General features: G+C 44.5%; 1 protein-coding gene across 1 annotated transcript; it reads right to left on the reverse strand.

The window, feature by feature from the left end:
• Positions 1-2278: 2278 nt before the first annotated feature.
• On the reverse strand, positions 2279-44986 carry LOC147083911 (scavenger receptor cysteine-rich domain-containing protein DMBT1-like). Its single transcript, XM_085980056.1, has 16 exons — positions 44941-44986; positions 37690-37722; positions 36584-36898; positions 30014-30328; positions 27217-27531; positions 25738-26052; positions 23833-24147; positions 12056-12373; positions 11896-11973; positions 11490-11807; positions 11316-11355; positions 11004-11122; positions 9928-10035; positions 5761-5871; positions 2891-3022; positions 2279-2439 (listed from the first exon to the last, which is right to left on the reverse strand). Exons 1-16 carry the CDS (start codon positions 44984-44986, stop codon positions 2279-2281), a joined length of 3039 nt encoding a protein of 1012 aa, XP_085836182.1.
• Positions 44987-72089: the final 27103 nt, after the last annotated feature.

The raw sequence follows: 72089 nt of genomic DNA on the forward strand, positions 1-72089 counted from the left end.
AACTTGCGCCCGCTGAATGCCTGTGAAGTTCTTATGCCTGATAAATGCAGGTGTAACGCCTGCTGTTACCAGAATAAGAGTTTTAAAAAATAGCAAACTAAAATGTGATCACTCATTTATACATAAAAAAAACTGTGCAATAATGTAAGTTGATTTTTAGCCCCGTTAATACATTTAATTTTTTTTAAAAACTTAAAATTTCGTTTAAAATAATTAATTAAATGGCATTTTAATTAATTTTACAAATGTAATTTATTTATTTATTTTATGTGTTTGTTTATTTTTAAAGTGATTCCCATTCATATTTATGGGAGCTCCGGACGCACGAAACTCCCAGAAGTATGAATGGGGATTCCCTTCTTTTATTGGTTGAGCTGGCCCATGTGACCCCAGGGGTGCTTGTGAGCCGCATGCGCACCTGAGATCCCTGGGCCTCTGCCCGCGCGGACCCGGAGAAGCCCAGGATCGCGAGACTCCAAACCTCCCGGGCCACCAGGGAAATGCGGAGATTTTTCACAGGTCGGAGGCATCCACCCGCGGGAAGCCTCCGATCGCAAATTGTGGGCCTTTGTGTTTAGACTCCACAAGGTGGCGCTATTTTCAACACACAACAACAGCGACTCCCTTATCAGCAGATTTAATGATAATGTCAGGTTTGTACCTGAGAGAATGGAATGCTGCAATTCACAGGGACATGGATCAGAGTGAGGGAAGCGAGGATTCACTGAATCACTCCTGCCCTCCATCCTATCACAGACCTTCAGCCTTTTGATCTTTTCATGCCCCCTTTTCCCTGGCTCTTTATTTACTAAAAGCGGTTAATCTGACATTTTAAATTTCTGAAGATATCACTGACATGAAACGTTAACTTTTTCTCTTTCCACAGATGCTGCCTGACCTGCTGAGTGGTTCCAGCATTTCCTGTTTTATTTATAATAATGTTCGCCCTCTGCTGGTGGACACTTGCCATTGCAGTGGTCACACTGATGGAATAAGCATCGCCACCTGCTGGCGGACACTGCACGGTACAGTCGTTTTGCTGATTGAGTGACCATTGCTCCCTGCGGCTGAATAACTGAAATATTTAGCTTTTAGAATTAAAGTCCAAAAACAGTGGCCGTGGAACTCTGATTAGATTCTCCTGGTCTCCTGCCATACGCCGAATTCCCAGGGACAGGTGTCGTGCAGCAAAACAACATTGTGCTGTATCTAGGGATTGGTGTGTGTTTACTGATGGGACATAATAAAAACATGAACATGGACAAAGGCACAGATTTCAAATAATATTTAATAAATGCATTTTTATTTTTCAACGCAATGTACATCACCATTTCCAGTAGGAGACTGCAGCAGTCTCTGTACATTGAGTATATGGCGGTGCAGGGACCAGTTACAATAAAGGGAGATAAAACAGACAGACTATTCCTTTGACCCCCTGCGGGTTCTGAACAATCTTAAATGGAGGATGTAAAAGTGAAGCGGTTACAAAATGAAGTTCATATAAAACCTTCAGCAATAAACAGATGTTCTTAATCTCTTTTACACAGTTGCTTAATCCACGCAGAGCAGTGTATTACAGTATTACTGTAGACAGAGCAATGATCCGAATACATTCTTCCTGTTTTATAATGTTTAATTAAGCAGAACGCAGCCAGAATATAGACAAAAGCTAAATCTATGTATTTCAAAACAAATTAACATGGCGATTGATCAAATAAAATGATGTTTATATCGTGAAGAAAAGCACATTCAGCATGTTCACACTGTTCGTTAAGTTAATGGATATTCTCTCAGATTTAACACAGGTTATTTCCCGCTACACTGTGACACGCCCCGGGATATCGCATCCAGGATTTTCCACTTAATTCTCTCTGAAAGGAAAAAAAAACACCTTGAGAGAGCGAGAAAGAGGATTAAACAATTCAACAACACACCAAACAATCAAATGGAGTCTTTTTCACTGCTCAGAATGTTCTCTCTGATACTTCACTTCAATTAGCCTTTTATTTAAATAATAAATAAACAACATCTTCTCTCTGACAGTTTCAGTATCATTTGCCGTTAAACACACTCCCCACAATCACAGAATTGAATTAATTACAGCCAGTATAATGGGGTATTTATTTCCACAGTAAATACACAGCATGTTCTCTCTGCTAGTTTCAGTATCACTAACGGTTGAACACACTGCCCATTGTCACACAGTAGAATCCACCCGGGACTGGACATTCCCCAGCACTGGGGCACAAACAATGCAGCAGATAATAAAACATTGCTCTTACCGGCTTGACGTAGATGTAACATTTTGAGCCACACAATCACTGCCCATCGGTGGCGGAATGTCCGGGGTTGTGAACGTGTCCCAGTGAACATGGTCATTGTTACCAGGAGTGGAAGCAACCGGTAAACCGGGATCAGTGCGGGTCTGAGAGCTGTACACTGTGGGAGAGACAGATTATGGGTTAATGATGGCGGTAAAACCCGCATCAGTGTGGGTCACATATATCTGTCAATTTGGTGAAGAGGCTGGACTTTGTTGGTCTGTGAGTGGAAGAGAATTGTTCTCTACCCACACCCCCGTGCTGGGTTTTACCGCTGGGTGACAGCAGACGAGGTGCATCTAATATCCGAGAATCGGGCGGTTCAGTTTGAGCACTGGAATGATTCCTGGTGCGAGTATTAACAAGGAAGATAATCCAAACTGAACAGCATCAGGGTCTCTTTTCTAGAATATCTCTTTTCTAGAACACTTCATTTCCTGTAATCACAACATGGACTTCAATCAACCATCGCTCCGTGTCACCGCCGATTGAAAGGGAATTTAAAACAGCGCCAGCCCATTCCTACACAGAGGGCTGGTGACTGCGGGAATGTCAGAGATGTAACTCACCGAGAGTGGAGAGATCACCGCCGGCACTTTTGAGTGTGAGGAGAACATCAGTAGCACCGTCCAGCAGAAAGTGACCACCCTGAGTGTCAGTGACTCCAGTCTCAACATCGTCATAATCGCCCGGAACCGGACCTGGGAGGAAACAGAGATTTCCACTGAAACCAAATGCCAGCACTGAGTACTCAGAATGATATTATTATAAATCAATCTACCCGGGCCTTGCAGGGCGGGAGAGTGGACCAATGTGGTCTTCGGGTGAAGTGGGGTTATCTGGGGCAATGATTGGACCGTGTCGTGTCGAGGTAGTTTAGTCTCCGTGTTAAAGTCACAAATATCGCATTGAATCACCCACCCAACCTGCACACACAATTCACATTTCACGGCCCATAGAGCCGTGTGAGGAAACACAATGAACTGAATGTTTCCTTCCATTATACCATTGGGGGAAATCGATATGATTTTGTTTCAAATCCAAAGTATTTCCACAACATTTTGTAACTAAAATCACTGTCCAGTACTACGGATCCTTGGCGCTGTCATTTTTCGGCGAGTAAGCTCTGATGTCTTTAGTTGTTGGTTTTAGGTAATAAACTGTGTGAAGTCCAACAAATGCTTGTAGTAATTGGGATTTTTACCCACCCTGAATAGTGGCGGTGTTCCCTTCAGGATTTTCTGATCCCGGATCAATTTCACCCAAAATGTCACTGGTGTAATATTCGATCTGATTGAGGGAGTCAAAGGAACCAGAAACTGTCAAACACAAAAAATGGAGATTGATAGCACATTGGAGCAGACAACATAATCCCTTCATCGACCCATTGACAAAATCCTGGAATTTGGTAACTGACACCATTGTGGGGGATCATTCACTACAAGGACTGTAGTGGTTCAGAGGAAGGCCCACCACTACCTTATCAGGGCAACTAGAGATGGAACATAAATGTCGGCCCTCCCAGCAGTCAGACACAATAATGTACAGTTCATTAGTACAGGTAATACCTCAGGTATCAGAGCAGAGAAAATAGTGTATAACACAGTCGGTTAGTACAGAGAGAGTGAGCGGGGTTTCCTGCTCATGATCCCCCTTGGACACGACAGCGGCACACCCAGCCCAGTCAACACTGCAAAGTCCTGCTCACGAACATCTGGGGACTTGTTCCAAAATTGTGCGAGCTGTCCACAGACTAGCAAGCAACAGCCTGACATATGATGCTCACAGAATCATACATTAAAGCCATTAGGTAACCTCTCCAACACCAACCCTTGGTATGTCTTGTCCCACCGGCAGGATAGACCCACCAGAGGTGGCGGTACAGTGCTATACATTCGGGAGGGAGTGGTAATGGGAGTGCTGAACATTGACTCCAGCACCATGAAGTGTTATGGCTTCAGGTCGAGCTGGGCAAGGAAACCAGCTGCTGATTACCACCTACCACCCTCCCTCAGCTGCTGAATCAGTACTCCTCCATGTTGGACACCACTTGGAAGAAGCACTGAGGGCAGCAAGATTACAGAATTTACAGAATCAATGGTTCAGATCAAAGCTCTGCAGTCCTGTCACATCCAGTAGTGAATGGTGGCGGATAATGAAATATCTAATGGGAGGAAGAGGCTTCATCAATATCCCCATCCCCAATGATGGTGGAGCTTAGCACGTGAGTGAAAAAAAAAGGCTGCAATGTTTGCAACCATCTTCAGCCGGAAGTGCCGAGTGGATGATCCATATCGGCCTCCTCCTCAGGTCCCCAATATCACAGAAGCCAGTCTGCAGCCAACTCAATTCACTCCACGTGGTATCAAGAAATGGCTGAATGCACTGGATACAGCAAAGGCTATGGGCTCTAACAACATGCCGGCTGAAGACCTGTGCTCCAGAACCAGCGACGCCTCTAGCCAAGCTGTCCCAGTACAGCTACAGCACTGGCATGTACCCAACAATGTGGAAAACTGCCCAGGTATGACTTGTTCACAAAATGCAGGACAAATCCTATCCGGCCCATTATCGCTCCATCAGCAAAGAAATGGAAGGTGTCACCATTGACCAGACACATAAATACTATGACTACAAGAGCAGATCAGAGGCTGGGTATTCTACGGCGACTGTCTCATTTCCTGACTGCCCAAAGCCTTTCCAGCATCTACAAGGCACAAGTCAGGAGTGTGCTGGAATACTCTCCCCTTGCCTGGATGAGTGCAGCTCCTGCAACACTCAAGAAGCTCAACACCATTGAGGACAATTCAGCCCGCTTGATTGGCACCCCATCCAGCACCTTATAGATTCACTCCCTCCACCACCAGTGCCCCGTGGCTCCAGTGTGTACCATCTACAAGATACACTGCAGCAACTCACCAAGGCGTCTTCAGCAGTACCTCCCAAACCCGCGACCTCTACCACCTAGAAGGACAAGGCCAGCAGGCACCTGGGACCACCATCTACTGCAAGTTCCCTCCAAGTTGCACACCATTCTGACATGGAAATATATCGACATTCCTTCATCGTCGTTGGGTCAAAATCCTGTAACTCCCTCTGTAACTGCACTGTGGGAATACCCTCACCACAGGGACTCAAGCGGTTCAAGAAGGCATCTCACCTCCACCTTCTCAAGGGCAATTAGGGATGGGCAATAAATGTTGGCCTTGCCAGCCAATCCAGGAACGGAAAAAAAATCCATTGTGGGAAATTAACATGACCTTGTTTCAAATCCAAATTATTTCTACAATATTTTTTAACCAAATCCACTGTCCGGTATTGTGGGTCCTTGTCAGTGTCATTAATCGGCAAGTAAGCTTTTTATCTTTAGTTGTTGGTTTTAGGTAGTAGAAAGCGTGAAGTGCAAAAAAGAGATTGTAGGAAGTAAAAATGTACCCACCCTGAATACTGGAGGACTTCCCTTCAGGATTTTCTGATCCCGGGTCAGTGTCACCCAAAACGTCACTGGTGTAATATTCAATCTGATTGAGGGAGTCAGTGGAACCATGAACTGTCAAACACAAATAATGGATGGTTATTGGAGAGGTTGTTCAGGATATCGGAGCAGAAAACATAAACCGGATTTTCCGGGGCCTATGATCGCATACACACAACGTACATGATCATAAGTGTCCCACAAGTTCCGTGTTTCCACATGTGATGCACTTGAACAAAAACGCAGAGCTTGCAATCTGTCAAGATTCTGTTTGACAGATGGTGCTCACCCGCAGGAAATGGACATTCGCAGGCGCAGGATTCAGCTCTTTGCCCAACTACCGCCCAGCGAATGAACACAACACTTACACCTGGTAAAAGCAAGAGTAAGGCCTTCTTGTACGATAGCAAAATACTGCAGATGTTGGAAATCCGAAATAACAACAGAAAATGCTGGAAAAACTCAGCAAGTCAGGCAACATCCGTGGAGAGAAATTTGAGTTGACGTTTCGGGTTTGACCCTTCTTCAAAACTGGAGAGAAAAGGAACTAGATCGAAGGCAGGGCTGCGATCGGACAAAAGAATAAAAGAACCAAAAGAAGTAAAAGAGAAGTAAAAGGCCTTCTTGTACCAGTGTAAGCATTTAAATACACAGTAAAATACATTTATTTAAATGATTTAAACATACATAAACGTTTAAAATTAGTTTCCGATATTTTATGCCCCTTGAAAAAAGTTTAAATTTATTTTTCAAAATATTTAATTTTCTTTTAAATGTTTAATTACATTTTATTTTAATTAATTTTGACCATGTGATGATTTACTTTTATTTCAGTTTTGTTAAAATGTATTTTTTAGGGGATTCCTATTATGCTTACGTGGATTCCGTATGTAAATATTTGTCCTTCAATCAACATAACAAGAACAGATTATCCGGTCATTATCACATTGCTGTTTGTGGGAGCTTGCTGTGCGTAACTTGCCTGCCGCATTTTCCACATTGCAACAGTGACTGCACTCTAAAAGTACTTCATTAATTGTAAAGCGCTTTGAGGCGTCCAGTTGTCATAAAAGGCGCTATATAAATGCAAGTCTTTCTTTAAATTGAATCCCCATAAGAATAATGAGAACCCCCTTTGTGATTTATTGGGCTGGCCCACCTGATCCCAGGGGCGCTTGCAAGTGCTCCTGGGATACGTGGGCCTTTACACAGGCATATGCCTGGAGGCCCAGGAGCGCAAATGTCCGAAGGTCCAGGGGCAGCAGGTAGGTGCTGAGTTTACTTGTGGTTCAGAGGCATTCACCCGCGGGAAGCCTCCAACTGCAATTTCCAGCCCTATCCCGGATTTTCCGTGGCCTAAGACGGCGTACACACACCATCGTAAGTTTCCCGCAAGTTCCGGGGTTCCGCGCGTGATGCCCCACAATCCAGAACTTGCAATCTGTCCAGATTCTGTTTTACACATCGTTGGAATCCGCAGGATATTGACATTCACTGGTGCAGAGTTGGACTATTTGCCCAACTGCTGCCCAGCGAATGCCCACGAAACCCTTATGCCTGCTAAAAACAGTGGTATGGCATTTTTTTTACCAGCGTAAGGGTTTAAATAATTCTTGAAATAAATTTTTTAAAGTGATGTAAATATTTAAAATTAGTTTAGGTTATTTTTGCCCCTTTAAAAATGTTTATATTTAGTCTACAAGAAAAATGGTTTTAAATTGTATTTTAACTGATTTGGAACCTCTGATTATTTATTTTGATTTAAGTGGTGTGAAACTGCGCTTTCAATTTGCGGTCGCAGGCTTCCCGCGGGCGGTTGCCTCCGAGCCGCAAGAATAGTGCGAACCGACCTGATGGTCACGGATATTCGGACACTTGCGCTCCTGGGCCTCTCCGCGCACACCTGTGTAAAGGCCCACGTATCCCGGGGCGCACGCACTTCGCAAATACCTTGGGATCACGTGGGCCGGCCCAACCAATCATAAAGGGGAATCCCCATAATCATGATAGGAATCCCCTAAAAAAGACAATTACACACCAGTTAAATAAAAACAAATCATTACACATTCAAAATGAATTAAAATACAATTTAATGAAACTTATAAAGCTAAAGTTTAATTTTGCGAAATATAAATTTAAATGTTTTACAGGGGCTTAAAATAACCTAAACTAATTTTAAAGGTTTGTTATTTTTATCTAATTTTAAAAGTATTTTAATAGTTACTTAAAGTCTTACGCTGTTAAAAAAAAGTCCTTATCGCTGCTTTTACCAGGTGTAAATTTCACGGGCATTCGCTGGGCAGTAGTTGGGTAAATAGCCCAGCTCTCCCCAGCGAATGTTCATTTCCGGGGATGCGGTGGATCTGTCGAGCTGAAACTTGACAAATCGTATGTTCTGAGTTTTCGCGCATGTTCATCGTGGAAACCCAGTGGTTGCGGGGCACTAGCGGCTGCGTACACACCGCGTACTCGGTCATCGGCCCAAGAAAATCTGGACCATTCTGGTTACCGAGACTCCATACTAAAATGGAATCCCCATACGCAAAATAGGAATTCCCCATTGAGATTGATTGGACTGGCACACTGCTTGCGAACCGCTTGCGCCCCTGGGATATGGGGCATTTACGCATGTGGATGCCTGCAGGCCCAGGAGCGGAACAGAGCAAAGGTCTGGAGGCAGAAGGTAGCTGCATACTTTTCTTGTAGGAAGTCACACAACACCAGGTTATAGTCCAACAGCTTTATTTGAAATCACAAGCTTCCGGAGCGCTGCTCCTTCATCCACCTGACGAAGGAGCAGCGCTCCGAAAGTTTGTGATTTCAAATAAAGCTGTTGGACTATAACCTGGTGTTGTGTGACTTCCTACATTTGTCCACCCCAGTCCAACACCGGCATCTCCACATCATGGCTACTTTTCTTGTAGTTCAGAGTCGTTCGCCCGTGGCAGGACTCCAACTGCAATTTCGAGGCCAATTTTGGGCCATATTTTCTGATCAGAGACTTCCCGCGTGCGGAGGCCGTCGATCTGGAAAAAATCCACGGGCTTACCCGAGGGCTCCCGAGGTGAATATAGTTCTGCTCCTGGGCCTCTCCAAGTCTAAAGGCGCCGGGCCCACGTATCCCAGAGGCACATGCGGTTCGCAAGCGTCCCTGGGACCATGTGGGCACCGGGGAGCCAATCAAAGAAGGAAATCTCCCTTCATACACTTGACACACAGTCCGGAAACAGTAAAACTTTAAATACATTTTAAAATAAGCCATCACCTTTTGAAAATTAGTTGAAATTACAAAAAGTTAAATATTTTTTAAAAAATGAAATTTTTTGAACAAAATAATTAAAGTTTTTTACGGGGCTAGAAATAAACTGACCTTTTTTGAAAGTATTTTTACATGATAACTGAGTGAAAACATTGTTTTGTTTTACTTTTTAATACTCTTATCCTGGTTAAAGCAGGCCTGCTTTTACCTGGTGTAAGAATTGTTTGGGTTTACTGCGGGCGGAGGGTCTCCAGAAAGCGGAACTCTCTGCCCGCGGAGGCCCTTCTCCAGGGCAGGCGGAGGATCTGTCTAGGCCATTCTTGACTGATCGGAAAAGCTGGTTTTCAGCACATCCGCTGTGCATGCGTGAAACCGGCATTTCCGATGTCCCTGCGGGTGCGTACACAGCGCGTAAACACCCGTAAGGATCAGAATATCTGGCCAAAGGAAAGGCGATAAGTGAAGGAATGAAGATGGTTTCAATCGATCTGTGACTTCATGTCATGTTTGAGTGAATATAAAGTAAAAGAATACAATCAGCCGCTGGGTTTATTATTCCTGGGCTCAGATATCTGAGGGAGTCCGTGTGGAGCCGGGTGGGAAATAGAAACAGCGTCTCTGCTCGCTGTTTACAACCAAACCATAAACCCGCTCTTTGAGCAATGCCGACCAGTGGAAATCTTCCCAAACCATTGCTGTTCTCACTATACACATGGACACAGAGACACTCTCACTGTAATAGGACTCCTTCACATGGGGACAGTGAGCGGACTGCTGATCGTGTCCAGTCAGTACATTCACCACTAAAAGGGGTGTTTAAGGGGAGGCAACATTTGTCCAGTGAAGATTCGATATCAACGGAAAATACAGACCTGAACCCTGGGTCTGAGCGGAATCCTCGCCAGGGGGAATATTCTCAATCTCTTCATAAATTGCTTGGTACAAACCAGCAAGTGACTCCCTGCCGCGAGCGACAGCACCTGTTGGAGGGAGGGCGGGGAGATTAACATGTTGATTCACTTCACGCGCGTTTCACGGGAATTCATCTGCGAATAAATCCAAATAACAGATATAGTGATATTCAAGGGACAGAATCAGTTAGCGTGAAAGTGGAGGAGTTTAGTTGTGTTTGTGATTCCGTGTGTGTGTCTGTGTCTCTGTACAGACACATGTTCACCTCCAGCAGACTGCGGCCAGTTGTATTGACCTGGGGAAGAGGGAATGAGGGGGTATCAGGAGAAATGAGCTCCAGTTGAGCGCTCGGTTACGGGGCCACACGGGGAGTTCAGCTGAAGAGAAGCTGGGTGAAGTTGACTGATCTCTGCGGACAGCATCAGTTTGGAAGCGCGAGTGACGAGCTGATGGTTCTCTGGCATGTCCCGTCATTGTGAGAGGAGCCTCGCTGTGTACACAGAGCAGGAGTGTGTTGGGTGGGTGAGATAGGAGAGGAATAGTTGTGTTGGGATGTAGAGTAATCACCAGAGAATGCAGAAAGTCCTATAAAACTGTCACCTCTCAACATGGTGGGCAGAACCCGGTCAGAGAGTTCGAGATTGGGCATCCGGACCCAGAAACTAAAGGGGTGGAACGGATACCCAATGGATAAATGAAGAACAACAGACCAATAAATAACTGAGCGCACAGCCTAAACAGTTCAATAAACTTTCTGTCCCATTGTTGCAGCAAGTAAATTCTTCAGGAATCACATGTACCGGCTGATGAACTGGGACAGTGAATGTGAACACTTTAAATAACTCTCCATTTTAAATGTCCTATTTTACTAAATCGGGCAGCACATTGAATGGAACATTTCGCCAAAAGCTAATTCAGATTTATTGCTAACAAGACAACATGACACTCTATGGAAAATGTAGTGAACTGGAGACTCGCCCGGATATGAAGCGATCTGAGATCAAGTGTTAATTCAGCGGCAAGATATGAGCCTCACCTCTTCTTGTTGCCTTTCTCTGTATTACCGCCGTCAGTGCGATCAGCTCACAGATTAGAAGGACTCCGAGGGTTATGCAGATGGCAACAAGGAAGGAGGTGGTTTTTCCTCCCTTTCCTTAATCACAAGATTACAGAAAGATTAAAACACAGACACAGTCCGCCTTGTATTTTAAAAATGTTCCAGTCAATTTGGAACCGATCACGTGATCTTCAGAAATTAACAAAATCAAGAAAATCTCAATAACACCAATACCACTAATACGATCGCTAACATCAATACTAATAATAGTACTAATAATGATAAGTAGCTGCAGGTGTGGAAGGAGAAGCAGCAGGAGGCAAATCGAGTTCTGTGGAATATATTGTACAAACATTTCATGAACTTCAAACATTAGGATTTTATATTAAAAATATAAACGTTGTTCTTAATTTGCGAAATCCATGAGTAATGATCACAGAACGAGGAAACCCCTGCGACCCTTACCGGAACAAATCACACTGGCATGTTCCTTGGGATCACAGTCATGCTGACCTGGCGGTGAGGAACGACAGTCGGACAGAAAGGATTCACTTCCGGTGCACTTCACCTCATCCAGCCAGATAAGACCAGCACCCTGGGCCATGGCGGCCCCTCCTGCGGCCAATAGAGCGGAGCCGCAACCCAGCTGTCTGCAGACAACATTGGCATCGGCCATATCCCAGGAGTCATCACACACCGTGCCCCAGCTGTTATTGGACAATATCTCCACTCTGCCGGAGCAATTGGTGTTGCCTCCAACCAGGCGCAACGGTTGTCCCGAGTCTATCAAAGAGAATCATTGATTGTTATTTATTTAGTACAAGCCTGGAATACAAGTCAGATAGTTGGTATAATGAAGAGGAGGAAGCACCTGGTGAATGTTTATGTTTAGAACCAGATTCTCGAATGCAGACCCTTGAACTGTGGGATCTCTTCGGCAGTTTGACTTCTGTTGAGAAGAGAAATATGCTGACTGTATTGGACAGCAATGTTGAAATGACACCCGCACATTGAGAGGTTCCTTGTGTTACCTGAACAAGCAACACCTGCATCCTCCCTGTGATCACAGTTGTGTTCCCCCCACGGGTCTGTCTGACACTGCCAAAGGAAGGATTCGTCCGAATCACACTCCATCGCATCGAGCCAAATGGGTCCAGATCCCGCTCCGAATATCCGAGTATCATAATCAATAGATGTGAGGGGGCCGCACTGTAACTGTTTACAGATCACTTCTGCATCATGCCAATCCAGTTTATCTGAGCACACTGTTCCCCAGGTCCCATTGTAGAACACTTCCACTCTTCCCTCACAGCGATGCTTTCCATTCACCAGTCGTATCTCTTTGTGCTCTGTCAATGAAACAAGAAATATCCAGGTGTTTCGATTGATCACTCTCTGTGTTCATACTGCACAACACATGTTGTACCGGCTGTGGTCACTCGTGTCGATAATTATTTCAGAAATTTAATAGAAATACAGCTAGAAATCGAAAATAAAACAAACAATAAAAACAGAGCATTCTGGAAATACTCAGCAGATCAGGCAGCATCTGCGGAGAGAGAAACCGAATTCGATTTCCAGGACGATGACCATTCGTCAGAACTTGAATAAAGTTAGAGATGTAACAGGTTTTAAGCAAGTACAGGAGCGGGAAATTGGGGAGGGGAGGAAGGAACAAAAGGGAAAGTCAGTCATAGGGTGGAAGGCAGGAGAGATTGAGAGACAAAAGGGATGATGGTGCGAGGCAAAAGGAGATGATAATGGGACAAGGACAGAAACAAAATACAAACGCAAAATACTGTGGATGCTGAAAATCTGAAATAAAAACAAAAAGTGCTGGAAATACTCAGCAGGTCAGGCAGCATCTGTGGAGAGAGAAACAGAGTTAATGTTTCAGGACGATGACCCTTTCGTCAGATCTGGAAAATGCTGGAGTTGGAACAGGTTTTTAAGCAAGTACAGGAGCGGGAAATTGGGGAGGAGAGAAAGAACAAAAGGGAAGGTCTGTGATAGAGTGGAAGGCAGGAGAGTTTGAGAGCCAAAAGGGATGATGGTGCAAGGCAAAAGGAGATGGTAATGGGGCAAAATAAACAAAAGATGTGTCCAGAGGAGGTATTAATAGGAATAACAGAATCATCAGCAATCGCTACTGCACGAAAACATTTGGGCAGAGGTTATGATCTGATATTGCTGAACTTAATGTTGAGTCCTGAACTCTGTAAATTTCCTTACCGAAAGATGAAGTGCTTCTTCTTCGAGTTTACATTGAGCTTCATTGACTGGTGCAGGAGTTTGAAGACAGCGAGGTCAGAGTGGGAGGGGGGCAAAGAATAAAAATGACAGGTCACTGGAAGCTTGGTGTCAGCTTGCAGACTGAATGGAGGTGTTCCACAAAGCGAACACCAATCTGCGTTTGGCCTCCCCAATGTAGAGGGGACCGCATCGTGAGCAGCGAATGCTCAATACTAAATTTAAAGAAGTACAAATAAATCGCTGTTCCACCTGGAAGGAGTGTTTGGAGCCCTGGATGGTGGGAAGGGAAGTGGTAAAATGGCAGCTATTGATTCTCCTGCGCTTGCATGGGAAGGTGCTGTGGGAAGGCGATGGGGTGTTGGGGGTGATTGAGGAGTGGACCAGGGTGTCGCAGACGCAACGGTCCATTCAGAATGCTGAAAGGGGAGGGGACATGTGTTTGGTGGTGGGAACATGCTGGAAGTGGCAGAAATGTTGGAGGTTGATCTGTTGAATGCGAAGGCTGGTGGGGTCGAAGGTAAAGACAAGGGGAACCATATCGTGGTTCTGCGAGGGAGGAATGGGGTGAGAGCAGAGGTACGGGCAATGGAAAGGACAGTTCGAGTGCCCTTTCAACCATGGTGGAGGGGACTCCTCGGTTGAGGAAAAAGGAAGACATATCGGAAACACTAGGATGGAAGGTGGCATCATCAGAACAGATGCGATGGAGATGGAGAAACTGGGAGAATGGAATAGAATCCTTCCAGGAAGCAGCCTGGGAGGAAATGTAGTTAAGTTAGCTGTGGGAGTCAGTAGGCTTATAGCAGATATTGGTTGTTAGCCTATCCCCAGAAATGGAGAGAGAGATGTCGAGGAAGGGAAGAGTCTCAGATTGACCATGTGAAGGCCAGGTAGCGCTGGAAATTGCTCACAAAGTTGATGACATTTGCCAGTTCGGCACAAAAGGAGGAAATGGCATCGATACAGTCATCAACGTTCCAGAATCAGATGTGAGGGATGGGGCCTGAGTAGGAATGGAACAAAGAATGTTCCACATATCCCACGAAAAGACAAGCACAGCTAGGATACATACGGCTTCCCATAGCAACGCCATTTATTTGGAAGAAGTGAGTGGAGTCAAATGAGACGTTGTTCAATGTGAGAGCATTTTCAGCCAGGCAGGGGAGAATGGTGGTGGATGGTGACTGGTTGACCCACCATTCAATGAAGAAGCTGAGAATATTCAGGCCGTCCTGGTGGGGGATGGATGTGTAGAGTCCATGGTGAAAAGCAGATCGGTAGTGCCAGGAAACTGGAAGCTGTTCAAGTAGTGGAAGGTGTCAGAAGATTCGTGGATGCATGTGTGAAGAGGCTGGATAAGTTGAGAAAAAAAGTCGAGATAGGAAGGAATCATTTCCATGGGGCGAGAACAGGCTGAAACATTGGGTCTACCAGGGCAGTCCTGTTTGTAGATCTTGGGGTGGAGGTAGAATCGGGCTGTGTGGGGTTGGGGATCTATGAGGTTGGAGGCCATTGAGGGAAGATGCGGTCGGCGACCGTCTTTCAAACAATGGCTTGATGTTCGGTGGTGGGGTCTTGGTCCACGGGGAGGTACGAGGTGGCTTCAGAGACTGGGCGTTCAGACTCTACAAGTTAGAGGTCGGTTCGCCAATCAACAGCAGCGCCACCCTTGCCAGCTGGTTTAATGACAATATTAGGATTAGATACAAGAGAATGGATCGCTGCAATGTCAGAGGGAGGTAGATTAGAGTGAGTGAGTGGAGCAGAGAAACTGAGACGGCCGATGTCACGTTGGCAGTTCCCAATGAAAGGAACTAGAGACGGTAGGAGGCCAGAGCAACGGGTATAGGGGGAACGAGAATTCTGAAGATGGTAGGAAGCATTCACTGTGCGGGGGCAGATTCTGGCCAGATAAGTGGGCACGGAGGTGATGGTGATGGAAGATTAGTGCAGCATTGTGCCGATCTCGAAATTCACTGAGTTAGGGGCATATGGGATGCTGATCATATGGGGTCAGACCGGATAGTGAAAACACAGCAAGGGCTGAAATTGAAAGTTCGATGTCAGCTCAAGGAACAGCTCCTCATCAATTGATTAGACACATTACAGCCTTCCAGATTCAAAATTGAGTTAAACAATTTCAGAACATAACTTTGCTGTAATTTTTTCAGATGGCAGCCATTGCTGATGATTCTGCGGTTCCCATTTACACCTCCACTAGACCCAACTTTAGTTTCTTTACTTGTCCCATTACCATCTGCTTTTGCTTGGCACCATCACCAGTTTTGTCATTTATTCTCCCCTGACTTTGCGTATGTTCTTTGCTCCACTCCCAGCTTTCCCACTACTGTACTTGCTTAAAAACCTGTTACATATTTTTCCAGTTCTGATGAAAAACCATCGATCTCAAACGTTAACTCTGTCAGTGTCACCAAAGATGCTGCCTGACCTGCATAATATTTCCAGCATTTTCTGTTTTTATTTCAGATATCCAGCAACTACAGTGTTTTGCTTTCATATGTAATAAAGAATAACCAACATGGATTTCAAAGAGAAAGTCATGCTTTACCAACGTTATTGAATTAATGAAGAAGTTACAGAAAATATAGACAAGGGTAATGTGGTGGGTGCAATATACGGGGATTTGAAAAAGGTCTTCGATACGTTAGCGCGTCATAGAAACAGGACTGAGGTCAGGCGATGTGGAGTCAGAGGACAAGTAGCAGAATAGATAGCTAGCTGGCTACAAAACAGAAAACAGATAGTTGGGGTTAAAGGTATTTATCAGACTGGCAGAAGCTCAGAACTGGTGTTCCCCAAGGATCGGTGCAGGGACTGCTACTGTTCATCATTTACATAAACGATTTGGACTTGGGATTTGGAAGTACAATTTTAAATAAATGGAGTACACAAATCTGGGGGCTATAGTTAATACTGAGGAAGATTGCAACAAAATATTAGAAGATATTAATAAACTTGCAGAATGGGCGTGTAAATGGTAAATTAATATTTATATCGGTAAGTGTTAGGTGGTGCATTTTCATAAGCAGCATAAGGAGGCCACAAAATCTTTGGAAAATAAACGCTTAATTGGGATAGAGGAACAAAAGATAGACTTTAACTAATAATTAAAACTAGCAATGGAAGTTAACAAGGGCATAAAAACGTAAACAAAGCAAGGAGGTTCAATTCAAGTGGAATTTAATTGAAAAGCAAGGATATTACTTTAAACGATAGCAAAATACTATAGATGCTGGAAATCCGAAATAACAACAGAAAATGCTGGAAAAGCTCAGCAGGCCAGGCAACATCCATGGAGAGAGAAATAGAGTCAACGTTTCAGGTCAAAACCCTTTGTCAAGTCTGAAAAAACACAGGGAGTGAAACACATTAAAAGGCCAGGCTGGGAGAGAACAAAAGAGAAGTGATGAAACATTAAGCAGTATTCAAAACGAGACGAGATGGTGATAGGAATAGTGGAGAAAATAAACAGCTCTAGATTAGGTGTGAAATAAATGTGCTGGCAGAATGGGAGACAGCTGCCATGTGGGAGAGAAAAAAAGGGGGAGGGCCAAAACAAAGTTATGGATAAAAAATATAAGTAAAAATGTAATGGGGGCCGAGGTCTGAGTGGGAATGGGGCGGTGAATTAAAAGGACAGGCGACCGGAAGCTCGGGGTCATCCTTATGGACTGAACGGAGGTATTCTGCAAAGCAGTCACCCAATCCGCGTTTGGTCTCCCCAATGTAGAGGAGACCACATCGTGAGCAGCGAATACATTATACTAGTTTGCAAGAAGTACAAATAAATCGCTGTTTCACCTGGAAGGGGTGTTTGGGGCCCTGGCCAGTGGGAAGGGGGGAGGTATAAGGGCAGGTGTTGCATCTCCTGTGCTTGCACGGGTAGGTTCTGGGCAAAGGGGAAGGGGTGCTGGGGGTGATAGAGGAGTGGACTAGGGTGTCTTGGAGGGAGTGGTCACTACTCAATGCTGAAAGGGGAGGGGAGGGGAAGATGCGTTTGGTGGTGGGATCATGTTGGAGGTGGCGGAAGATGATCCGTTGAGTGTGGAGGCTGGTGGGGTGAAAGGTGAGGACAAGGGGAAACCTATCGTGGGTCCGGGAGGGAGGGGCAGGGATGAGGGCAGATGTGCGGTGATAGAATGGACATGATCGAGGGCTGTGTCAACCATGGTAGAGGGGAATCCTCGGTTGAGGAAATAGGAAGGCATGTCGGAATCACTGGTGTGGAAGGTGGCATCGACGAAGCAGATGCAGGGGAGATGGAGAAACTGGGAGAATGTATAGAGTCCTTACAGGAGTCGGAGTGGGAGGAAGTGTAGTCCACGTAGCTGTGGGAGTCAGTGGGCTTGTAGTGAATGTTGGTCAATAACCTATCCCCAGAGATGGAAACGGAGAAGTCGAGGAAGAAACATAGAAACATAGAAGATAGGAGCAGAAGTAGGCCATTCGGCCCCTCGAGCCTGCTCCGCCATTCAATGAGATCATGGCTGATCATCCAAACTCAGTACCCTGTCCCTGCCTTCTCCCAATATCCCTTGATCCCTTTAGCCTTAAGAAATATATCTAACACCTTCTTCAATATATTTAATGAATTGGCCTCTACTGCCTTCTGTGATAGTGAATTCCACAGGTTCACCACTCTGTGGGTGAAGAAATTCCTCCTCAGCTCTGTCCTAAATGGCTTCCCCCTTATCCTTAGACTGTGACAATTGGTTCTGCATTCCCCCGCCATCAGGAACATCCTTCCTGCATCTAGTCTGTCGAGTCCTGTTAGAATTTTATAAGTTTCAATGAGATCCCCTGTCATTCTTCTAAACTCCAGCAAGTATAAGCCCAATCGACCCAATCTCTCCTCATACGTCATTCCTGCCATCCCAGGTATCAGTCTGGTGAATCTTCGCTGCACTCCCTCCATGGCAAGAACATCCTTCCTCAGATAAGGCGACCAAAACTGCACACAATAGTCAAGGTGTGGACTCACCAATGCCCTGTACAACTGCAGCAATACATCCTTGTTCCTGTACTCAAACCCTCTCGCTACGAAGGCCAACATACCATTTGACTTCTCAACCACCTCCTGCACCTGCATGCTTACCTTCAGCGACTGGTGCACAAGGACGCCCAGCTCTCGTTGCACTTCCACTTCTCCCAAACTATTGCCGTTCAGACATTAATCTGCCTTGCTGTTTTTGCCACCGAAGTGGATAACCTCGCATTTATCCACATTATACTGCATCTGCCATGCATCTGCCCAATCACCAAACCTGTCCAAAACATGCTGGAGTTTCTCGGCACCCTCCTCACAGCACACACACCCACCCAGCTTTGTGTCGTCTGCAAACTTGGAGATATTACATCTAGTTTCCTCGTCTAGATCATTAATATATATTGTGAATGGCTGGGGTCCTAGGACCGATCCCTGCAGTACCCCAGTTGTCACAACCTGCCACTCAGAAAAAAAACCGTTTATTCCAACTCTTTGCTTCCTGTCTGCCAACCAGTCATCTATCCACGTCAGTACCTTGCCCCCAATCCCATGCGCCTTAACATTATATGCTAACCTCTTATGCGGGGCCTTATCAAAAGCCTTCTGAAAGTCCAAATACACCACATCCACTGGTTCTCCCTTATCTATTCTACCAGTTACATCCTCATAAAATTCCAGTAGATTAGTCAGGCACGATTTACCTTTTGTAAATCCATGTTGACTTTGCCCGATCTTGTCACTGTTTTCCAAGTGCTCTACTATTACATTTTTTATAATGGACTCTAGCATTTTCCCTACTACTGATGTCAGGCTTACCGGTCTATAATTCCCCATTTTCTCTCTACCACCTTTTTTGAACAGTGGGGGAACATTAGCTACCCTCCAATCCATGGGAACTGTTCCAGAGTCTATAGAATTTTGGATGATGACCAGCATTGTATCTACTATTTCTAGGGCCACTTCCTTAAGTACCCTAGGATGTAGATGATCAGGCCCTGGGCATTTATTGGCCTTCAATCGCATCAATTTCCCTAACACCATTTCCCTACAAATACCGATTTCATTCAGTTCCTCCTTCTCATTAGAACCTATGTTCGCCGACATCTCTTGGAGGTTATTTTTGTCCTCCTTTCTAAAAACAGAACCAATGTATGTATTTAATTGATCTGCCATTTCTGTGTTCCCCATTAAAAAATCCCCTGATTCTGATGGCAAGGGACCTATGTTTGACTTCACCAATCTTTTTCTCTTCACATATCTATAAAAGCTTTTACAGTCAGTTTTTATGTTCACTGAAGCTTACTCTCATACTCTATTTCCCCCTCTTGATTAATCCCCTTTTCCTCCTTTGCTGAACCCTAAACTGCTCCCAATCCTCAGGTTTACTGCTTTTTCTGGCCAATTTGTATGTCCTCTCCTTGGATCTTATGCTATCCCTAATTTCCCTTGTTACCCACTGTTCAGTCACCTTTTTTGTTTTATTTTTATGCCAAACAGGGATGAACAAATTCTGTAGTTCATCCGTGCGATCTTTGAATGTTTGCCATTGCCTATCCACCCAATCAATCCTACCCAGCTCGCAACTCATATCATTGTAGTTTCATTTATTTAAATTCAGGACCCTAGTCTCTGAGTCAACTACTTCACTCTCCATCTTAATGAAGAATTCTATCACATTTTGATCGCTCCTCCCCAAGGGGCCTAGCGCAACAAGATTGCTAATTAATCCTTTCTCATGACATAGTACGCAGTCTAAGATGCCCTTGTCTCTAGTTGGTTCCTCGGCATATTGGTCCAGGAAAGCATCCCGTATACGCTCCAGGAATTTCTCCTCCACAGTATTGTTACTTATTTCGTTAGCCCAATCTATATGTAGATTAAAGTCTCCCATGATAACTGCTGTGCCCTTATTGCACGCTTCTCTAATTTCCCATTTAATGCCATCCCCAACGTTCGCATTACTGTTTGGGGGACTGTCTGCCACTCCCACTAACGTTTTCTGCTCCTTGGTATTTCTCAGTTCTACCCATACAGATTCCACATCATCAGAGCTAATATCCTTCCTTACAATTGTGTTAATGCCCTCTTACCAGCAATGCTACCCCACCTCCTTTTCATTTTTGCCTGTCTTTCCTGAATATTGAATACGCCTGGATGTTGCATTCCCTGTCTTGGACACCCTGGAGCCATGTTTCCATAATCCCTATCATATCATATCCATTTACCTCTATTTGCACAGCTAATTCATCCACATTATTACGAATGCTCCTCGCATTAAGAGACAAAGCCTTCAGGCTTGTTTTTTAAACACTCTTAGACCTTTTAGAATTATTATTTACTGTGGCTATGTTTTGTTTAAACCCTTGATTTCTCTGACTGCCACCTTTGCTTGTCTCCTTCCTGTCTTTTGCTTCTATCATTGTTCCCCTTTCATCTGCCTCCCTGCTCACGTTCCCAACCCCCTGCCATTTTAGTTTAAACCTTCCCCTAGAGCACTAGCAAACAATCCCCCTAGGACATCAGTCCCGGTCCTGCCCAGGTGCAAACCATCCAGTTTGTACTAGTCCCACCTCCCCCAGAGCCGGTTGCAATGTCCCAGGAATTTGAATCCCTCCCCCTTGCGCCATTCCTCTAGCCATGTATTTATCTATTTCTACACTGACTAGCACGTGGCACTGGTAGCAATCCTGAGATTACTACCTTTGAGGCCCTATTTTTTAAATTTACCTCCTAACTCCCTATATTCAGCTTTTAGGACCTCATCCCGTTTTTTAGCTATATCGTTGGTACCTATATGCACCATTACAACTGGCTGTTCACTTTCCCCTTCCAAAATGGGAAGGGAAGAGTCAGAGATGTACCATGTGAAGGTGAGAGAAGGGTGGAAATTGGAGGCAAAGTGAATGGAATTGTGTAGCTCAGGGCGAGAGCAGGAAACGGCACCGATACATTCATCAATGTACCGGAAAAAGAGGTGAGGAAGGGAACCTGAGTGGGACTGGAACAAAGCGTGTTCCACATATCCCACAAAAATGCAGGCATAGCTAGGACCCATGAGGGTACCCATAGCAACACCTTTGATTTGGAGGAAATGAGTGGAGTCAAAAGAGAAGTTGTTCAATGTGAGAACAAGTTCAGCCTGTCAGAGTAGGGTGGTGGTGGATGGGGAATGGTCGGGACTCTGTTCAAGGAAGAAGCGGAGTGCCATCAGGCCATCTTGGTGGGGGATGGAAATGTAGAGGGATTGTACGTCCATGGTGAAAAGGAGGTGGTTGGGGCCAGGAAACTGCAAAATGTTAAAGTGGCGGAGAGCGTCAGAAGTGTCGCGGATGTAGGTGGGAAGAGACTGGACAAGTGGAGAAAAGATAGAGTCGAGATAGGAAGAGATAAGTTCCGTGGGGCAAGAACAGGCTGAAACAATGGGTCTAGCAGGGCAGTCCTGTTTGTGGATCTTGGGAAGGAGGTAGAAGCGGGCTGTGCAGGGATGGGGAACTATGAGGTTGGTGGCCGCTGGGGGAAGATCTCGAGAGTAGATGAGGTCAGTGACGGTCTTGGAAAAGATGGATTGGTGTTCGGTAGTGGGGTCATGGTCCAGGTGGAGGTGGGATGAGGTGTCGGATAGTTGGCATTCAGCTTCCGCTAGGTAGAGGTCAGTTGGCCAAACAACAACAGCACCACCCTTATCAGCAGGTTTAATGGCATGTCAGAGTTGGTTTAGAGAATGGAGTGCTGCAATTTCAGTGGGATGTAGGTTGGAGTTAGTGAGGGGAGCAGTGAAATGGAGACAGCCAATGTCATGGCAGCAGAACCTTTTTCCTCAACCGAGGATTCCCCTCTACCATGGTTGACATGGCCCTCGACCGTGTCCATTCTATCTCCCGCACTTCTGCCCTCACCCCTGCCCCTCCCTCCCGGAACCACGATAGGCTTCCCTTGTCCTCTCCTTTTACCCCACCAGCCTCCACATTCAATGAATCAACCTCCGCCATTTCTGCCACCTCCAACGTGATCCCACCACCAAATGCATCTTCCCCTCCCCTCCCCTTTCAGCATTCCATAGGGACAGCTCCCTCCGAGACACTCTAGTCCACTCCTCTATAACCGCCCGCACCCATTCCCCTTCGCTCGACACCATCCTGTGCATGCGCAGGAGATGCAACACCTGCCCTTATAGCTCCCCCCTTCCCACTGTCCAGGGCCCCAAACAGCCCTTCCAGCTGAAACAATGATTTACTTGTACTTCTTGCAATCTAGTATACTGTATTTGCTGCTCACGATGTGGTCTCTTCTACATTGGGGAGACCAAACGCACATTCAGTGACCACTTTGTGGAACACCTCCGTTCTGTCCATAAAGGTGACCCCGAGCTTCCTGTCGCCTGTCATTTTAATTCACCGCTCCATTCCCACTCAGACCTCACTGTACTCGGGCACTTGCATTGTTCCATGGAAGCTCAGCATAAGCTCGAGGAACAGCACCTCATCTTCCGATTAGGCACTTTACAGCCTTCCAGACTCAATATCGAGTTCAACAATTTCAGATCATAACCTCGGCCCCCATTACATTTTAACTTATATTTTATCCACATCTTTGTTTTGGCCCTCCCCCCTTTTTCTCTCTCCCACATGGCAGCTGCCTCCCATTCTGCCAGCGCATTTCACACCTAATCTAGAGCCGTCTTTTGTCTCCAGTAGTCCTATCACCATCTCGTCTCGTTTTCAATACCTCTTAATGTCTCTTCACTTCTCTTTTGCTCTCTCCCAGCCTGGCCTTTTAATGTGTTTCATTTCCTGGGCTTTTTCAGTCTTGACAAAGGGTTTCGACCTGACACGTTGACTCTATTTCTCTCTCCATGGATGTTGCCTGGCCTGCTGAGTTTTTCCAGCATTTTCTGTTGTTATTTTTGAAATTACTTTAAAACTTGTATGGAAACTTGGTTTAGAACCCACTTAGAGTAATGTATAGTATACTGGTCTAAAAAAGGATACACAAGCACTGCAGAAAGAGCAAAAAACGAGTTGCAAAAATGATACCAGAACACAAAGTTTAGAACTATCAAATAAGACTGAATAGGCTGCGGCTCTTTTCTCTAGAAAAGAGAAGGCTGAAGGGTGTCCTCAAAGAGGTCTTTAAAATTATGAAGGGAATAGGTAGGTGGACATAGAGAAGATGTTTCCAATTGTGGGGAGTCCAGAACAAGGTTACCTGTATATAAAATAGCCGCTTGTCCAACAGGGAATTCAGGAGAAACCTCTTTACCCAGAGAGTGGTTAGAATGTGGAACTTGCTACCACATAGAGTAGTTGAGGCGAATAGCGTAGATGCTTTTAGTTGAAGCTAGATATGTACATGAGGGAGAATGAACAAAAGGATATGGAGATAGAGTTAGATGAAGTACGGAGTGAGGAGGCACGTGCGGAGCAAAGATATCGCACAGACCATTTGGGTCAAATGGCCGGTTTCTGTGCTGTAGATTCTGTGTAAAACCTCCCGAGTAAAGCCTCGCATATAACCCTGCAGAAATGAGCAGATAGAAAGCTCCCTTACCTGAACACACCACCCTCACATCTTCTTTATGACTCCAGTCGTGTTTACCCCACGGCGCTGAGGGACATTCCCACAGAAACGATTCGTTTCCCGAACAGTGCAGTTCATCCAACCAAACTGGGCCTGAACTTTGTCCACAAGCAGCAGGAAGTTCCACATCCACCGCATTTCCGCAACCCAGCTGTTTGCAAACCACGTTAGCGTCGGCCAGGTCCCAGGAATCATCACAAACTGAGCCCCAGGTCCCATTGTAATAAACCTCCACTCGCCCAGCACATGGGCTTGCACCGCCGGACAGCCTTAACTGCACGTGTCCTGTTAGAGAACAATACAGGAGGATTATACTTCAAATATACATTTATCTCATCACTCAATCCAAACATTGCTGCTCCTCCAGCTAAAAAAAGGGTGCTTTATATGTGTCTGTGACAGGTACATGATATTATATCCCGCAACATCTGTCTGCACTTACATATTACATAGAATTATACAGAATGTACAGCACAGAGTCAGGCCATTCGGCCCAAAGGGTCCAACCCGGTATTCATGCTCCACACTAACCTCCTCCCACCCCACTTCCCCTAATCCTTTCAGGATAACATTCTATTCATTTCTCCATCGTTCGATTTATTGCCTCCAGTTCTCCCGTTTGGTTTGGAATGCTGTGCACATAGATGTACAGCCAATATAATTTGTTTTTATTAATTGTGCTACTCACTTTATTTTTAACAATCAATTTATAATTCTGTTCTATAAGTGTATCTGTTCCCTAACCGTTAATCTTACCCGTATTGGTTACCTTGGTCTGACATTCACTCACACCTCCTCTTTCTTTTATCTTCAGGCTTATGTTAATTTCACCAGATTCCTCCCCCCGTAATACTAGCTTATAGACTTATCCACAGCTTTATTTATCACTTCCGCTGCACACTGCATACTGCAGAATGCAACGTACGTACAGCATAATGGAACTTACACCATTTCAGGCCCAGAATGTCTGTCTACATTCACATGCTGTGTAATAACACTAAGACCAGTCCATGCCAAAACATCCTTCCATACTTATACACAACATAATGGAACTTAGACCAGTGAATCTCCAGCACATCTGTCTGCACTTTTATGCTGCACAATGGAACTGATTTGCAAACTCGGCCGCATTTGACCGCCGAGCTGAGCTTCCAATCCCACGTGCTCTCCGTCACAAAGACCGCCGACTTCCACCTCTGTATCATCACTCACCTCCGTCCCTGCCTCGGCCCATCTGCTGCTGAAACGCCGTCCTCCCATCCTGCACCCTCCATAACCTTCAGCTCACCCGAAAACTTCTGATATCCTGACCCGCACCAAGTCACACTCACCATCATCCCTGTGCTCACTGCTCTGCATTGGCTTCCTGTCCGGCAAAGACTCCAGTTTTAAATTACCATCCTCAGGTTCAAATATCACTATAACCGCCTCCAGCCCTAATCATTTCGGGAACTCTACTTTTCTGCAAATGTGGCCTCTTGTGCATCATTCACTTCCTCCCTCCACAATTGGCGGCCGTGAATTTCTCCGTCTTGGTCCCAAGATCAGGAATTCCCTCCCTAAACCTTCCGCCTCTCCTGGTTTAAGACCAGCTCTTGATCTTACCCAAATGGCCAGGCTTTTAGTCGCCTGTTCTAATACCTTCATCTCTCTTCCTGTGAAGCACCTTACGACGGTTGTCTTTCGTTTAAGGCGCTATATAAATGCAAGTTCTCGTTTTTTTCCAGTTCTGCCCGTGTCCTCTCGCTTTTCGCTCATCCCCTGAGTTAAATAACTGGTGTAGAGACACCGAGGAACAAGTGACCAATTTACCACTTTTCTCAGCAGATTAGCTATTCCCTTTGATGGTTCTGTAAAATTGAACCATTTGTTCACCTGAACACAGGACCCCTACGCCGATGCTGTCATTGAGAGATGGATTCAATGTGAATGAGCTGCAGTTCCGGAGCTGAGGCTCGTTTCCTTCACACTGGACATCATTCACCCACACGGGCCCTTCACTCTCTCCGTACTTTGAAGAGTTATAAGCGGCTATCGCAGAGCCGCAGCCCAGCTGTCTGCAGACCACGTTGGCATCATTTAGGTCCCAGAGGTTGTCCCGCACTCTCCCCCAGCTGCCGTTGTAGTAAATCTCCACTCGGCCGTAACAGCGGCTTCCCCCATTAGTCAGTCTCGGCGGCCAACCTTCATCTACAAACAGAAACACATTGCGAGCAACGGGTAAACTGAGCCAAAATATTCCATAATTTACTAACTCTCACCCGGACAGTTATTGTTAATTTTAATGATTATATTTCTGTAATAATTACCCACAAGGTTTGTAGGCAGATCCTCTCCGCCAATTCCTTTTCTCAGTGAATTGATTTTAGAGAGATGCCGAGCAGCTTCCGGAGGCTAATCTGGGGAAAGGGGCTAAAAACTAACTGGGGGCGGGCGGCCCAGGCCGGCTATTGATACGAGCTGTGATCAAAGGCAGGAGCACGGGCACAAAATAGCTTCTGGCTGCTCACAGTTCAGCTAATGTGGAGAGAAACAAACAGAAGTGTAATTGATAGAGCGCTTCCCAGGACGGCCCAAAGCTCTTCACAGCCACTGAAGTACTTCTGATTTGTTGTCACTGCGACAGCGGCGGGACAGGCCGGAGGGGCTGAAGGGCCTCCTCCTGTCCACATGTTGCGATGTTTTAAGTGTGAAACGCGAGAGCTGATTTGCGCTCAGTCAGTCCCCACAAACAGCAATGAGATAACGAACCAGATAATCTGTTATAAGGTGGGGCTGGTTGATGGATAAATGTGTTCCAGGACACCGGGATAACTGTGATGTGCGTAAAGTTCGTGAATAATCAGAGAGACAGAGCAGTTTATGGATATTAAAACTCATCTCGCACTATTTATCTGGCAAGAAATTAACAGAATGTTCTGTGAAAATGCAGCTGATCTATGCGGAGAATTCTATGTTGATTCATATTTGAACCGCTAACATTGATAACGGTCCCAACACTGCTGCAGTGTTTCCGTGCTATAGCAGTGGTCCCGGGGGCTTTTTGCCGTTTCAATAGCTGTTGGTGGCGAACGCTGGGTGTTGCTCTGTATTTACAAAGATTTACACCGTAACACGAGATATGTATTTATTAAACGTGCACTGGATTGAAAGCCTTTGATTCATTGCTAATATACTTCAGTCCAATCGACCGACACACACACCTCAGACTCGCTTAGTGTCAGAGGAAGAAGGTGATCTTGATCAGTAAAACGAGTGAATCAGTGACTTACAGAAATAGTGCCACTGGTGTGAGACTCTGCTCGACAGGAGAACAGTTGGTGTATTTCAGTTCAATACACTGAGTGGACTCACCCGAGCAGATGACACTGGTGTCATTTCCATGTGAGCAGCTAAACTGATCCCAGGATGAAACCGGACAATCCCACAATCGGGACTCGTTCCCCCGGCACCTGTAGTTCTCCTTCCACACTGGGCCGGTTCCCTCCCCAAAGTGAGCTGCTCCCGGGGTTGCGGTGACTGCCCCGCACTGAAGGTGCTCACAGACCACGCTGGCATCTTCGAAACCGAAATAAACATCACACAGAGTCCCCCACTGGTCTCCGTGTAGCACTTCCACCCGGCCGGAGCACCTGTTCTCCCCACCGACCAATCGTGGTCCATGGTTCCCTGTTTTGGAAACAAATACAGATTCAAATAGAATGTAAATCACCTTTAGTATATATAAGGGGCAAAATAGAAAATGGGGGAAGCTTATCCACCACTATCGCACTTCCGTAATTTATCAAATAGTTATTTCTTTGTCGCAATCAAAGTTACTGCAAGACCCCAAGAAGTTGTGTGATAACTCAAAGTTGACAGCTCTTCCTGAAAAACTAATGGAATGTTGGCCGTTATCTCAACGGGCTTGGAATATAAAAGTGAGGAAGTGATGTTTCAGTTGTACCGAGTCTTGGTCAGACACAAACTGGGGCACTGCTCTCAGTTTTGGGCACCGCATTTCAGAAAAGATATATTGGCCTTGGAGGTGTTGCAGCGCAGATTCAGCAGAATGACAACAGTGCTTAAAGTGATGGAGGGACTGGGTGTTTAAGGTGGTGGATGGGCAGGCAATCAAGTGGACGGCTTTCATCTGGATAGTGTCGGAATTCTTGAGTATTGTTGCAGCTGCACCCAACTAGAGAGGATTCTATCAACTCCTGACCTGAGCCTTGCCGGTGGTGGAGAGGCTTTGGGGAGTCAGAAGGTGGGCCACTCGCTGCAGAATACCCAGCATCTGACCTGCCGTATTAGACACGGCATTTATGTGGCTGATCATGTAGGGTTTCTAGTGAAAGGCCACACAGAGGATATTGATGGTGGGGGATCGGCGATGGTAAAGCCAATTAATATCAAGAGGAGGTGGTCAGAGTTTGTCATGTTGGAGATGGTCATTGCCTGACCCTTGTGTGGCAGGAATGTTACTCGTGAACTATCAGCCCAAGTCTGGATGATGTCCACGTCTTGGTGCAAGTGGCCATGGCTTGCTTCATTATCTAAGGAATTGCGAATGGAGCTGAACACTCTGCAATCATCAGCAAACAGCACCACTTCTGACGTTATGTTGGAGGGAAGGCAACTTATGAAGCAGCTGACGATAGTTGGGACAAAGACTGAAATTGGGAAGAAACTTTTCACATAAAGAGTAGTGGAAATCTGGAATTTCTCCACCTGCTCCCTAAAGGAAAGCCTTTGCATGCTGTGTTCAATCGAAATGTTCAACACTGTGATAGATTCTTGTTTGTTAAGGGTAGCAAGGAATATGGCTCAAAGGAAGATAAATAGAGTTGAGATACATATCAGTCATGATCTAATAGAATGACCGAACAGGCTAGAGGTAGGGAATCACCTATTTATGATCATATGGATTTGTTTCCCATCATATCAGCTGTGGGGAGTAAAGAGAATTGATTCCATAATATAACTGCCCAATCTTCTCCCTCTGGCCTGATTGTACTGACCAGTGCGGGAGTACAGCCGCCCCCTGATACCCTGCTGTTCAGTAAGTGTGACTCTGGACAGGGTGGGTCGAAATGCTATTGCCATGTGGTACAATTAATGGGGCCTGGTGTTCACATCAAAGTATCTAATTAGGTCAATGCGCGTTTATGAAGTCAATGTCCGACTTTTGGGGACAATGGTCAATTATCTAGGTCAGTGAACAGTTAATGAGATAAGTGATCAGTGTCTTGTTACTACGATTGATGCTAATTAAAGTGACTGCACCACTGAGAAGTTCAGTGCGGGTCCCCTAAGTCAGTGTACCGGTAAAGTTGACGGTGCACGGCTGGTGACATCATTGCGCTGTTAATCAAGTGAATGTCGGGCTAATGACCGCAGTGCAGGCACCATCACACAGGAGCATCAGCAATGGAAATGGTGCCCGGGGTTTAGGACAGTGTCGGTTTAATGACGTCAGCGGATGGGTAAGGAGCGCAGTGAAGGGACCAGAAAGTCCGTGTTTGGGCAACGAGGACAATCGACCGCCCATAACATCAGTGCACGACAAATCAAGTCAGAATCAAGGGATGGTTAACAAAAAAGGAACCAAACTAATGACGTCAATGCACAGTTCATCAAGTCAGCTTATTTTTAGCAAGGGTTCTGAGTTGTTACTTAAGTTAACCTGTAGTTAATAAAGTCTGTAATTTGTTAATGAGTCAAAGTACATTGAACGATGTTCTCGGTCAATGATGTCAGCGTGTGATTAATGATGATAACCCGTAGTGAATGAGGCGGTGTCCTATTAATGAACCTACCGTGATGGTCTATGAGGTGTGCACAAGTTTAATGAGACAGTGCGCGACTAGCGAGTTGTTAGACACCGATTGTGACATCAACTGTCTAAGAGAAAAATACGTTCAGTGCAGGCGGTAAATAAACTAGCAACAAATCTGCTTACTTCAGAAGAAACCTTTAAGTTTAGAAACTTTCTATTGACAAATTATTGCGGATATTTTGACGTGTTCGGCCAGACCTATAACAATAATAGTAAACTGTAAGGACTAGTTTATATATGATATTGTTAGAGAGAAACACAGGAATGTCACCTTCCTCAGTTTTCCCAATATTAAGGAGGAAGTTGTCTGTTGTTCAGTAAGTCTGTACTCACCGGAGCAGATCACACTGGCATCGTTCCTGTGGGTGCACTGGTGGTGATTTACTGGAGAAAGAGGGCAGCCAACCAGACTTGTCTCGCTGCCTGTACATTCAAAGACATCACTCCGTAGAAGTCCAGTGCCCTCTCCAAAATAAGCCCCTCTTGGCACGGACACCGCGGCTCCACACTGAAGCTGAGCACAGGCCACATTGGCGTCATTCAAATCCCAGTGAAGGTCGCACACTGTTCCCCAGGTTTCACCGTACTGGACCTCCAGTCTGCCCGAGCATGGGGAGTCTCCGGATACTAGTCTAGGAAATCTGTGATCTGAATAATCATAATAATCACAATACTCACGATATTCACCATAAAATATTTACAAATGAATACACATCTGATTAATGACAGATCTGACACTATTGGTTCTCAGATTGGTTCCATTCTGGTCCAATACCGATGATGCTGTTTTTCCTCTAACGCTATTGGTTATAATGTGACTGTCTGGCTTTTTATAATATTGCTTTATTTGTTGGTACCTTACCCAGTGGCCGTCACTCTGATGTTACAAACACGCACTGTATCAGCAGAGAGAACGCGGCAAAGTATCGATAGAGAGAGAAGAGTAAATCGAAGTCAAGCAATCTCTGTCCTCCCTGCACCCACTTTGGGTTCGCTCCTCTGCGGGCCGCATCCATGTTCTCCTTCAGAAAGCAGAGGCCGAGATGGGCCGGCAGAGGGCGCCCTCGCTTTCACCCTGTAACTGAAGGACACCGAGGGGAGAATTTCCCGACCACCCCGCCTCCCTCCAGGCACACACTGCCTTTACACAACACACGATGCATCCGTTTGATGATGACGGTTGGAGCCGGTAGAGCGCATTAACCCAGAATGACCCTAAAGACGGCTTTTCGCATCTGCCTTTTCAATGATTCTATTTTCCTCAATCAATCTACACCAGATTCCAGACCAGTCCTCCATCGCTCTCTGTGAGAAGAATATCCGGACACCAGTCCTAAGTCTGTCTTTCTCTCCCTTCAGTATTTCACACCTTGTTGTATTGACATGTTCAAATTAAAGTTTTCTTTTCTCAGATTCACCATTTCGCCCCATTTACTGCCTCCAGCAGATCACTTCCCGCTACAAGGCCCATTATTCAGCACAGCGGTTTGTAGAGATCTGACTCCAGTTTTGGCTCTACACCACTTCCAGGGTTTAATTGTCCCTGCGTACCTGGTTACCGGAACTATACACGGTGCACAAGGCGAGTCCTGGACAGAGCACTGTCTAGTTTAACTCTGAGCTCTTGTGCCTCGTGACCGGATGTATACACACAGCACAAGGCGTGACTGGATGGAGCTGTGTTCGGTTTAATCCAGACACCCTGATTGGCCCTGCACTCTTTTGCTTACATAGTTGAGCATTCGGTTTGTTTGCTGATTGCTGTTGTTCGCTGATTGGGCATCAGAGGATCAAGGCCAAGAACTACGCTCGATCAAAAACAGATAGAGCCGTGAATTTCTAAATGGTGAAAAGGTAGAAACATTGAAGGCTCAAAGAAATTGAGGGGTACGTGTACACAGATCAATAAACTGCAGTGGTCAGTTACATAAACATAATAAAAAATGCTAATGGAATGTTAGCCTTTATATCTAGAGGGCTAAAATTTAAATGGGAGGAGGTTTACCTACAGCTATACAGCGCCCTGGTTACCCCACACCTGGAGAGCTAGGTACAGTTGTGGGCACCGCACCACAGAACGAAGATATTGGCCTTGGAAGGAGTGCAGCGCAAATTCACCAGAACACTGCCAGTGCTCCAAGGGTTAAATTATGAGGAGGGATGACATGAACCAGGCTTGTATTAACTGAAGCTTAGAAGGTTAAGGGGAAATTTAAATGGTGTTTATAGAATTTTGAAAGGAACTGGTAGGACAGATAGAGAGAAACTTCTTCCACTGGCGGGAAGTCTGGGACCAGGGGACAGAACCTTTAAATCAGAGCCAGGCCATTCAATAGAGTTCAGGAACAATTCTTCACATTAAGGTTGGTAAAAGTGTGGAACTCCTTCCCACAAAAAGCAGTAGATGCAAGCTCAATTAATAATATTACATCGCCATATAGGGACCGGTCTCTAACATCAGATTTAAAGTTTTACAGTGAAATTCCCATAACCACTTATTCATTTAATCAAACACTTCAGCAAATGTCCTCACAAGACGACGACTACAGTGACCATGATTGATGAAAAACACGGGCCGGAGTGCAGATTTCCAGCCATGTTCTCTCTCTTCCCCACTCGCTCTCCCCTCGGTTCCTGTTTAACTGAGACAGAGAGTGCCGATGTGAAGGGAGCCGCAGTGATCCCGATCCTCCCTCATCGACCTCCTCCACTAACAGCGAGTAACCGTTCAGCACATACACCGAATTACCTGGATTAAGTTCGGGGAACGTAGATCCACAGTCAGCACAGCTCTCAGTAAACAGGATCTCTTAACTCCGACCAACACTTATACTATCGGATCCAGGCCGTTCCCTTTGATAACCGGGTCCCAGACCGCTCCCTTTGATAACCGGACCCAGACCACTCCCTTTGATAACCGGACCCAGACCGCTCCCTTTGATAACCGGACCCAGACCGCTCCCTTTCATAACCGGACCCAGACCGCTCCCTTTCATAACCGGACCCAGACCGCTCCCTTTCATAACCGGACCCAGACCGCTCCCTTTCATAACCGGGACCCAGACCGCTCCCTTTGAGAACCGCGACCCAGACTGCTCCCTTTGATAACCGGGTCCCAGACAGATTGTGTTAATCCTGGGAAATCCGCATTTTTATTTTCTCTTACTGAAATGAACTAAATCAATGATTATATTATGCATTCTAGTTTAAAGATTTCATAGTGTTATTGCTTCATTTATAACCATACTTGTAAACCGTGATTATAACTATACTTGTAAACCCTGATGTAATATGCCATGGGTAGACCTGATTAGATTTTAAAATGGAATAAACCGAGGCGCTGGGCCTCCATTGATTAACTTTTTAAAAGTGCCTCTCAGCAAACATAATAATAAGAACAGACAGCGTGTCTGTGGGAACACAACTAGCAAGGTCCTGTGTGGCTGCCACTTTGTGGAATGTTCTGGTATCTGCAGTGAATTAAAAACATAGGCAAACAGCAAGGACACCACATCTCAGCCTATGGAGACATGTTCCGTTTGTGTTGCCAGAACTACCCCAGACATGAGTCTTGATGGTCAAAAACAGATGATGTCAGGGTGTTACGGGATGAGGGCCTGACGGGGGCGGGCGGGATCATTAGGTTCGGGGCATCCCTGTAATTGCACAGGGGCTTTCAGGTGTAAGTCAGTGATTGGGTTAACTGCTCCCCAGAGGCGTTGCTGGGATGAAGTATAAGAAGGGGGTTTCTCAAACACATAGATTGTAGAGACAGTCAGCGAAGAGCTTGGGAACATCCTCTAGACCAGCCGAGGAGGGATTCGGGTTGTTGGAGGACCCACACGCGTCACACCAAGCGGCCGGGCGAGCCTCGAGGCCAGGGCCGATTGGAGTTGAACCCTGGATATCGCGTCTTCTACCCAGGGCATAACGGGAAATATAAATCTTGATTGCACCTTGTTTAACTACCGCTCAGCTGCTGTAATGTATCAAATCTCACTTAAACTGAGCAAAATATAATTACTCTCACCAATACGGGTCAGGTCGAATCTTTTGGAACTTGAGAGTGAAAGGGTTAATTGGCAACGACCCAGAACCTCTACATGCTCCCTTTGATAACCGGGTCACAGACCGTTCCCTTTGATCAGCGGGACCCAGACCACTCCGTTTGAGAATGGCTACCATCTCTGTACAGGGATTGTTCCCCCAATAACAACAGCTGCCCCCAAATATTCCATCTTGCTTTAGTGATGATGAAATGTCATCGACCTGAAACGTTAATTCTGTCTTTCCACAGATGCTCCCTGGCCAGCTGAGTGCTTCCAGCATTATCGGATTTTAGTTCAGATTTCCAGCAGCTGGAGTATTTTGCTTTTGTTTTAGAGTGAAATTTCGGGAATTTGGTGTAAATAAACACTTTGAGTTTGGGTAGTAGCAGAATGGATAGTAAACAACACAATAAGTCATTTTTCTTGGAAGGTAAATGCCTAAATTGGGTAGAGCAGCAATGGGATCTAGAGGTACAGATACACAAATCATTAAAAGTAGTGACGCAAGTTAATAAAGCCATAGAAAAAGCAAACAAAGCCCTGGGGTTTGTTTCTAGAGGGACAGAATTGAAAGGGAGAATAGTTATGTTTGACTTGTATAGAACTTTGGTTGAACCATACTTAGATTAACATAGAAACATAGAAGATAGGAACCCCTCGAGCCTGCTCCGCCATTCAATGCGATCATGGCTGATCATCCAAATTCTGTACCCGGTCCCTGCTTTCTCCCCATATCCCTTGATCCCTTTAGCCTTGAGAAATATATCCAAATCCTTCTTGAATATATTTAATGAATTGGCCTCTACTGCCTTCTGTGGTAGAGAATTCCACAGGTTCACCACTCTCTGGGTGAAGAAATTCCTCCTAATTTCTGTCCTAAATGGCTTACCCCTTATCCTTAGACTGTGAACCTTGGTTCTGGACTCCCCGACCATCGGGAACATCCTTCCAGCATCTAGTCTGTCTAGTCCTGTTAGAATTTTATAAGTTTCGATGAGATCCCCACTCATTCTTCGAAACTCCAGCGAGTACAAGCCCAATCGATCCAATCTCTCCTCATACGTCATTCCTGCCATCCCAAGTATCAGCCTGGTGAATTTTCGCTGGACTCCTTCCATGGCAAGAACATCCTTCCTCAGCTAAGGCGACCAAAACTGCACCCAATACTCAAGATGTGGTCTCACCAAGGCCTTGTACAACTGCAGCAAGACATCCTTATTGCTGTACTCAAACCCTTTCGCTACGAAGGCCAACATAGCATTTGCCTTCTTAACCGCCTGCTGCACCTGCATGCGCACCTTCAGCGACTGGTGCACAAGGACACCCAGGTCTCGTTGCACTTCCCCTTCTCCCAATCTATTGCCATTCAGATAATAATCTCTCTTCCTGTTTTTGCGACCAAAATGGATAACCTCACATTAATCCACGTTATATTGCACCTTCCATGCTTCTGCCCAATCACCCAACCTGTCCAAATCATCCTAGAGTTTCTCAGCATCCTCCTCACAGTACACACGCCCACCCAGCTTTGTGTCGTCTGCAAACTGGGAGATATTACATCTAGTTCCCTTGTCTAGACCATTAATATATATTGTGAATAGCTGGGGTCCAAGGACCGATCCCTGTGGTACCCCACTCGTCACTGCCTGCCACTCGGAAAAAGACCTGTTTATTCCAACTCTTTGCTTTCTGTCTGCCAACCAGTTCTCTATCCAAGTCAGTACCTTGCCCCCCAATCCCATGTGCCTTAACTTTACACACTAACCACTTATGCTGGACCTTATATAAAGCCTTCTGAAAGTCCAAATACACCACATCCACTGGTTCTCCCTTATCTATTTTACCAGTTACATCCTCAAAAAATTCCAGTGGATTAGTCAAGCATGATTTACCCTTTGGAAATGTATGTTGACTTTGTCCGATCCTGTGCACAGTTCGGGTTTCCAATTTATAAAATGGATAAAGAGGCACTGAGAAAATAAAGATTTACAACAATGATTCTGGAACTGAGAGGCAATACCTATCAGGAAAGATTGAACAAGCTAGAAAAAAGACAGCTGAGGGGGTGACTTAATTGTGGTATTTAAGAAAATGACAGCATTTGATAGGGTAGAATAGAAAAGGTTTCCACTTGTGGGGTGAGCAAAACTCGGAGCCATAAATATAAGCGGGTCACAAATGAACTACTCTCTGGGTAAATTTGTTTCCCCTGAACTTCCTATTGGAGTCATTTGTCTAAGATTCTGTCCTTTTTATCTTCTCAATATTTATCAAAACTCGAAATGAATGGGAATGTACAGGCAGCTGTGGGATCTTACTGTGTAGTTCCTCCCGTGCTGCCCACAGTAACCGCGGACCCATTGCCCAGGCTCCCCGAGGCTGAGAAACCTCCCTCCCCAGTCTCAGATTCACAGTCTGTGGAAAATATCAGATCGCACAACAAGCGATGAGCGCAGGCGCAGAGCCGGGCTCACGGCGCATGCCCGGTAGCGGCTGTTGGGTTGAGAATGGAGAGTTGGATTGAGATTGTGACATTTCCAGCGGGTCAGCTCATTCACTGCGGCTTTGGGGCAAATCTCAATGGAAACTTGTTCTGTCTGCATTGTTAATGTGCCGAGTGTCAGCTATTTACTGCTCCCGGTGGGGGTGTTTATTGTATAAAATAACAGTAATATTATAATAACACAAACATTAATCCTAATGTTAATAATATAACATTAATAATAACCGGGGAATACTGCAATTATAATCTCTCGCTTTCCGGGGACGGACACCCGCTGATTATTTTACTTCCGCTTTATTCCGGAAACAATCAGAGGCGGCGGGAGATGAGAGGCAGAAGAAAGATTTTTACCTGCGCAGATGACGCCGGCATCATCGGAGTGTGACCCGGAATAGTGATCCCATGGAGGTGAATCACACTCCCGCAGAGCGGCCTCGGTCCCGCCGCACCGAACATTATACGTCACAATGGGTCCGGACCCTTCCCCAAAGTGAGCCCAGCACGGTGCTGACAGCGCGGCCCCGCAGCCCAGCTCCCGGCACACAACAGCGGCGTCCGGCAGGTCCCAGAGATCATCATCCACAGTCCCCCACTGTCCCCTGTAGTGAATCTCCAGTCTCCCAGCGCACGGACTGCCCCCATTCACCAGTCTCAGCTTCACCGTCTCTGTAAAATATCAGAAATAACATCAAGCGGTTAGAGTGTATTAAACCCGCAGTCTACCAGCGCACGGACCGCCCCCATTCACCAGGCCAGAGGGACCATGTGAGGAATCAATGGGAACATCAGACTGTGTCCAGACCCCGAATAAAACCCGGAGTAAGTAAATATTAAACATGGCAAAAGGGAGAGGGAAATATTAATAAACGGTGTGAACGAGCAGGGAACCGGGAGTCAGCAGGAAGTTCCCAGCACCAGAGCGGCACCCACGGGGCCGGGTGGCGATTGGCTCAGAATATATTCCAGCCTCCAGAGGTCGGGAGATGGGCGTGGCTGCAATGGTCAGCTGTCCATCATGGTCAGTACCGATTGGCCGAACGTAGTGAGAGCACAGCCCCAGTCAGGATTGGAAGAAATTCCCCCCAATCCCCGGAGACAGTAGAGGAAGAGGCGGGGCTGGATGGTCATGTGATCCTAATGTCAGCACTGATTGGTGAGGTGGAAAGTGAGAGCTGCTGTGGGACCAGCAGCAGTGTCAGTGGAGCCGGCCCTTCACACTCTGCCCTTCAGGGACCCCGTTTATTGTCGCTCTGCATGAAGGCAGCAGCCGCCTCTCGCCTGGGATTAAAGATCTTTAGTAACAGTCCGCGGGAAACACTCTTCCTGTCCGAGGGACACACGAGGAGCTGGTTAATCGGTGATCAAAAAGACCCTGAGGTTGTCACCCAGCCTTAATATTCAATGGGATGGATCAGAGCAGAGAGATTCCAGATAACGTGAAAATAAAAGGCGATTACCTGACGGGTGAGCTTGACTGTTCCCGGGTCTGCCTGAAATAAGACATTAAGAATTAGAGTTCTCTGGGGCAAGAAATGGATAAAACTGTCAGAAAGAAAAGTCACAAATACAAAGAACTGTGCGGTAAAATTTCCCATCAATTTGCGAAAGAACTGATACCGGGGTCTGTGATTTCATCTGTTCTTCATTCCTTATAAAACCGCAAATACAATCTATGCAGCAACCTGACATTTGTAAAGTGCCTACAGTTTATCGAGAATGATTTTCACACAAACACACACTGACCCCTGGGTGCACTCTCTCCTTGTGATGACGGTGCTCGGGCCCCATTTATTACCAGTGTGTAGGTGCCCAGAGATGGCGGTGGTGATGGACCTGCTTCTCCCGAATGCTTCTCCTCAACGTTGTGCGGTCTTGGGCCAGGGATTCCCAGGTGTCGGTGGGATTGTTGCACTTTTTCAAGGAGACTTTGCGCGTGTCCTTGAAGTGTTTCCTCTGCCCACCTGAGGCTCTCTTGCCGTGTTGGAGCTCCGAGTAGAGCGCTTGCTTTGGGAGTCTCGTATTTTGCATGCGGACGTCCTGGCTCGTCGATCGGATCTGATAGAGCGTGGACAAAGTTTCGATGCTTGGCATGATGGCCTGAGCGAGAATACTGACGTTGGTGCCTTTATCCTGCCAATGGATTTGCAGGATGTTGCAGAGGCAGCATTCGTGGTAATTCTCCAGTGCTTTTAGGTGCCTTCTGTACATGGTCCATGTCTCTGAAGCATACAGGAGGGCGGGTATCACTACTGCTCTTTTGACTGTCAGATTGGTGCTGGGTTTGAGGTCCTGGTCTTCAAACACTCACTTCCTCAGGCGACCGAAGGCTGCACTGGCGGTGTTGGACTTTGTCATCGATGTCTACCCTTGTTGACAGTAGGCTCCCGAGGTACGGAAAGTGGCCCGTGTTGTCCAAGGCGTCGTCATGGATTTTGATAATCGGGGAGCAGTATTGTGTGGCGGGTGCAGGTTGATAGAGGACCTTTGCCTTACTGATGTTTAGGGTAAGGCCCATGCTCACGTACGCTTCAGTGAAGGTGTTTACGATGGTTTGGAGTTCGACCTCAGAGTGTGCGCAGAAGCAAGCATTGTCTGCATAATGTAATTCGATGAGAGAGGATGGGACGACCTTGGACCTGGACTGGAGGTGATAGAGGTTGAACAGTTCCTGTTTGTTCTGTAGATTAGCTCCACTCCAGCGAGGAGCTTACTGAGGATGAGATGGAGCATTGCAGCAAGGAAGATTGAGAAGAGCGTTGCTGTGATAACACAACCTTGCTTGACCATGGTCCATACGTGAATTGGGTTTGTGGTGGATCCATTGGTCTGGAACACGGATGGCATATTGTCGTGAAGCAGCCGAATTTGAGGGCTCTCTCACAGTGATATTAGATAGCGAGGTAAAGGATTCCCATGCAAAGTTCATGATGGAACATAAATATGATTGAAATTATGTTACAGATAATCTTATTGTGTGATGCGTTTCATCTCTTTTATTTTAAACCAATGTTTTCCACGTGGAAATTTCAAAGTTTCAATAAAGTTGTAATTGGAAGTTTCTGCTACTCATTTTATTTCTAAATTCGCCAAACAAAACAAAATGAGCCGTTTGTCAGGCGGGTTCCCACCTCCTATCTCCGTGCTGGGTGTTCCTCATTAAGTTCCTGCTGAGCGAATTCTCTTGTAAACTGTCCTCGCCGATTGGTCCATCATTTTACCCGTTAATGATGTTCGGTTAATGGTCCTCTCGTTTACTGGTTAATTTGCTGCTTTTTGAAATGCAGCCAGTTTGTTAACCTGCTCCCAACCCCCCTGATGATATTGTGTCCCACAGATCTCCAGGTCTCTTTCTATTCTCCCGGTTATATATTACAGACAACGTGACACCGATTCCTGTCCTCAGCTGCGTTTGTCAAGAATTCTTGAATGAGAGCAGTTTCCAAACAGAATCTCTCTGGTCTCGTTTTGGCCCGGGCTCTGTAATGTTGACAGTGCGTTACAAACTTCCACTCCAGGAGAGCCTCTGCAGTCCTTCCCAACACTCTGCTGTCCTGCAAATTCATCTTTTATTGTTAACCATTGACAGACTAGTGGGAAAATTCTTTCAGTATTTACTCAAAAACGTTAAAAACTCAACGCTTCTGTTAGAATTGGTCATTTTGAGATTACAAAATAGAGTCACTAGAGAGTGTTTATAAGAAAATTGTTCTCATGTCAGACTATCAGGCCTGTCAAGAATCAAAATAATTATTTTATATTAAATGATTTCAAGTCCGACTTGAACAGCTTTCACAATTAAATGAGTTCCTGTTATGTTTAAGAAGCAATTGAATAGAAAATCTTTAATTGTAGGTTAAAACCTCCAGTAAAACACCAGAGGGAGCTCACACCAAACAATCCAGACTCTGAGCGTTAACAGCGCAAAGAGTAATTTCAAACAAAATATCTCCAAAGCCCTTAACTAGTGCTTGGATAAACGTTACAATGGTTAGAAAATCAGCAAACACGCATCGAATATTGACAAGAACAGGACAAAGTGCTCTGATCGCTATCTGCCGAAGTTAAATATACAAACAAAATCAGGATTTGTTACACAAAACTACCAGAGCATGGGACATGTGGAAGGAGATTGAGAAACATGTCCCGCTATCTCATTAAATGCTACATGACACTATCTAAAACTATGGAGTAATTGGAAGGATATTAAGAAACAAGTCCCTATACCTCATTAAACACTACATGACAATGTATATAAAGTATGGGACATGTGGCAAGAGATTGAGAAACATGTCCCGTTATCTCATTAAACACTACATGATTCTGTAGAAAAAGTATGGACCATGTGGAAAGAGACTGAGTAACATTAATTGTTACATGACACTGTTCGTACAAATGTATGAAATAGAAAGCTTAATTTAACATAAAAAGCTCATAGTTTTGACGATCCTCACAAATTAAACAAAAATAGCATACAGCAAAACCTGGTGTGATTTAGGATCTTTCAATAGCATCATTTATGATGAGTGTACTTGATAAGAACTCCATTAATAATGATTACTAATTGAGGCAATATTGGTTCCACCTCTAGTTAATATTTAACTTTTACAATATTTATAGTCCTTGTCAAATGCTCCAACGCTGAACACATTTTTAAAAAAAGGTCAATTCTTTGCATCACATGGTGTCAGACAGCGCTTCACTGAGAAATATCTGGGACCGAAATCTCTATGTGGGTTCATTCGGCAGTAGGTGCAGCTTTGACTGGTGTTCCACACTCAGTGAGTTCACTTACACCCCAGACTCCGATACACTCTATTCCAACAGTGACCGCGCTCTACTTCCAACAGGCTCTGTTTGAAACACCGACTGGAATATCATCTCCAGTCTGCTCTGTCTGTACGAGAGCCGCAGGGAACAAAATAAAAATAACTGGTGCAGAGTTTGTGCTCGATTTCGGTTTAAAATCTAAATTTGACACAAAGATCCTCTGAAAATTAAAGTAAGTTTTGATCAGGTGCAATATATAATACACATATTTACTGTCACCGAGAGAATTGAACAATTGTTTCCAATTTGAAGTTGATGGAATTTTAAAATCAAACAAACAACCCAAAATATGTATTAAATTAAAATTCTACAAATTAACAAAAACATTTCAATATTCACTTCACTTCACTTCATTTCATACGATCCCAATGAATGACATATTTGAATCAAATATGCCCATTATCTGTAAATTGATTTTCATCAACACGCGATTTGTGAAAATGATTCAGGGAGTGGGATACATTTCATGATTTTTCTCCGTTCTCTGATTTACAGCAAATGTTCTTTAAGCTATCTATAAAGCAGGATTTTAGTTTCCAATCAATTTTATAACATCAAATAAATCACGGTAACATAGTTCGTTAAACGTACAATGCATCTGATAACAGTGCGATAATGTTACCCTGTCAGTAAACCAGGCTTTGTTAATGATCGAGATTAATAAATATAACCAAACACACACTAAAAACTGAGAGAAACTGAATGAAGTCATCGACCGACAAACTCAGCAAAGGTTATCGAGCAGTTGGAAGGAGATTGAGAAACCAGTCTGGATATCTTATTAAACACTACCTGATATTGTATAAAAACATGGGCATGTGGAAGGAGACTGAGGTACGTTAATTATTACGTGACACTGTTAATACAAATGTATGAAATAGAATGATTAATTTCAGATAAAATGTTCATAATTTTGAAGGTCATCAGTGACTAAACAACAATAAGCACACTCCCGGACAGTGTGGAAATTTCAGGAACATATTTGTTTGGAGAGTAAACTTAACAATGATTGTACTGATAATGAATGCAAATTGAACAATATTGGTTCCACGTCTAAATAGTATTTATCTTAACAATATTTAAATTCCTTCTCCAACCCTCTAATGCTGAATAATCTATTTAAATTAGTTCAGTTCACTGTACCACACGGGGTTAGACAGCACTTCTGCTGAGAAATATCTGAGACAGAAATGTGTGTGCGTGTTCAGTCGGCAGTAGGTGCAGCTTTGACTGGTGTTCTACACTCAGTGAGTTCACTTACGCCCCAGACTCTGATACACTCTATTCTAACAGTGAATGCGCTCTACTTCCAACAGGCTCGGTTTAAATAATCGGATTAGAATTTCAACTCCAGTCTGCTCTGTCTGTGCAGGAGCTGCAGGGGACAAAATAAAACAAACTGGTGCGGTAGTGCCTTAGATTTCGGTTTTAAAATTAAATTTCGCTCAAGGCTCACCTGGGAATTTAAAATAATTGCTATTCGGATGTAAAATATTCTTATATCTGAATAGAATGACATCGACAGAAATGGGTAAAGTTTCCCTACTTGTAGTTGATGCAATTTAAAATGAAACAACCAACCCAAAATATGTTTTAAAAGAGAATTCTTCAAAATGCATCAAGCATTTCAATATTCACTTCATGCGATCCCAATGAATGACAAATTTGAAGAAAAGATGCCCGTTTTCTTCAAATTGAATGTGATCAGCAGGCGACTTGAGAAAATGATTCAGGGAGTGATACACATTTCATGCTTTTTCTCCGTCCTATGATTTGCAGAAAACGTTCTTTGAATACTAAAGTCCTGTTTTGTAGATAATTTAATCAGTTTTTAAAAATAAAATAAATTTAACCACAGATCAAGTGTCTGATAGCAGTACGATAATATTTCCCTGTCAGTAACCAGCATTTGTTATTGATAGAGGTTAATAAATATAACCAAACACACACTGGACACAGAGAGAAACTGAATGGAGTCACCGACCAAAAACCTCAGCAAAAAATATCGAGCAAGTGGAAGGAGACTGAGGAACAAGTCCCGAAATATGAATAAACCCTACATGACACTTTATAAAAAGTATGGAGAATGTGGAAGGAGATTTAGAAACAATCCCAATAGCTCATTAAATTCTACATGACTCTGTATGAAAAGAATGGGGCATGTGGACACAGACTGAGAAAGCTTAATTATTACATGACTCTGTACATGTAATTGTTAGATCTGGAAAAATAATTTAATATTAAAAGTTCAAAACTTAGAAGGTAATCACTAACTAAGCAACAACACACACAGAAAATTCTCCAAAGATTTAGGAAATTATATTAACATCAATAGTTGGAGAGTGTATTTAATTGTAATTGTACTAATGATTAATGTTAATTTTGACAATATTGGTTCCACCACTAGTTAATATTTTATTAGAAAATATTTATAAACTCATCCAACATTCTAATACTGAAAAACTTTTTAAAATATTTCAGTTCACTCTATCACACGGGGGTCAGACAGCACTTCTAGTGAGAAATATCTGTCACAGAAATGTGTGTGTGAGTTCAGTCGGCAGTAGGTGCAGCTTTCAATGATGTTCTGCACTCAGAGATTTCACTTACAGCGCAGACTCCGATACAGTCTTCTCTAACAGTGACCGCTCTACTTCTAACAGGCTCAGTTTAAATAATCCGAATATATTTTCCACTCTAGTCCGCTCTGTCTGTACAAAAGGTACAGGTGGAAGGCGAATGCGAAATCAGTCCGATATCTCATTAAACTCTACAGGACACTATTAAAATTCAAGGAAACAACCTTAAATTTCCACATCACCTCAATGTCTTCAGTAGTAAAGACCAATAATTATATTAACGTGGTAATAAAAAGCGTATACATAGATAAACTAAACAACAACACTCACAGTAAACTCCCCAGAGATTCAAGAAGTTTCAGTGACATATTCTTTTGGGATAGAGTAGTAAAAAATACTAAGAATTAATGCTAATTGAAACAATATTGGTTGCACCGCTAGGTAATATTTTATTATACAATATTATATACCTTGTACAACACCCTAACGCTGGACAAACTCTGCAAAACACGGGGGTCAGACAGCATTTCTACTGAGAAATATCAGTCACAGATATGTGTGCGTGTTCACTTACACCCCAGACACCGATACACTCTATTCTAACAGTGACTGCGCTCTACTTCCAACAGGCTCGGTTTAAATAATTCGATTAGAATTTCAACTCCAGTCTGCTCTGTCTGTACAAAAGCCGCAGGGGACAAAACAAAACAAAACTGCCGCGGTATTTGTGGCCGATTTATGTTTTCAATCTAAGTTTTACACAAATCTCGAGTGGGAATTTAAAATAGGTGTTAATCAGATGAACAATATTCTAAACCCGCTCATTGTGACCGACAGAAATGGAGAATTGATTCCCTATTTGAAGTTGATGGAACTTAAAATCAAACAAACTGCCCAAAATATGTATTAAATGAAAATTCTACAAATTAAATAAACCATTTCAATATTCACCTCATACGATCCCAATCAATTGCAAACTTGAATAAAATATACCAGTTTTCTGTAAATGGACCCAAAGCCCGATACACTCCATTCTATCAGTGAACGCGCTCTACTTCGAACAGGTTCAGTTTAAATCGTCCGATTAGATTTTGAACTCCAGTCTGCTCTGTCTGTACAGGAGCAGCATGTGAAGGCGATTGAGAAACCAGCCCCGATATCCCATTAAGCTCCAGATGACATTATTACAATTCAAGAAAATAACATTTGCTTTCCACATCACTTCAATATGTTCAGTAGTAAAGAGCAATAATTGTATTAATGAGGCACAGATTGTAATATTAATAATCAGCGATGACTCACAGTTGAGAAGCTGCAGTAAAAAGATGGTCAGGAAAGACCGCAGCATCGTCCCCGGAGCCAGTTGCAGCGACGGGACATGAACATTAACCGAATGTTGTTCCCGGTTACCGAGCGGGCCCTTCAGCACCTTCTGACACCCCGACTGAACTGGAACTTAATTCGTGGATTACTGTTTGTACAGAAACCAATGTTTCTTTCAAAATAACCAATAGATTTTGAAATGTGTTAACCGTGAATTGCAGCCTGGTAAAATACACCAATGAGAAGGAACCTGTCCATTAATAGATGCAAAGAGCCCAGGTTCCATCCACTGCCGTTGATCTGCGTGAGTCTGATAAACAAAATGAATCACCGACCCCGCATCCGGATCACAGAATCATACAGAACAGAAGGAGACCATTCGGCCCGTTCTGCTTGTGCCGGCTCTTAGAAAGAGTTGTTTAATTTAGTTCCACATCCCCAGCTGTTTGCCTATAACCCTATACTCCTTTCTTAAGTCTGGTGCGCAGAATTGTATCCAATACTCCAGCTGAGGCATAACCAGAGATTTGTAAAGTTTTAGCATTATTGACTAGTTTTTTATATTCAATACCCATATTTACACAGCCAAGTATCCCATACGCTTTCTTAACCACCCTCTCAACTTCCCCAGTCATCTACAAATATTTGTCAGTTCCCTCTGTTCTTGCGCCCCTCAAAATAGTGCCATTACGATTATACTGTCTCTCCATATTATTCCACTCAAAGTGCAGCATTTCACACTTATCCACGTTAAATTGCATGTTCCATGCGTCTGCCCATTTCACCGGTATGTCGATGTCTTTCTGAATTCTGCTACTATAATGTTCACTGACATAATAAAACTCACTACGCAATTGGTTTGTGCATAAAGCAAGGCTTTAATCAACTTGTTTCAGAACATGGAGGTCTAGTTGTACTCCACTAGTTCCTTGTCTTACAAAATGTCCCTGGCAGGCTGGGGCCGACGCCCGAGTATTTATACTCCTTGGATGGTGCCAACAGCTGGCCATCCAGCATTATTTTGCGAGTAGTTTCTTGATGATTTATGACATTTATAACACTCACTATTTAATACGTTGTGTAAATGTATATCGCCTGCAATATTTGAAATTGTATTCCATGCACAGAAGTCCAGGTCATTTATAGATTGCAAGAAAAGCAATGGTCCTAATACCGACACCTGGGGGACCCCACTTCATAATTCTATCCAGTCAGATAAAAATTCCTTTACCACTACTCTCTGCCTCCTATTCCTTAGCCAATGTACAACACAAGTTACCATCATCCCTTTAATATAATGAGCGTCTATTTTCGGAATAATCTTCTGTGAGATACTTTATTAAATGGCTTTTGAAAGTCCATAGATACAACATGTACTGCAGTACCTTCATCAGTCATCTCTGTTACTTCATCAGAGAACTCAATCAGTTTAGTCAGAAACGAATTACTGCCCGTTATTAACCTATGCTTCTACAAGTGAAAATTAATTTTGTGCTTGACAATGGTCTCTAGTAGTTTTTCCCACCAGCCCTGACGTTAGACTGGCAGGCCTGTAGTTTCCTGGTTTTTCCCTCTCCGCTTTTTTGAAGAAGTGTGTGACAGTTACAATCCTCCAGCCCTCTGGCCCCACTCCAATATCCAAGGAGATTGAAAGATTGTGATCAGAGCGTCTGTTATCTCTATCCTAGCTTCCCTTAGCAAGCTAGGATTCACCCATCTGAACCGGGTGACTTGTTAACTTTGTGTGGTGCCAACATATTTAGCACCTCCTTTCTATATTTTTTATCTTATCCAATATCTCTACTCCCCACTCCTCTACTCCGGCATTAACTTCATCTTCTTCCTTTGTGAAAATAGATGCAAAGTATTCATTCAGTAGCTCAGTCATGCCCTCTGCCTCCACAAGAATATTTCATTATTTGCCCCTAATCGGCCTCACAATTCCTTTAACTATCCTTTCACTTCTTATACGTATGTAGAAGATTTGGGGGTTCCTTTTACATTACAAGCTAATATTTTAGCATTCTCTCTCTTTGCTCTTATATCCTTTTTCAATTGCCCTCTGCACTCTCTTTAATTTGCCTGGTTTCAATTGTATTCTCTATCTTCCTTTTGTCATAATCCTCAGTTTTCTGTTTTATTTTAATCTCTATTTTCTTTGTCATCCAGGGAGCTCTAGTTTTGGATACCCAATTTTCCCTCTTTATGGGGATATGTTTGTAGTGTGCCCGAAACATCTCCACCTTCAAGGCCGGTCATTGTCCCTTTACTGTTTTCCTGGTCTTTTTTTAATCCACATATGCTAGATCACTTCTCAAATCAGTGAAATTTTAGTTCTCTTCCATTTGATTATTTTCACATTTAATTTTTCTTGTACCATGTTCATAACAAGTTACACATAATTATATTATGATCACTATTACCCAGATGTTCTCACTCTGAATCACACTGCACTTGCTCTACTTCATTACCCAGAACTAGATCCAGTACTGTTTCATTCCTCAGAAATGTAACAGCTCATTTTCTGTCCCGTAACTCTAAGCTCATCTATTCAGTGTTTTAACTATCTAATATGCCGTCCCTTTCTAGAACTGTAATATTATCCTTGATCAATCTGCCAGCCCTTCTTTTCCCCTTCCCTATCCCTCCTTACTATATTGTAGCCATGAATGTTTAGTTCACATTCCTGCCCATGTTTAAGCCAGTTTTCCTTCAAAGTGAATTTATTATAAACCCACGTGGCAACTTGCACCTGTAGATCGTCAACATTATTTGTAGCAGTCCTTGCACTAACACACATGCATTCCAAAACCATGCTAGTCGGCTTTGTTTCTTTCCTCATTTTCCTTACTTCTCTTAATAAGTTATTGTTTGTTCTGTTGCTGTTCGTCCCTCCTAGATTTACTTACTGCAATTACTGTTCGTTCTGTTGCTGTTTCTATGCACCTGGTCTCTCCTCCCTGCTGCTACATCCTGGTGCCCTTTTCCCGGCCAAATTAGTTCAAATCCTCGCCCAGGGCACTAATAAAACTCCCCATGAGGACATTGGTCCCAGCCCTGCTCAGGTGCAAGCTGTCCTGCCTGTACAGGTCCCCCCTACCCGATAACTGGTCACAATGCCCCAGACGTCTGAAGTCTTCCATCCTGCACCACTTCTCCAGCCACGCATTCACCTGCACTCTCTTCCTGTTTATGTGCTCACTGGCACGTGGCACTGGGAGAAATTCGGAGCAGATCACCTTTGAGGACCTGTTCTTTAATAGTTTTCCATCTTCTGAAACTCTGCCTGTTTGACCTCGGCCTTTTTCCTCCCAATGCCATTGTTTCCAATATGGATCACAACTTCTCCTGTTCCCCTTCCCCTCGCACAATGTCCTGCACCCGTTCAATGATATACTTTACCTCGGCACCAGGGAGGCAATACACCATTGGGAACTCATATATGTGGTTGCAGAAACGCCTGTCTATTCCCCTGACTATCAAATCTCCAAAGCCCCCCAGAGCTACACACTCTTGTGCCCCACTGTGCAGTCCAGACTCCAACAGTGCCGCACATTTGACTCTGACTCCAAGACCCCGCGCTAACTCCACCCGAATGTTATTCAACACTGATTACCGGTTTGTGAGTGAAAATAGGAGTCTATCAGGGAAACACGGACGTAAATCCCCATGAGAGATGATTTTGGTCTCAGACCAACTTTACTGATCGTTATCACTGATATTATCATTTTATTACATATAAAGAAGAATGAATCCTGTCACTTTCTGATGTGCTGCAGCCCTTTACCCAGCACTAAAGTATTCGGAATAGGATTGAGTGATTAAACACCGACAATCAGATGGATTCAATCCCAGTTAATGCCTTTCCCAAGAGTGGTTCACAGTGTAGCGGCGCTCACTTTTTTAAATTGACTTCACCGATACAGAGAGGAGAATGTGAGATCCATGAACACTCCGAGCCGGGAGATTCCCGAGTCGGGCCGGTCACCATTCCCGCTGGCGGTCAACACCAGACGGGCTAGAGCTGGACCGATAACCCCACTGGGACAGGCCCGGAGCAGCAACAGGTCACCTCACACATGAGAGCAGCAGTTGCTTTAAATTATAACATATTGAGGTAATTATATGTAACACGTTAATATGAAATCATTCTCCATTCTGATAAATACCGTGATTGTTAATCACCCGGTAGATTTCCCTTCGTCCCTTACACGCACTAAAGCTGGAGTTTAATATCAGTGATCGGCCCCACAATGGTTCCAGTGGGTCCCCCCAGTACTGCAGCTATAATGATCTCACTCTGAACAAAGATTCAGTCTTTGGTTTATTCACTTTAACCGCGTCCCCTAGTGTTCCTCGCCCTGGACTATACAGAGGTAGAGAGCCGATCCACGGACAATTCCCCTTTAGTTGGCGGCCTATATGACTGTGTCTGGTGAAAAAGGAGACCCAGACTAAACTGTCGCTCAGGTCCATTTGCTTTTCCCGATATCACATCTGATACCTTCTGCCTCTAATGTAAAATATCCGCTACAGAACAAAACGGGATTAACAATCACAGGCTGAATGAAACTCGCTTTCACACAACTGTTCAATCTCCCGAATATAACGAAAAGCGGAACAGGAGCCTCCAAACCCAGTGACTCTTTCCAGCCACTACTAAATGTGATGTGATAATTAGGACAGCTCCATACAGAGAAAGGAACGTAGTGAGGGAGAATAAAACAAGAATTCCGGCTCCTCATAAATTTGGGGAAACTGTGACAGGTAAGGACACCAACAGACACATTTGGAGCCCGACACTGCAGTGCTGGAGTGTCAGAGACACGGAGCAGAATGACGGAGGGGCAACTGAGAGCCCAATGGTTCCAGTAAGCCAGTGTCAAGCAGTAAACACAGGTCGAGATAATGATTCCAAACCCTCTCCCTGACAGACAGACTCTATTGACCTGACTGCAGAGAGTGTAGATGCATTTTGACAGAACCAAGGGTTCGGGACCTCTTGTGTCCAAGTGTTCCACTGGAGTTTATCCAGCGGACCGGGGCCGTTTTCCAGTACAGAGCACTGGAAAGGTTCTTCAGGCTACAGGTAATGCCTCCAGCGCTGTCCCCAGAGTCTCAGAGATTCCCATTTAGACGTAAGATGGGCCAACTGCCTTCAGCACGGTGGATGCTGTGACACAGGGCCGCTGGCAGGGTGTCATTCTTCTTGATGCTCTAGCAGATTAAATCCAGCACCATTTACCAGACTCACGCACCAACAACTACGGAATTGAAAATACACGGCCCCATGTTCGGGGGTTTAATAGAAGTTTTCCCATCTTGGGATTGATTGCCCCACTGTTGCTATGTCACAGTCTGCCAGTGCTCTTACCCTGAGTCCTGCCTCCATGAAATGGGTTCCCATTTTGCCCGAAAGCCGCATCGTAACTTGGTCGTGGATCTTGTACATGGAGCAGAGGGACTGCTTTTACTGCATGTCTAGGAGGTCAGAACAATGAAGTAGAACATGCAGCACACCGGTATGATTCGGCCACTTTCCTGCCGCACTCTCTCACCCCAATCGCTCTGCCCAGCAAGGTTTAATATTCTCATCAACTCTTTAATGTCGGTATATGTCTGCCATATGCCATTAAATAAGCGTGAAGAGAAAGCCCATGAAATGGCTTTCCCAGTCTTTCTCCTTCTTTTACCTTTCCCGGAAATCAGTCTCTCCCGGTTGTGCTGCTCTGTCCTGATCTTATAAAACCCTCCTGCAACTTTACCTCCCTTATCACCCTGCCTGCTCGAGGTTCTCTGTTTCCATCTTTCTATTGTCTTGTGGGCTATCTCTCTCTTCATTCCTTTATTTGGTGTACTGATTGACAACCACTCTAGTGTATTTTTTCACTGGCATGCTATCTATCAATCTATCTATCTATTTATCTATCTATCTATTTATCTATCAATCTATCTATCTATCTATCCATTACTCTGATTAGTGTATAGGTTTCTCACGTGCTCCAGTTCATTGGTTTCACTCTCCTCTCTCTGTTTCAATATCTCTCTTTTCTCTCTGTCTCCCTCGCTCTCTCTGGCTCTCTCTCTATATTTTATCATTTTTCTCTCTCTATGTCTCTTTCTCTATAACGTTCTTTCCATCCCATTGATTCTTGTACAGGGTCACCTCATGCTGTAGTTAATTGCGTTCACTCTCATCTCTGTCTGTGTCTCTGTCTGCATTTCTCTCTCTGCCTGTGTCTCTCTATATCTATCCGTCTCTGTCTGCCTGTCTCTCTCTGTCTCTCCATCCCTCTGATAAAAGTACAATGTCACTACATGCTCTAGATCAAAGCTTTCATTCGCCTCTCTGTGTCCATCTCCAGTCCCACTCACTCCCACCGCTCACTGTTTCTCACATATTCTCTGTTCTACCCTCGAACGGTGGAACTGCAGCTCCGGGAAGTTCAGGCGCCAATAGTTAAACCAATATGTTTAAATAGCTTCATGTTTATCTAAATACTCTTATGTGAGTATCACCGATGGGCTGATGGAATCACTGCAATAGTGAGAAATGATATTGGGTCAAAGGATCAGGATAATGAAACGGTTTGGTTGGAGATAAGGAATAATAAGGGGAAAAAGTCACTAGTGGGCGTAGTCTATAGGCCTCCTAACAGTTGCAACTCTGTTAGTTGGAGTATAAATCAGGAAATAGTTGGGGCTTGTAATAAGGGAACAGCTATATTCATGGGAGATTATAACTTTCATATTGACTGGACAAATCAAATTGGGCAGGGCAGCCTTGAGGAAGAGTTCATAGACTGCATTAGGGACGGGTTCCTTGAGCAGTATGTTACTGAACCAACCAGGGGGCAGGCAATCTTAGATCTGGTCCTGTGTAATGAGCCAGGATTAATAAAAAATGTCCAAGTAAAGGATCCACTTGGAATGTGTGACCATAACATGGTTGAATTCCAAATTCAGTTGGAGGGTGGGAGAGTTGGATCTGAAACCAGCATACTAAGTTTAAATAAAGGAGACTATGAAGGTATGAGAGCAGAGTTGACTAAAGTGGACTGGGAAAATAGATTAAGGTGTAAGATGGCACATGAGCAGTGATGTACATTCAAGGAGATATTTTGCAATTTTCAAGAAAAATACATTCCACTGAGGAAAAAGGGGCGTAAAAGAAAAGACAGCCATCCGTGGCTTAGTAACGTAATAAAGGATAGTATCCGACTAAAAACAAGGGCATATAAAGTAGCCAAATCTAGTGGGATGATAGAAGATTGGGAAGCATTTAAAAGGCAGCAAAGAATAACTAAAAGATTAATTAAGAAAGGGAAGATAGATTATGAATGTAAACTAGCAAAAAATATAAAAACAAATAGCAAGAATTTCTACAGTTATATAAAAAGTAAAAGAGTGGCTAAAGTGAATGTTGGTCCCTTAGAGGATGAGACTGGAAAATTAGTGCTGGGGAACATGGAGATGACAGAAATGCTGAACAAATATTTTGTATCAGTCTTTACAGTAGAGGACACTAAAAATATCCCAACACTGGACAAACAGGGGGCTATAGGGGGTAGGAGCTAAACATGATTAAAATCAGTAAGGAGATGGTACTCGGTAAGATAATGGGACTTAAGGCAGATAAATCCCAGGACCTGATGGCTTACATACTGGGGTCCTGAGAGAAGTAACGGCAGGGATTGCGGATGCATTGGTGGTAATTTTCCAAAACTCCCTGGATTCAGGAAAGGTCCCAGCAAATTGGAAAATTGCTAATGTAACGCCCTTATTTAAAAAGGGAGGTCGACAAAAGGCTGGAAACTATAGACCCATTAGCCTAACATCTGTGGTTGGTAAAATGTTGGAGTCCATTATTAAGGAAGCAGTAACAGGACATTTGGATAAGCTTAATTTAATCGGACAGAGTCAGCATGGTTTTATGAAGGGGAAGTTATGCTTGACAAATTTGCTCGAATTCTTTGAGGACGTAACAAACAGGTTGGATAAAGGGGAACCAGTGGTATGATATGGCAGCTGTTGCTCCTGTGACCGGAAAGCCCTGCAGCGGGTAGTCAAAACTGCCCAACGCAATACTGGCACCCGGCTACCGACCATAGAGAATATCTACCAGAAACGCTGTTTACGGAGGGCACTGACCATCATCAAAGACCCTTTCCACCCCAGCCACAGTCTGTTCACCCCCCTGCCATCTGGGAGACGCGACAGATGCATTCGCACCCGAACAACCAGATTTAGGAACAGCTTCTTTCCCAGGGCTGTCATCCTACTGAACTCCACAAATAAACTCTAAAGCCTGCACATCTGCCAACGCACTTTATTATGGTTATGTTTATGTATTACAAGCCAAATGAATGTTGAATGTTAAATGTCTTAACCTAAATGTACACTCTCGGGAGCCGCAAGCCTACATTTTGTTGTGCTGCACTTGTGCACTAACAATGACAATAAAGTTGATTATTATTATATTATTATTATGTGGTGTATTTGAACTTCCAAAAGGCATTTGACAAAGTGCCACACAAAAGATTACTGCACACGATAAAAAATCACGGGACTGGGAGTAATATACTGGCATGGGTGGAAGATTGGCTATCTAACAGAAAACAGACAGTTGGGATAAATGGTTCATTCTCGGGTTGGCAATCAGTGACTAGTGGTGTTCCGCAGGGGTCAGTGCTGGGACCCCAACTCTTTACAATCTATATTAACAATTTGGAGGAGGGGACCAGGTGCAACATATCCAAGTTTGCCGACGATACAAAATGGGAGGGAAAGCAGTGAGTGAGGAGGACATAAAAAACCTGCAAAAGGACATAGACAGGCTAAGTGAGTGGGCAGAAATTTGGCAGATGGAATATAATGTTGGAAAGTGTGAGGTTATGCACTTTGGCAGAAAAAGTCAAAGATCAATTTATTATCTAAATGGAGAGAAACTGCAAAGTGCTACAGTACAAAGGGATTTGGGGGTCCTGGTGCACGAAACATAGAAGGTTAGTATGCAGGTACAGCAGGTGATCAGGAAGGCCAATGGAACCTTGGCTTTGATTGCAAGGGGGAAGGAGTATAAAAGCAGGGAAGTGTTGCTTCAGTTATACAGGGTACTGGTGAGGCCACACCTGGAATATTGCGTACAGTTTTGGTTTCCATATTTAAGAAAATATATACTTGCTCTCGTGGCAGTTCAGAGAAGGTTCACTCGGTTGATTCCGGAGATGAGGGGTTTGACTTGTGAGGAAAGGTTGAGTAGGTTGGGCCTCTACTCATTGGAATTCAGAAGAATGAGAGGCGATCTTATCAAATCATATAAGATTGTGAGGGGGCTTGATCGGGTGGATGCAGGGAGGGTGTTTCCACTGATGGGTGAGACTAGAACTAGGGGGCATTTTCTTAGAATAAGGGGCTGCCGTTTCAAAACTGAGATGAGGAGAATACTTCTTCACTCAGAGGGTAGTAAATCTATGGAATTTGCTGCCTCAGAGAGCTCTGGAAGCTGCAACATTAAATACATTTAAAACGGAGATAGGCAGTTTCCTAGCTGATAAGGGAATTAGGGGTTATGGGGAGCGGGCAGAGAAGTGGACGTGAGTCTAGGCTCAGATCAGCCATGATCCTATTGAATGGTGGAGCAGGCCCGAGGGGCCGTATGGCCTACTCCTGCTCCTACTTCTTCTGTTCTTATGTTCTTATGTTCTACTCAGATATTGTTTTGGTAAAACATATGGTCGATTCGCATTGTTTAATTCTGGCTAAATTATTTCATTATTTCTTTTTTATATAATATATAACCACAACATATAATGCTGGTTCATTACATCTATTTCTCCATACAATAGACAAGTACTGAAATGTCAAAACCAAAATACTGCGGATGCTGGAAATCCGGAACAACAACAGAAAATGCTGCAAAAACTCAGCAGGCCAGGCAACATCCGTGGAGAGAGAAATAGAGTCAACGTTTCAGGTCGAAACCCTTCCTCCCATAAGCAGAATAGCAATCACCTGATAAATACAATTTCACAACACTGAAATAAAAAAAAAATTACAAGTTCAAAGTTAATTAAAATATCCTATTTTAAAATTTTTAATTATAGATTAAACTTTTTAAATAATAAATTCAAACATTTATAAACGGGTCAAAAATAACCTGAACTAATTTTAAAAGTAAGTGAATGTTTAAAGCATTAAAAAAATTGTTTTAACATTTATTTAAATGCCCATGCATTTAAGAGAGACTTATGCCTACTTTTGCCAGGTGTAAGGGTTTGGTGGGTATTCACTGGGCAATAGTTGTGCCAATCACACAAATCTGCACCACCGAATGTGAATTTGTAGTGGCTGGTTATGATCTGCCATGAAGAAACTTGACAGATCGTAAGTTCTGGGTTATCGCACATCAGTACCTCTCCATGTTGAACACCACTTGGAAGAAGCACTGAGAGTAACAAGCGCACAGAACATACTCTGGGTGGAGGACTTCAATGTCCATCACCATGAGTGGCTCTGCAGCACCACTACTGTCCGAACTTCCCGACTCCTGAAGGATATCGTTGCCAGTAAGGGCCTGTGACATGTAGTGAGAGAACCAATACGAGGGCAAAACCCGCCTGACCCCATCCTCACCAATCTCTCTGTTGCAGATGCATCTGTCCATGACAGTATTGGTAACATTGACAACCGCAGTCATTGTGGACACGAAGTCCCGTATTCACACTAAAGACACCCTCCATCGTGTTGTATGACACCCCCACCATGCTAAAAGGAATAGATTCAGAACAGACCTAGCAGCTCAAAACTGGGCATCCATGAGACGCTGTGGACCTTCAGCAGCAGCACGATTGTATTCCACCAAAATCAGTAACATCATGGCCTGGCATATTCCTCATGTTAATATTGCCAGCAAGCCAGGGGACCAAGCTTGGTTCAATGAGGAGTTTTGAAGAGCATGCCAGGAGCAGCACCAGCCGTACCGAACAAAGGGTGCAAACCTGGGGAAGCTGCAACACAGGACTACATGCATGCTAAAAAGTGTAACAGCAAGCTACAGAAAGGGCTAAGCGATACCAAAATCAACGGATCAGATCAAAGCTCAGCAGTCCTGCCACATCCAGTGGTGTACCATTAAACAACTAAAGGGAGGTGGAGATTCCATGAATATCTCCATCCTCAATGATGGTGGAGCCCAGCACGTGAGTGCAAAAGGCAAGGCTGAAGCGTTTGCAACAATCTTCAGCCAGAAGTGCTGAGTGGATGATTCATATCGGCCTCCTCCTGAGCTCCCCACCATCACAGAAGACAGTCTTCAACCAATTCAATTCACTCCATGTGATATCAAGAGATGGCTGAGCTCACTGGATACAACAAAGGCTATGGGCGCCGACCACCTCCCAGCTCTCGTGCTGAAGACTTGTGCTCCAGATCTTTCCGCGTCTGTAGCCAAGCTGTTCCTGTACAGCTAAAACACTGGCATCTATCTGACAATGTGAAAAATTGCCCAGGTATATCCTGTCCACTAAAAGCAGGACAAATTCAATCCAGCCAACTATTGCACCATCAGTCTGCTCGTAATCATCAGCAAAGTGATGGAAGGTGACATCGACAGTGTTAACAAACGGCACTTACTCACCAAATACCTGCCCACTGATGCCCACTTTGTGTTCCACCAAGACCACTCGGCTCCAGACCTCATCACAGCCTTGGTCCAAACATGGACAAAGCAGCTGAATTCCAGAGGTGAGGTGAGAGTGACTGCCCTTGACATCAAGGCAGCATTTGACCGAGTGTGACATCAAGGGGCCCTAGTAAAACTGAAGTCAATGGGAATCGGGGGAAATCTTACATTGGTTGGAATCATACCTAGCACAAAGGAAGGTGGATGTGGTGGTTGAAGGTCAATCATCACAGCCCCAGGACTTCGCTGGAGGAGTTCCTCGGGACAGTGTCCTGGGCACAAACATCTTCAGCTGTTTCATGAAAGACATTCCCTCCAACATAAGGTCAGAAATGGAGATGTTCACTGATGACTGCAGTGTTCAGTGCCATTCACAACTCCTCAGATAATGAAGCAGTCCATGCCTGCATGCAACAAGACCTGGACGACGTTCAGGCTTGGGCTGATAAGTGGCAGGTAACATTCACGCTGCACAAGTGCCAGGCAATGACAGTCTCAACCAAGCGAGAGTCTAACCATAGTCCCTTGTCTTTCAACGGCATTACGATTGCTGAATCCCCCATCATCAACATCCTAGGGGTCACCATTGACCAGAAACTTAACTGGACCAGCCACATCAATATTGTGGCAACAAAAGCTGGTCAGAGGCTAGGTATTCTGCGTCGAGTCTCTCACCTCCTGACTCCCGAATGTCTTTCCACCATCAAAAGGCTCAATTAAAGTGTGTGATGGAATACTCTCCACTTGTCTGGATGTATGCAGCACCAAAATCGCTCAATAAACTCGACACCATCCAGGACAAAGCAGCCCGTTTGATTGGCACCCTGTCCACCACCTTAAACATTCACTCCCTGCACCACCAGCAAACCGTGGCTGCTTTATATACCATCTACAAGATGCACTGCAGCAACTCGTCAAGTCTTCTTCGGCAGCACCTCCCAAACTTGTGACCTCTTCCACCTAGAAGGAGAAGGGCAGCAGGCGCATGGGAACACCACCACCTCCAAGATCCCCTCCAAGTCACAAACCATTCTGAATTAGAAGTATATCGCCGATCCTTCATTGTTACTGTGTCAAAATCCTGGAACTCCCTACCTAACAGCACTCTAGGAGTACCTTCACCACACGGAATGTAGCGGTTCAAGTATTCGGCTCACCACCACATTCTGAAGGGCTGTTAGGGATGGGCAATAAACGCTGGCCTTGCCAGCAACGCCTACATCCCATAAACGAATAATAAAAAAGTGCTTTAGGAAGGGAATTCCAGAGCTTAGGCCCTTGGCATCTGAAAATCCTTTAATTACCAGGAGCTGCATCAATGGTCGTTGAACAAAAACTACTGATTAAGTTCCATTGTTGAGTCGAGTATTGATGGGAAATAGGTCTGTTTTTGTTGAGTGGTGAAATTCTATAGCAAGCTGGTGTGTCTGACTAAATATTTCATTTCTTACCTGATTTCAGTAGAATTAAAATCAGCCAAGTTCTGGACAGGGCGTGCGATCTGCCCATCAGAATAATACCCAGAGGGTGAGGTTGAAATTTCACCAGAAATGTACTGGACAGACAGTATATATAGATAGAGGGGCACAGGGATCAGGCAGAAATCTCATAAGAATATAAGAACATAAGAAATAGGAGCAGGATTAGGCCAATCGGCCCCTCGAGCCTGCTCCGCCATTTAATAAGATCATGGCTGATCTGATCCTAACCGCCATTCTACTATCACAGAACCATCTCCTGAATCTAACAGAATTACACACACGAAATAGGAGCAGGATCAGGCTACACGGCCCCTGGGCCCGCTCCGCTAGCCACAGGGCCATGTCCGATCGGAACCTAGACTCATGTCCAAATTCCTGCCCGCTCCCCATAACCCTTAACTCCCTTTACTTCTAGGAAACTGTCTATTTCTGTTTTAAATTTATGTAATGATGTAGCTTCTACAGCTTTTTGGGGCAGCATATTCCATGGACCTACCACCCTCTGAGTGAAGTAGTTCCTCCTCATCTCAGTTTTGAAAGAGCAGCCCCTTATTCTAAGACTATGCCCCCTAGTTCTAGTTTCACCCATCATCGGGAACATCCTCCCCGCATCCACCCGATCCAATCCCTTCACAATCTTATATGTTTCAATAAGATCGCCTCTCATTCTTCTGAACTCCAATGAGTAGAGTCCCAATCTACTCAACCTCTCCTCATATGTCCATCCCCTCATCCCCGGGATTAACCGAGTGAACCTTATTTGTACTGACTCGAGAGCAAGTATATATTTTCTTAAGTATGGACACCAAAACTGTATGCAGTATTCCAGGTGCGGTCTCACCAATACCTTGTACAACTGAAGCAATAACTCCCTATTTTTATATTCTATCCCCCTAGCAATGAAAGCCAACATTCCATTGGCCTTCTTAATCACTTGCTGCACCTGCATACTAACCTTTTGAGTTTCCTGCAGCAGGACCCCCAGAGCCCTTTGTACTTCAGTACTTTCCAGTATCTTGCCATTAAGATAATAGCTTGCTCTACGATTTTTCCTGCCAAAGTGCATAACCTCACACTTTCCAGTATTGCATTCCATCTGCCAAATCTCTGCCCATTTACTTAGCCTGTCTATGTCCCCTTGCAGGTTTTTTATGTCCTCCTCACTCACTACTTTCCCTCCCATCTTAGTATCATCTGCAAATTTTGATATGTTACACTCGGTCCCCTCCTCCAAATCGTTAATATAGATTGTAAAGATTTGGGGACGCAGCACCGACACCTGCGGAGCACCACTAGTTACTGATTGCCATTCTGAGAATGAACCATTTATCCCAACTCTCTGCCTTCTGTTAGATAGCCAATCCTCTATCCATGCCAGAATATTACCCCCAATCCCGTGATTTTTTATCTTAAGCAATAATCTTTTGTGTGGCACCTTGTCAAATGCCTTTTGGAAGTCTAAATACACTACGTCCACTGGTTCCCCTTTATCCACCCTATATGTTACTTCCTCAAAGAACTCCAGCAAATTTGTCAAACATGACTTCCCCTTCATAAAACCATGCAGACTTTGTCCTATTAAATGATGATTATCCAAATGTCCTGTTAATGACTCCTTAATAATGGACTCCAAAATTTTACCTACCACAGATGTTAGGCTAACTGGTCTATAGTTTCCAGCCTTCTGCCTACTGCCCTTTTTAAATAAGGGTGTTACATTAGCAGTTTTCCAGTCTGCCGGGACCTTTGCTGAGTCCAGGGAGTTTTGGAAAATTATTACCAATGCATCCACAATCCCTACCGCCGCTTCCCTCAAGACCCTAGGATGTAAGCCATCAGGTCCAGGTGATTTATCCGCCTTGAGACCCATTATTTAACCGAGTACCACTTCCTTAGTGATTTTGATCGTGTTTAGCTCCTCCCCCCTATAGCCCCCTGTTTGTCTAGTGTTGGGATATTCTTAGTGTCTTCTACTGTAAAGACTGATACAAAATATTCTTTCAGTGTTTTTGCCATCTCCACATTTCCCACCATTAATTTCCCCGTCTCATCCTCTAAGGGACCAACATTTACTTTTGCCAACCTTTTTCTTTTTATATAACTATAAAAACTTTTACTATCTGTTTTTATATTTTTTGCCAATTTACTTTTATAATCTATCTTCCCCTTCTTAATCAATCTTTCTGTTATGTTTTGCTGTCTTTTAAAGTTTTCCCAATCCTCTATCCTTCCACTAGATTTGGCTACCTTATATGCCCTTGTTTTTAGTCGAATGCTATCCTTAATTTCTTTACATAGCCACGGATGGCTGTCTATTCCTTTACACCCTTTCCTTCTCAGTGGAATATATATTTTATGGAAGATGTAAAATAACTCCTTAAATGTACACCACTGATCATGTATCGTCTTACCCTTTAATCTATTTTCCCAATCCACTCTACTCAATTCCGCTCTCATACCTTCATAGACTCCTTTATTCAAGCTCAGCACGCTTGGTTGAGATCCAACCTTCTCACCCTCTAATTGAATATGGAATTCAACCATGTTATGGTCACTCATTCCAAGGGGATCCTTTACGAGGACCTTTTTTATTAATCCTGTCTCGTTACACCAGATCTAAGGTTGCTTGCCCCCTGGTCGGTTCAGTTACATACTGCTCAAGAAACCCATCCCTAATACACTCAATGAACTCATCCTCAAGGCAGCCCTGCCCAATTTGATTTGTCCAATTAATATGACAGTTAAAATCCCCCATAATTATAGATGTTCCCTTATTACAAGCCTCAACTATTTCCTGATTGACACTCCGTCCAACATAGTTGCAACTGTTCGGACGCCTATAGACTACGCCCACTAGTGTTTTTTCCCCCTTATTATTTCTTATGTCCACCCAAACTGTTTCATTATCCTGATCTTATGAACCAATATCATTTCTCTGTATTACAGTGATTCCTTCCTTTATTAACATAGACACCCCACCTCCCCTCCCTTTCTGCCTGTCCTTCCTGATCGTTAAATAACCTGGTATGTTTAATTCCCAGGCATTGTCACCCTGCAGCCATGTTTCTGTAATGGCCACAAGATCATACCCATATGTAGTTATTTGTGCCATTAACTCGTCTATTTTGTTACGAATGCTACGTGCATTCAGATAGAGAACTTTCAAAGATGTTTTGTGATACTTAGTTCCTGCTTTTGCCCTTTTTATTACTTTACCTTTTACTCCATACCTTCTGCCCCTTCCTGACACGCTCTGGTTTTTAATTTCCCCACTGCTACCTAAGTCTATGACCTTCTCTGTTGTTATTTTTAATATTTGCTCTCTTGGAACCTCCCCCCCACTAGTTAGTTTAAAGCCCTCCCTACAGCCCTAGCTATATGATCCGCCAGGGCTCTCGTCCCAGCACTGACCAAGTGAAGCCCGTCGCAACGGAACAGCTCCCTCCTGCCCCAGTACTGGTGCCAGTGTCCCAGGAAGCAAAACCCATTTCTCCCACACCAGTCTTTGAGCCACGGATTTAACTCTCTAATTTTATTTGTCCTAGCCAAATTCGCTCGTGGCTCAGGTAATAATCCAGCGATTATTACCCTTGAGGTTCTGTTTTTTAATTTGACCCCTAGCTGTTCATACTCCTTTAACAGAACCAGCTTCCTAGTCCTGTCTACATCGTTTGTACCAACATGGACCACGACAACGGGATCCACCCCCTCCCACTGCAAGTTTCTTTCCAGCCCAGAGGAGATGTCCTTAACCCTGGCACCGGGTAGGCAACACAGCCCTCGGGACTCTCGCTCTCGGCTGCAGAGAACTCTATCTATCCCCCTAATAATACTATCCCCTACCACTACATCATTTCTAGTTACTCATCCCTCTTGAATGGCCCCCCGTTCCACGGTGCTGTGGCCAGGTTGCTCATCCTCCCTGCAGTCCCTGCTCCCGTCCCCACAGGGAGTAAGAACCTCGAACCTGCTGGACAAGAGCAATGGCTGCGGCTCCTCCAGCTATACCTCCTGGTTCTCCATACCTGCCTCACTTGTAGTCACACCGTCCTGTCCCTGACCATAGGCTACATCTGAATGAATGAACTTCATAGGTGTGATCACCTCCTGATACACAGAGTCCAGGTACTTCTCCCCCTCCCTGATGTGTCGCAGTGTCTGAAGCTCAGACTCCAGCTCATCAACACGGAGCTGGAGTTCCTGTAGCAGCAGAAACTTGTCACAGACGTAATCACTGTGAGCCTCAATGGGGTTCACCGGCTCCCACATCTCGCAACAGTAACACATCACCTGCTCCATTCTATGTAATTAATTAAATTTTTTATTGTTAGTTATGGACACCTGATTATAGATGCTAGTATCACCTTTAATTAATTGGATTTAATTTAAATCAATCCCTCTAATTACACCAGTTTAATGGTTTACCAGCAGTCACTCTGCACCAGAAAGGCCTTATTAACTACAACCCACAGAGATAAAGATTGAAAAGAGCACCTAACACCCCACTTACCCTAACTCACACACTTACCCAAACTCACAGCACTCTCTTCTGACTCGCACTCAGTGCTTGCTCGCACTAGCCTGGTCTTTTTATACTGTTTGTTTGTTTACAGCCAAATGAGTCACCCCTGCTGATTGGTTAGAAGACTGGTTTCCACTGCCTGCTGTGCCAATTTACTCCTACTGCAGTGTAACCTTGTTTTACTCTTCTTAAACCAACAGAATCCCAAATATTTAACTTTTCCCCTTTACTTAAACTGCTTAAGTAATCTTATCAAGAATGATTTAAAGAGAAATAACAATTAAAGAACTCACACACTTACCCAAACTCACAGCACTCTCTGCTGGCTCGCACTAGGACTGGTCTTTTTATACTGTTTGTTTGTTAACAGCCAAATGAGTCACCCCTGCTGATTGGTTAGAAAACTGGTTTCCACTGCCTGCTGTGCCAATTTACTCCTACTGCAGTGTAACCTTGTTTTACTCTACTTAAACCAACAGAATCCCAAATATTTAACTTTTCCCCTTTACTTAAACTGCTTAAGTAATCTTATCAAGAATGATTTAAAGAGAAATAACAATTAAAGAACTCACACACTTACTCAAACTCACAGCACTCTCTGCTAACTTGCACTCAGTGAAATTTAACGGGCAATGTAAGGCAAAGGGGATTATTCTACTCCAGCCCCAAGGGGGGTTTAGAAAGGAGAGGGAACTTTCTCGTTGGCAATATCACAAAAAGAACACTTTTCCATCTTTTATTATATTCGCTTAACATCATTATTTTAATACAAATGCATAGCTCTGCAGATTCTGGAAATCTGAAATAAAAACAGAAAATGCTGGAAACACTCAGCAGGTCATAGAATCATAGACATTTACAGCACAGAAGGAGGCCATTCGGCCCATCTTGTCCGTGGTGTCCGACAAAGAGCTATCCAGCCTAATCCACTTTCCAAAACTTGGTCCGTAGCCGTGTAGGTTACGGCACTTCAAGTGCATATCCAAGTACTTTTTAAATGTGATGATGATTTCGGCCTCTAGAGCCCATGGGCCCCGACAACATCCCGGCTCCCGTGCTGAAGAACTGTGCTACAGAACTAGCTGCAACTCTCGCCAAGCTGTTCCAGTACAGCTAGAACACTGGCATATATCCGACACTGTGGAAAACTGCCCAGGTATGTCCTGTCTACAAAAATCAGGACAAATCAATCCCAGCCAATTACTGCCCCATCAATCTAATCCCAATCATCAGCAAAGTGATGGAAGGTGTCATCGACAGTGCTATCAAGTGACACTTAATCACCACTAACCAGCTCACTGATGCCCAGTTTAATTCCGCCAGGACCACTCGGCTCAAGACCTCATTACCTTGGGTCAGAGCGATCATAACATGATCGATTTCTCACTCGAAATGGAGAGCGAAGAAATTGACTCAGAGACTAAGGTCCTGAATTTAAACAAGGGGAATTATGATGCCATGAGACGGGAACTGAGTAGGTCTGAGTGGACAACGTTCCTGGGAGGACTGGAGGTAGATAAACAATGGCAAACATTTAAAGATAGAATGACAAAATTGCAAAATTTGTTTATACCAATCTGGCATAAAAGGAAATCTAAAAAGGTGACTCAACCGTGGATAACAGGGGAAATTAGAGACAGCATAAAATCCAAAGATAGGGCGTATAAAATAGCCAAAAAAAGCGCCAGAGCGGAAGATTGGGAACAGTTTAAGATAGAGCAAAGGAGGGCAAAGGGCATAATCAAGAGGGGCAAAATAGCTTACGAAAACAAGCTGGCGGAAAATATAAAAACTAACTCCAAAAGCTTTTATAAGTATATCAAAAGGAAAAGACTGGTGAAAACCAAAGTTGGTCCATTGCAGTCAGATACGGGGGAATATATAATGGGAAATAAGGAAATGGCAGATCAACTAAATGCATACTTTGGGTCAGTCTTTACGAAGGAAGACACAAAAAACCTCCCTGGGATATCGGGAAAAATAGGGACATTGGCAAAGGAGGAACTGACGCAAATCAATATCTCTAAGGATATGGTGTTAAGGAAGCTAAAGGGATTGAAGGTGGACAAATCCCCAGGGCCTGATAACATGCATCCTAGGGTACTGAAGGAGGTGGCCCTAGAGATAGCGGATGCACTAAGGATGATTTTTCAGAATTCATTAGACTCGGGAACAGTACCGATGGATTGGAGGGTAGCTAACGTTACCCCACTATTCAAAAAGGGGGGTAGGGAAAAAGCAGGTAATTACAGACCTGTAAGCCTTACATCAGTTGTGGGCAAAATGCTGGAGTCCATCATTAAGGATGAAATAGCGGAGCACTTAGCAAATGGGGACAGGATAGGACAGAGTCAACATGGATTTACAAAGGGTAAATCGTGCTTGACTAATCTATTGGAATTTTTTGAGGGAGTAACTGGTAGAATAGATGGGGGAGAGCCAGTAGATGTGGTGTACCTGGACTTCCAAAAGGCCTTCGATAAGGTCCCACATAAAAGATTAGCATGGAAAATTGAGGCTCATGGGATAAAGGGGAAAGTTTTGGCGTGGATAGGGAACTGGCTGTCAGATAGAAAACAGAGAGTTGGAATAAACGGCTCATTTTCTGAATGGCAGGCAGTAACAAGTGGGGTACCACAGGGATCTGTCCTGGGCCCCCAGCTGTTCACAATTTACATTAATGACCTGGATCAGGGAGTCGGATGCAGCATTTCCAAATTTGCAGACGACACTAAACTAGGAGGGGGGGTGGGCTCAGAGGAAGAGACCAGGAAGCTCCAGAGCGATTTGGACAGACTGGGCGATTGGGCGGATAAATGGCAGATGCACTATAATGTGGACAAGTGCGAAGTTATCCACCTTGGGTGCAGGAACGGGAGGGCAAATTATTATTTAAATGGCAATAGATTGGGAGAGGGGGAAGTACAGAGAGACCTGGGTGTTCTTGTACACCAGTCACTGAAGGCGAGCATGCAGGTGCAACAGGCGGTCAAGAAGGCAAACGGTATGCTGGCCTTCATAGCAAAAGGGTTAGAATACAGGAACAGGGATACCTTGCTGCAGCTGTACAGGGCACTGGTGAGACCACACCTCGAGTACTGTGTACAGTTTTGGTCGCCTCATCTGAGGAAGGATGTTCTTGCCATGGAGGGGGTGCAGCGGCGATTCACCAGGCTGATACCAGGAATGGCGGGAATGACCTATGAGGAGAGACTATGTAGTTTAGGGATGTACACACTGGAGTTTAGAAGATTGAGAGGGGACCTCATAGAAGTGTATAAAATTCTGACAGGTCTAGACAGACTGGATGCAGAAGGAATGTTTCCCTTGGCGGGTGAGAACAGAACTAGAGGACATAATTTAAGGATAAGGGCTAAACCATTTAGGACAGAGATGAGGGGGAATTTCTTCACTCAGAGAGTGGTGAACCTGTGGAACTCATTGCCACAGAGGGCAGTGTACGCCAGCTCATTAAATATATTTAAGAGGGAATTAGATATATTTCTACGGGCAAAAGGGGTTAAGGGTTACGGAGAGAAGGCGGGGACGGGATACTGAATTAAAGGATCAGCCATGATCTCATCGAATGGCGGAGCAGGCACGAAGGGCCGAATGGCCTACTCCTGCTCCTATCTTCTATGTATCTATGTATCTATGTATTACAGCCTTGGGCCAAACATGGACAAAGGAGCTGAATTCCAGAGGTGAGGTGAGAGTGACTGCCCTTAACATCAAGGCAGCATTTGACCGAGTGTGGCATCAAGGAGCCGGAGTAAAACTGGAGTCAATAGGAATCGGTGGAAAAACGCTCCACGGGCTGGAGTCATACATAGCACAAAGGAAGATGGTTGTGGTGATTGAAAGTCAATCATCACAGCCCCAGGACATCGCTGCAGGAGTTCCTCAGGACCGTGTTCTAGGTCGATCCATCTTCAGCTGCTTCATCAATGAAATTCGCTCCAACATAAGGTCAGAAATGGGGATGTTCACTGACGACGGCACATTCAATGGCAATACGATCACAGAATCCCCCACCATCAACGTCCTGGGGGTCTCCATTGGCCAGAAACCTAACTGGACCAGCTACATAAATACTGTGGCAACAGAGCAGGTCAGAGGCTAGGTATTCTGCTGTGAGTGTATCACCTCCTGTCTCCCCAAAGCCTTTCCACCATCTACAAGGCACAATTAAGGAGTGTGATGGAATAGTCTCTACTTGCCTGGATGAGTGCAGCTCCAATTCAAGAAGCTCGACACTATCCAAAACAAAGCAGCACAATTGATTGATACCCGATCTACCACCTTAAACATGCACTCTCTTCACCACCAGTGTAACATGGCTGTAGTGTATACCATCTACAAGATGCACTGCAGCAATCCGCAAAGGCTTCTTTAGCAGCACCTCCCAAACACACGCCCTCTTCCACCAAGAAGGACAAGGCCAGCAGGCGCATGGGAATGGCACCAGCTTCAATTCCCCTCCAAGTCACACACCATCCTAACTTAGAAGTATATCGCTGATCCTTCATCGTCGCTGGGTCGAAATCCTGGAACTCCCTCCCTAACAACTCTGTGGGAGTACCTTCAACACACAGTCTGCAGCATTTCAAGAAGGCGGATCACCAGCACCTCCTCAAGGGCAACTAGGGATGGACAATACATTCTGGCCTTGCCAGCAATGCCCAGATGCCATACACGAATAAAACATAACACATTGAGGCAGTGAGTTCTAGACTGCCTCCACCCTCGGGGTGAAAACATTTCTCCTCAAATCCCCTCTAAACTTACTACCAATTACTTTAAATCTATGCCCCCTGGTTATCGAACCCTCTGCTAAGGGATATAGGTCCTTCCTGTCCATTCTATCATGGCCCCTCATATTATGTACAACTAAATTAGGTCTTCCCTCAGCCTCCTTTTTTCCAAAGAAAACAACCCCAGCCTATCCAATCTTTTTTCATAGCTAAAATTCCACAACCCGGGCAACATCCTCGTAAATCTCATCTTCACCCTCCCTGGTGCAATCACATCCTTACTGTAATGAAGTGACCAGAATTGCAACAATATTCTAGCTGTCGTCTAACTAGTGTTTTATACAGTGCAAGCATAACCTCTCTGCTCTTATATTATTTGCCTCGGCGAATGAAGGCAAACTTCCCGTATGCTTTCTAAACCAATTATCTACCAGTCCCACTACCTTCAGGGATCTGTGGACATTCACTCCAAAGTCCCTGAGATCCTCTGCACTTCTCTGTGTCCTACCATTTATGGTGTATTCCCTTGCCTTGTGAGCCCTTCCCAAATGCATTTCCTCACACTTCTCCGGATTTAATTCCATTTGCCACTGTTCTGCCCACCTGACCAGTCCATTGATATCTTCCTGCAGTCTGCAGCTTTCTTCTTCATTATCAACCAAACGGCCAATTCTTGTATCATCTACAAACTTCTTAATCATACTCCTACGTTCAAGTCTAAGTCATTGATATATACCACAAAAAACAAAGGGCCTAGTACTGAGCCCTGCTGAACTCACTGGAAACAGCCTCCGAGTCACAAAAACAGCCTTCGAACTTTGTTTCCTGCATCTGAGCCAAGTTCGGATCCAACTTCCACATTACCTTGGATCCCATGGGCTTTTACTTATGTGACCAGTCTGCCATGCGTGAAATAGAAACATAGAAACATAGAAGATAGGAGCAGGAGTAGGCCATTCGGCCCCTTGAGCCTGTTCCCCCATTTAATGAGATTATGGCTGATCTTTCAAATTAAGTACCCTTTCCCTGCTTTCTCCCCATATCCCTTGATCCCTTCAGCCTTAAGAAATATATCTAACTCCTTCTTGAATATATTTAATGAATTGGCCTCAACTGCCTTCTGTGGTAGAGAATTCCACAAGTTCACCACTCTCTTGGTGAAGAAATTCCTACTCATCTCTGTCCTAAATGGCTTACCCCTTATCCGTAGACTGTGACACCTGGTTCTGGACTCCCCACCATCGGAATCATCCTTCCTGCATCTAGTCTGTCTAGTGCTGTTAGAATTTTATAAGTTTCAAAGAGATCCCCTCTCATTCTTCTAAATTCTAGCGAATATAATCCTAATCGTCTCAATCTCTCTTCATATGTCATTCCTGCCATCCCAGGTGAACTTTCGCTGCACTCCCTCCATGGTAAGAACATCCTTCCTCAGATAAGGCGAACAAAACTGTGCACAATACTCAAGGTGTAGTCTCACCAAGGCCGTGTACAACTGCAGCTAGGCATCCTTGCTCCTGTACTCGAATCCTCTCGCTATGAAGGCGTGCCTAACATTTTCCTTCTTAACCAGCTGCTGCACCTGCATGCTTACCTTCAGTGACTGGTGCACAAGGACACGCAGGTATCGTTGCACTTTCCGTTTTCCCAATCAATTGCCATTCAGATAATAATCTGTCTTCCTGTTTTTGCCACCAGTGTGGATAAGCTCGGATTTATCCGCATTATACTGCATCTGCCATGCATCTGCCCAGTCACCCAACCTGTCCAAATCTCAGTCGAAAACCTTGCTAAAATCCATATAGACTACATCAAACACACTACACTCATCGACACCCAGGCATCATCTGCGGAGAGAAAAACAGTTGACGTTTCAGATCGATGACACTTCAGCAGAGCTGGAAACTGCTCTACATTTAACAGTTTTTAAGCAAGTACAGAGACAATGAAAGGGAGAGGGGAGGGAAGAACAAAAGGATAGGTCTGTGATAGGGTGGAAAGCGGGAGTGATTAAATGACGAACTGGATGATGTTGCGAGGCAAAAGGGGGTCATAATGGGACAAGTAATGAAACAAAAAATGGGTCTAGATGAGCTGAGAATGACAAAAGCAGAATCATTACCAGCAACTGCTGTGCAACACAGTGGGAGCAGTGGTAATGATCTCAAAACGTTGAACTAAGTGTTGAGACATGAAGGCTCTAAAGTGCTGAATCGAATGATGAGGTGTTGTTCCTCGTACTTCCATTGAGCTTCATTGGAACAGTGTCAGAGTCCGAGGACAGTGAGGTCAGAATGGAATTGGTGCGGAGAATTAAGATGACAGGTGACTAGAAGCTCAGGATCAAGCTTGCGGACTGAATGGAGTGTTCCACAAAGCGATCACCCAATCTGTGTTTGGTCTCCCTATGGAGAAGAGTCAGGATCGTGAGCAGAAAATACAGTATACTAAATTGAAAAAAGTAAAAGTAAATTCTAGGCACCACAATTTAGGAAGGAGGTGAAGGTGAATGATTTAGAGAGTACAGGAGAACGTTACTAGAATGGATCCAGGGCTGAGGGATTACAGTTACTTGGATAGACCAGAGAAGCTTGGGTTGTTCTACTTCGAGCAGATAAGGCTATGAGGAGTTTAGATAGTGTAAATGAAGAGAAACCATTGCCAATAGCAGATCTATCGATAACTGGAGGTCACAGATTTAAGCTGATTGGCAAAAGAATCAGGGGTGAAAATGAGGCAAAACTTTATTACGCAACAGCTGGTTAGGATTTTGAATGCACTTCCTGATAGGGTGGTTGATATCGATTCTACAGTAGTGTTCAATTCGGAATGTGATACATACTTGAAGGGGAAAATAAGTGCAGGGTTATGGGGCAAGAGCAGGGGAGTGAGACTAACCGGATTTCGCTTCAGAAGACCGGACGCAGACACAATGGTCCAAATGGCCACCTTCTGTGCTCTACTATTCTATTTGGGGCCCTGGATGTTGGGAATTGAGGAGGTAAAAGGGCAGGTGTTCCATGTCCTGCGTTTGCATGGGAATGTGCCGATTGGGAGAGGATGTTTAGGTGATTGAAGAGTGGACCATGGTGTCGTGGAGGCAACAGACTCTTTGTAATGATAAAATGGGAGGAGAGGGGAAGATCTGTTTGGTAGTGGTATCATGCTGGAGGTGATGGAAATGGCAGAGGATGATCCGTTGCATGTGGTGGCCGGTGGGGTGGAAGGTGAAGACAAGGGAAACCCTATCAAGGCACTGCGAGGAAGCGTAAGGGGTGAGATCATAAGTCCAATTAATGGGATGGACACGGTCGAGGGCCCTGACAATCATGGTGGAGGGGAATCCTCGGTTGAGGAAAAAGGAAGACATATCAGAAACAATGGTATGGAAGGTGCCATCTTCAGAATCGATGCGGCAGAGATGGAGAAACTGGGAGAATGGAATATAATCCTTGCAGGAAGCGGGATGGGAGGAAGTGAAATCAAGGTAGCTGTGGGACTCAGTGTGCTTATAGAAGATGTTGGTCAACAGCATATCCCCAGAAATGGTGATAGAGAGGTCGAGGAAGTGAAGGGAAGAATCGGAGATGAAGCATATGAAGGCGAGGGAGAGGTGGAAATTGGAAACAAAGATGAAGGTATTTTCCAGTTTGGGGCAGAGCAGGAAGTGGCACCAATACTGGCATCAATATGCCGGAAATAGAGGTGAGGGAGGGTTCCTGACTAGAACCGGAACAAAGAATGTTCCACATGTCCCACGCAAAGGCAGGCATAGCTAGGACCTATACGGTTTCCATAGGAACACCTTTTCTTTGCAGGAAGAGAGTGGAGTCAAAGGAGAAGTTACTCAATGTAAGGGTGGTGCATGGAGACTGCTTGGGTCTCCGCTCAAGGAAGAAGCAGAGGATCCTTAGGCCATCCTGGTGGGTGATGGAGGTGTAGAGGGACTGGATGTCCATGGTGAAATTGAGATGGTTAGTGCCAGGAACAGTGGCGAAGGGCGTTGACCTGAAATGTTAACTCTTTGTCATTCCACAGCTGCTGCCTGACCTGCTGAGTACTTCCGGCATTTTCTGTTTTTATCATCCTTTTAATTAATCCTGGATATATATATCATATTAAAGGTAGACAACTCAATAGTCTCGAAGAGAGTTCTTCCATTATGTCTGAGCACTGTAATATTTTATAGTTTAAACCTAGTGTGTTGCCCTTTTCAAACTCTTTCTACATCCTGATTACAATCAGTGTATTAATTGAGAGAGTGTGTGGTTTACAGCGTTTATTGTCAGTCACAGACTGCAAGGCCTTTAACCGAATGTTAAACAAGCCGTTAAACACACAGACAAAAACCGACCTGAACCATTCAGACATGTTGTACAATGGCCTTTATAACATGTTAGAAAATGACAGCGATAACTAGCTGAAATATCTACTTGAAAGTTCTGTTCTCCTGTCAGTGACCTAAAGGGGCCGTTTAAAAGGACCTCAGTTAAACAATTGTGCGGGTATTGATAGCATTGTGTTTGGACTGGGATTTGTGCGTCTCATTATTATAGATTCCGGTGGATTCTCCAAAATCCCAAATCTGTCTCATTAGTAGAAGAAACAGCGGAATATGGAGAATTCGCAGCGAATTTCTACAGAGATACTCAAATGATTTGATTTGCATTTCAGAGAGGGCAATCACT

This window comes from Somniosus microcephalus, unplaced genomic scaffold, assembly GCF_052327205.1.
Source record: "Somniosus microcephalus isolate GS21.2 unplaced genomic scaffold, FLI_Smic_1.0 scaffold19, whole genome shotgun sequence".
Taxonomy (NCBI): Eukaryota; Metazoa; Chordata; class Chondrichthyes; order Squaliformes; family Somniosidae; genus Somniosus; species Somniosus microcephalus.

What these genes read in the sequence shown, in the direction of transcription:
- LOC147083911 (XM_085980056.1), bottom strand. Translation starts at nt 44,986, where the DNA reads ATGCTGCGGTCTTTCCTGACCATCTTTTTACTGCAGCTTCTCAACT. An exon ending in TGCCAGTGTGATCTGCTCCG is followed by an intron (nt 27,532 to 30,013) that starts GTGAGTACAGAC and finishes TTTCCAAAACAG; the next exon opens with GGAACCATGGACCACGATTG. An exon ending in GAAGTCCTCCAGTATTCAGG is followed by an intron (nt 3,023 to 5,760) that starts GTGGGTACATTT and finishes GTTTCCTCCCAG; the next exon opens with GTCCGGTTCCGGGCGATTAT.